The 60948-nt window shown below is 46.9% G+C and overlaps 1 protein-coding gene across 1 annotated transcript; it reads right to left on the bottom strand.

Moving 5' to 3' along the window:
• Window positions 1-352: 352 nt before the first annotated feature.
• acvr2aa (activin A receptor type 2Aa) lies at window positions 353-32530 on the bottom strand. The gene is made up of 11 exons (XM_047046266.1): window positions 31325-32530; window positions 21796-22012; window positions 20449-20558; window positions 15663-15817; window positions 9674-9817; window positions 8978-9121; window positions 8412-8557; window positions 7997-8111; window positions 6763-6901; window positions 5559-5689; window positions 353-3874 (listed from the first exon to the last, which is right to left on the bottom strand). Exons 1-11 carry the CDS (start codon window positions 31377-31379, stop codon window positions 3680-3682), a joined length of 1551 nt encoding a protein of 516 aa, XP_046902222.1. The 5' UTR covers window positions 31380-32530; the 3' UTR covers window positions 353-3679.
• Between the last annotated feature and the right edge of the window lie 28418 nt (window positions 32531-60948).

Below are 60948 nucleotides of genomic sequence, written 5' to 3'. Positions count from 1 at the left end.
CACCTGGGCAACAAAACATACCTGTCAGTCACATGTTCCAATACTTTTGCTCACGTGACAAATGGGTGGGTTCGAACAAAAAGGTGATATTTTCTAATTTGTGCATCAGATCCTGATGTAAATACCTGGAAATAAAAGCTGAAACGTTGATCTCTGGTTTCACATTCATCGTTTGATGTCAAGCCCAAATGTTTTCAGTCTACAGCAAAAATAAAGGAATTGGCCTCACTGTTCCAATACTTTTGGAGGGCACTGTATAACAGATTTACTGGATAAATAAAAACCTTAGTTAGAATAATTTTAACTACTTGAAGAGAAGAAAACATACTCAATAAACAAAAACATGGGACACTTCAGCAGTCACTATACTTTATTTAGGGGGAGAAATAGCATACATAATTTCTTCTGTACAATATTCAACAATCACTTCCGACCAAGCCCTGAAACAGTTTGTTAAATTCTTGCAAAACAAAGGAACGTGTCAGGTTTTAATCAGGGTGGTAGGATGCCTCGAATGAATATATCCGCAAAACATGTAACTCGCCTCAGTTTACAGAAACGTTCTACTGTGATGAAATATTGTGTCAGCATAGAGTGAAAATGAAAAGAAAAACCCGTTGCTGGTCTTATATCACAGGTGATGGTCACAGCGTTGTAATAACGTTGCGAGATCACTTGCCTGGAACAAAGACCAATTTTGTGAGAATGACGTAGAGCACCAACAGAGATGTCTGAGGTAACGCATAAGCTGATCCTGGGAGTTTTGACTAGTGTAAAGACTTTCTCTTTCAAAGACGAATTTTAGTGTTGCTTGGGCCTTGACATAAATTACTATTAAAACCATTTTTAAAATACAATTATATATAAAATAAACAACATAAAATCATTCTTTTTAAATATTAACATTATAAAGGATTTTTTTTCCTTTTATGTCTTGAGACCATAAAAAAACAACCTCATGCTAAGATCACAATCTAAAACAACATTCATATGTACATACTGTGCATCTTCCATCCAGTCATCTGCTATTGTCATTGAAGGGGGTTTGGCTTTTTGTTAAAGGGGTAAATAAGCAGGCTAGATTTAACACGCACTTCTTAGAAGTACCGTGGAGCAGAAAGAACAGACAACTCTTGGCTCCACATGCTGAAGACCTGGGCCTGCTTTGGTCAGGGACATCCCTCTCTCAGGGCACAGACCATCTGCACAGCAGCTGTTAAAACAACATTCTGCAAGGGCGGAACATGGAAATGAATGCCCGATCTGACCTATGACCCCCTCAGCATTAGTGCTACACGCAATACAGGTGAGAAGTGTCAAAATGGCAGCCGTTGCATCAGTCAGCCAGTCTACTGGTTGTGGTCATCTTGGCTAGCTGTGCCTCTTGTACAGTCATCGTCCAGACCTTCACAGCCTGGCTGAGTTTCTGTTGCTACAGTATGGACACCAGTAACGCAAAGGAGAGACCCCGGGCGCTCAGGCTGCTACTGTGCATTTGACGGCCCCTTCAACAAAAAAAAACAAACAGAAGTCTACAAGGTTGTGTTGCTGTCGTTATGAATCTAAAAACATACGTCCTTGCACCGTTGAGTTGGCAACCGTACGTGTTGTACTTTACCATGGCCAGAGGATTTCCTGGTTTTTAACAAGACATCAGATTTTTTTTTATATAGCTAAAAACAAAACAAATAAACGCTACACTGAAATGTCAGTTGAGGCAATGGCGAACCAGTGTTTGCTCCAACGTGGATTGCATACAGTTAGCTGAGTAGAAACATAGTGTTATATCCCTGAATGTCTCTGTTGGTGAAGAGGCAGAAGCACAGACTGAAGCCACCGGTGTAGCATCCCCTCTAGAGAGAGGGCGAGCCAGAATACTGAACACATCACTGTGTTAAGATGCTAAAGCTACTCAGAGCTTCCCACCTTGCCATCTCAAATCAACCTACAAGCTTCCATTAGCCTTTTGAGTTTATATTTATGTTTGCCATCTGAAAATAGGGCGTATATCCAAAGAAGGGAACGTGTCTGTTGATGGCGGACAGGGTGACAAAGAGAGGACAAGGTTCGACTCCATGATGGCTACATTGTAAAACCTGTCGTCAGCCGCGATGATATCCACTACCTCATGATGTTCTCTCCTCTACATCGCGATGCCACCTTCTACCTCGCGTAGTAGACTAAGTAGGCTCGAGCAGAACATGGCCTGCTTTCGAGACCTAACATTTGCATACGACCCTCCACTGAGACGTCACCACACAATGGCAGGAGGAAGTGACAGCCTGCAGACAGAGGGGTCCATAGATAGAGATGTGTTTCCTGAGCTATGGTGATACTGGGTACAAGTAGCAGACTATAATCGGGGAAAAAAACACAGAGGGAAGGTAGAACTTGCAACTCCATATCAGAAAATAATTATATATAAATCATCATCATCGGGGGGGGGGGGGGGGGGAATTCCACAACCGACACCAGCGTCACTTTTAAACAGAGGCTCAAAACTTACAAAGGACACAAAATAAAAAATGAGGACAGAATGAAAACCAAACAGAAGGCATGCGCTTATGTGTGACACCGCAAACCTAACAAGGGAAGTGCTTTTAAATATTCTTTTCTTTGAACTCTGATATTCATATTTTCAGGGATATTCTTCTCAAAAAAGGCCTAACATTTTCAGTAAAACAACAACGCTCACAGTCACATTTGAATCGCAGGGGCAACATAGGAACACAGAAGCTTACAAGGCAGAGACACAGGTTTTTGAATGGCCATTTTACGTTGGCATACTTAAAAGTCCCGCACAACCCCCCCCCAACCCCCCCACTTAAAAATGCTTCGATACCAAACACGGTCGTCTGAATATTCTGCAGTGGTCTTAGTGTTGCCATAGAAACTCACTATTTGTAGAATGTGAAACTGAGGTATACCTTGTTGAGAGGTTGATGGTAATTCTGAAGAAACGCTGCGGTGCAGGTCTGGATAAACAACCTTGATTACGCTGTTCTCTCCCTCTCACACTCTCTCTCTGTTGATATATATACAGCAGCAATACACAGACATTCAGAAGCTGTTTCTTATTGGCATTACAATAGTCATTCATAGAAACACAAAAACAGCAAATCGTGTTTTAAAAAACCAAGTTGCCCTTTTTTATACTGAAATGAAGTGAACTGTTTGTGTGGGCTCTATCCACGCCTGCTTTTCTTAAAAACAAACAAAAAAGAAGTCCAGGAAGTAATTTTCCTCATCTTTAATAAAAATGAAAAAGAAAGAAGAAAAAAGAGAGAGAAAGATATCAGTCAAAGGGTCAACCTTAAAATGACTGAGTCATTGTCAAGGTCCTGGGCACCAGTGTGTCCAGATAGAAGTCTAGATGATTGCTTTTCTCCTGGCTTTGTTTCTCCCCCCACCTCCTGGATCCAAGGGGGGGAGAGGGGGGGGGGCAGTCTTCAGGCACGCGTGTTGCTAACCGTCACACAACGCGGTCTAAACCGGGAATCCCCACATGTGAATCCAGATCCTCTCCGTGATTGGCTGACAACTCGTGTACAATCAGAGACGGGCACAGGTAAGAGTCACTGTAGCTCGTTGGCTGAGCCCATGCAGGGTCCGGCCCACCGGCCCCACCCTGACTGGTCCTCAGCCCAGTCAGCCCTGCTCTGATTGGTCCTCAGCCTAGTCATAGGCTGGACTCCTTTGGGGGGTAGTCTACGTTGGTGACCATGGTGACCACCGTGACGATCTCCTCAGGCGCGGTGACGTTGTTGAGACGCTGCATCTGAATGACGCGCTCCTCCACGCAGCCGGCCGATAGGCGCGCCTCCGCCTCGTGATCCCAGCACTCCTCTATGGTCTCACACAGCATGGTCAGACCCTGGGGGACACAGACGGGTTACTGCACAGTACACAAACAAACAGACACACACACACAGGGAGGCACACACACAGACACAAACAGACACACACACACAGGGAGGCACACACACAGACACACAGACACACACACACAGGGAGGCACACACACAGACACACACAGACACACACACACAGGGAGGCACACACACAGACACACACAGACACACACACACAGGGAGGCACACACAGACACACACAGACACACACCAGGGCTCCAGACAAACTTTTTTTACTAGGAGCACAGTAGCCCCTGACTGAACATTTTAGGAGCGCAAGCAGAACATTTTGGGGCACACCTTATATTGACCTGCAATGCATTTATTAATGTAACTAGAGAGGGTACAATTCAGTGGCAATTTTAGACCCTTTTTAGGAGTGCTCAAGCACCCCTAAATTTAATATCAGCACCCCTAAAAATAATATATTTTTTAAATATATTGTTTATTATCATTTGATGCTGGTAGTTCATGAAGAAAGGGACATCCTAAAGGTCTGATCCTAGAATCGCCCCTGGGACAATTTCTGGGAAAATTGTGGGGTGTGCCTGGGTCCGTTTTTTTTACTGTCATTTTTACAACTGATATACAGCAACGCACCATATAAGCTTGAGTTTAAATAAAAACTTTTAATGTGACATTACGTACTATACATGCAAATGGCTTAAATTTATGATGCACTTTTCGATCAGTCCTTCGACACCACAACACAATACTTGCTGAGTATAACAGCGCAACAGCTCAAACACAGGCAGGGATACAGTAGCAACGCTAGTGCTTAATAAGTATTTAGCTGCTAGGCTCCATGACGCCAGGTAAGAAGGGCTCGTGAAACTGCTCACCAAAAGATCGAAGGGCAAGTCACTCGTCTGGCAGATTAAGAGGTCGTAGGAACCTAGCGAAAAATAACCTGAACTTTCCAAGACTTTTAGTTAGGTTTATAGGTACCTAGCGAAAAATAGCCTGAACTTTCCTAGACTTTTAGCTACGGTGTACTAATGCAGAAGGAGCACTGATATCGCCGTCTTACTAGAACGTCGTATCTATGCGTCGTTGCTAACGTGTGCTGACATTGTGCACACCCAATTAATACAAATTTGTAGGTTGCACATGCGCGAGTGTTTGTAAAAAATGCTCGCACTGTCTCAAAAACTGGTCACAAAATGCGACCATTTGGTCGCAGTCTGGAGCTGGACCATCACCTAGGCTAGCTAAGCTCGTCTCCAGCTCCAGAGAACAGGAGGCTGAGTGGCTGGAACAGATATGATAGCAGACACTGATAGGGCAGCGCGTAGCAGCAGCATGTTCAGACAGGAAAGGCCACTATCTTCTAGACTCGAGGGAGAGAAATCTGGCCACAAAGTCAGTATCGTTCTCCAATCGATGGCGGTCTGGTATGGGGTCTGGTTTGCTCTGGGTGAACGTGGTGTAGCAGGGATTTTTAGTTGGGTGGGGCATGAACAGGTGACACTGGGCGTGGCCTACTGTGTTGGGGGAAGTAGCTGTAGAGATGTGCTCACAGAGCATACCTCCACAGTCCGATCCCAACTCCTCCTAAAAGCCTCACGCTGGTGTCCCCATCTCTCCCTGTCACCTGACCACTGGGACTGCAAGGGGACGATGGGATTCGTGGTGCGTGCCACTCACCGGGTGTTTCTGCCAGCACTCCCTGAGTGTGGGCCTGAGCTTCTTGTGGACGACCACGTCCTGCATGTCCTCCAGGGACGGGTGCTGGCCCACCTCCTCCTCGAAGGGCAGCATGTACTCATCCAGAGGGCCTGCATCGCGGACGACACACAGTCCATGATCAAGCCCTGCCAAAGTGTGGGAGGCGTGTGTGGTCTACAGGCGAGGAGGCGTGTGTGGTCTACAGTCGTGGAGGCGTGTTTGGTCGAGGAGGTGAGTTTGGTCTACAGTCAAGGAGGCGTGTGTGGTCGACAGGCGAGGAGGCGCGTTACAGTCGAGGAGGCGTGTGTGGTCTACAGTCGTGGAGGTGTGTGTGGTCTACCGTCGAGGAGGCGTGTGTGGTCTACAGTCGACGAGGCGTGTTTGGTCTACAGTCGTGGAGGCGTGTGTCGTCTACAGTCGAGGAGGCGTGTTTGGTTGAGGAGGCGTGATTGGTCTACAGTCGTGGAGGCGTGTGTGGTCTACAGTCGTGGAGGCATGTGTGGTCTACAGTCGAGGAGGCGTGTGTGGTCGAGGAGGCGTGTTTGGTCTACAGTCGAGGAGGCGTGTTTGGTCTACAGTCGAGGAAGTGTGTTTGGTGGAGGAGGCGTGTTTGGTCGAGGAGGCGTGTTTGGTCTACAGTCGAGGAGGCGTGTTTGGTCTACAGTCGAGGAGGCGTGTTTGGTCTACAGTCGAGGAGGTGTGTGTGGTCTGCAGTCGAGGAGGCGTGTGTGGTCTACTACAGTACAGGATGTGTGAAGGGGTTTGAGTGGTCTACAGTGTGAGGTATGTGCGGCCTACAGTAATAACCACTGAGGTCATCCAGAACGTTCTGCCTGATGAGACTTGTCACAATAACCCCGGGCCAGACCAGGTCAATACTGCGGCCAGACCAGACACAATCTATAGCTGTGTGGACGGGCTGGGAGGGTAGGACTCTGTGGACCAGGACCAGGACATGGCCTGCTGCAGGCCACCTCCTACACTGTGGGTGTGTGTCGGGGAAGATGGGCGTGTGTGTATGGGTGTATGGGCGTATGTGTGTCGGGGGGGATGGGAGTGTGTGTATGGGCGTATGGGCGTGTGTCTGTCGGGGGGGATGGGCGTGTGTGTATGGGTGTATGAGCGTGTGTGTGTCGGGGGGATGGGCGTGTGTGTGTAGAAATGTGTGTGTGTGTGCGCTCACCGTCAGCTGCCTTGCAGCGCGAGGCCAGCTCCCAGAGCACCAGGCCCACAGCATACATGTCTATCCTCAGGAAGGAGTCTCTCTGGAAGTTGATGGCCCCCTCCAGGACCTCCGGAGCCATGTACCTACGGGTGCCCACCTGAGGGAGGGGGGGACGAGACGTAGAAACACACATACACACATAAATACATCCTGCTGTGTCGTTAGCTTCTAGACAGTCTCAGTAGATGATGCTTGCAGAGACTGTCCCAGTGCAATATACCAGTATTATGGATACCTGTCTAAGTACGACTACCCCTGAATGCCTGGTCTACACAGACTCTCCCAGTATGCCCTACAGACAGCCTGGTCTACAGAGACACTCCCAGTATGCCCTACAGACAGCCTGGTCTACAGAGACACTCCCAGTATGCCCTACAGACAGCCTGGTCTACAGAGACACTCCCAATATGCCCTACAGACAGCCTGGTCTACAGAGACACTCCCAGTATGCCCTACAGACAGCCTGGTCTACAGAGACACTCCCAGTTTGCCCTACAGACAGCCTGGTCTACAGAGACTCTCCCAATATGCTCTACAGACAGCCTGGTCTACAGAGACACTCCCAGTATGCCCTACAGACAGCCTGGTCTACAGAGACACTCCCAGTATGCCCTACAGACAGCCTGGTCTACAGAGACACTCCCAGTATGCCCTACAGACAGCCTGGTCTACAGAGACACTCCCAGTATGCCCTACAGACAGCCTGGTCTACAGAGACTCTCCCAATATGCTCTACAGACAGCCTGGTCTACAGAGACTCTCCCAGTATGCCCTACAGACAGCCTGGTCTACAGAGACACTCCCAGTATGCCCTACAGACAGCCTGGTCTACAGAGACACTCCCAGTATGCCCTACAGACAGCCTGGTCTACAGAGACTCTCCCAATATGCTCTACAGACAGCCTGGTCTACAGAGACTCTCCCAGTATGCCCTACAGACAGCCTGGTCTACAGAGACACTCCCAGTATGCCCTACAGACAGCCTGGTCTACAGAGACACTCCCAGTATGCCCTACAGACAGCCTGGTCTACAGAGACTCTCCCAATATGCTCTACAGACAGCCTGGTCTACAGAGACTCTCCCAGTATGCCCTACAGACAGCCTGGTCTACAGAGACACTCCCAGTATGCCCTACAGAAAGCCTGGTCTACAGAGACTCTCCCAATATGCTCTACAGACAGCATCTCTCACCTGTCCATGAGTGTCTCCAGCTGACTTCCCTGCCTCGAACCTCAGGGCCAGGCCAAAGTCAGCTATGCAGGCCGTCAGGTTGGTCTTCAGCAGAATGTTTTTGCTCTTGATGTCCCTGTGGAGGAAGGATAGCACCTTTAGAGCTGCATTCAGACACACAGTAGCTCTTAGGTCAGACGGAGGTGGCCTAATATCTGGTACTACAAACAAGCAGACAGGCGGACAGACAGGCGGAACAGACAGGCTGACAGACGAGTCTTTCTGTTGAGGAGTAGATGGAGAACAAGGCCTATTAGCAGACAGACAGGCAGGAGGTTGGTTACAAGGTAGTGTACCAAAGGGGGAGGCAGAGTGGCAGAGGGGGAGAAAGGGTAGCAGAGAGGGAGGCAGGGGAGCCGAGAGGGAGGCAGGTTACCTGTGAGCGATGGCAGGCTTGTGTCCATCCTTCAGCCCAGGGATGTCCTCGTGGAGGTAGGCCAGGCCTCGGGCCAGAGTCTGGGCGATGTGACAAAGCTCGCTCCACGACACCACGTTGGCCTTCAGATAGTCAGTAAGCGACCCCTGGGGGAGGTGTCACACAGGTCACACACATAGCCTCTCTCTGGATATCATAATAATGTATTCATCCAAAGCGACGTACATGGGGGGGTTTTGAACCTGGGATCTTTTAATCTTTTTTTACCACTGAGCTACACTCTTAGTAGGGACATTGCCGCTAACAAAACACACATACGAAACATGCACATGCACTCTCTGGAATCTATGGATTCATCCACTAGAGGGCGGGATTCCCCCACGCGGAATAGCCAGCCCCATTCTAACGACCAGAGCTGCAGTCAGGTTCTAGAACCATCTTCAAATACAGTTCTGAGTCGTTCAGGCTCCGCGCGGAGGTGAAATGTCCTCCAGATGTCAATCATCTTCGACAGGAGCGTGAGAGAAGGTGCGACGTGTTCCTCTGTCCAGCAGGGGGAGCCCTACCTTCTCGTGGTAGGTGGTGATCAGCCACAGCTCGATGTCCATGTTGGAGCCCCTCTTCTCGGCGCCCAGGAAGTGGAGCAGGTTCTCGTGCCTCATGCCGCTCAGGTTGTAGATCTCGTACTCGTTCTGCCACGACTGCTTGTCCTGCGAACGCCACGCGGACAAGAAACCGGTGAACACAACCGACTTGTGTGCTTGACGTCCACAGATGAACAGGCTTTATAGGGTTAGGGGTGCCTGCTTTCATCATATATTATATTACAGCTCAAACATGATTTGCATATATTTGCATAGCGGAAAAGGGATTAGGGTAAGCCTGATGCAAATGACATTCCAGAACCCTCTCCACAGGTCTTAAGGCAGCAGCTGAACTGGTCTACACAGTGACTGGGCTTCCATACTGTTCTGTCATGTTGGGCTCAGTGGTCAATCGAGGCCACAAGAGGCTTAGTGATTGGCCTCAGTTAAGGGCCCTGGTCAGACTGGGGGGGGGGGGATTAGTCCTGGGGCTTTAAGACTAAGACTAACGCTCCCCCCCCCCACACACACACACCACACCCGACACACAAGAAAACAGGGAAAGCCTGCCTCATGGTTCCGTGCTAGCCTGCCGATTCCTTGCTGCCTCCCTCCCTGGCTGCTTCCGTTTGCCTTCCTCCCTCCTTGCTAACTCTTGCTAGCCCGGTGAAGCCTCACCTGAATGGGGAAGATCTTCACGGCCACATAGTCATTGAGCAGCTGAGCCTTCCACACGCAGCCAAAGCGCCCCCTGGCTTTAATCTCCAGTAACTGCAGCGGTTTCTGCCCCAGGATGGGGGATGGAGGCATGGGTCCTGGGTCCTGAATGAGATGGAAACACACAAGGAACACGGAACCAAATCAACAACAGTGACTACCCTTGAGCATTCGATGTCCGAGAGAGACCGAGCTTCGACTGCGTGGCTTCGTTTGTGAAAGTGGGGCGGTGAAGATCCAAAATGGCAGCCGAGGGGCAGGATCAGTGAGGCCCCAAGATGGAGGAAAGGGAAACTTGTGAGCAGCTGCCAAGGCATTTCTATGAAGCTTGGACAGACGGGGCTTATGAGGGGTTGGAGGGGGAGAGGAGGGGGGGGGGGGGGTCGGGGGAGGGAAGTCCTGAGCTTGTTACACTTAATCACCAACCTCTGTCTCTGGACTGCTGGGTGATGCTGACCTACATTGAGCGTGGCAGGGGACTGGAGAGTGTAATTATATGAAGACGCTCAAACTACCTCACAGCAGCCCAGGTGCTCACGCTGAAATGTTCCCCTCTGGGATGAACACTTTCCTCCAGGACAGGAGATCCCACCACCCCCTGGCTGGAAACAAGCCTGTATATGACTGATGGCCGACTTGGCTTGGATTGGCCACTCTGCTAAAGGCCTCCAACAACCAGAGGCCTAAGTAGAGCGCCGTGTTCTGATGTTAATGTAGGTGGAGAGTTCCATAGGTGTCCACCCTACTGCCTACTGTGACGACTAGGTCTCTAAATAGTTTGTGTATGTGTGTGTGTGTGTGTGTGTGTGTGTGTGTGTGTGTGAGGGAGAGAGAGAGTTGAGTCATAGGGGAGTGAGCCTATTGCTCGAAGGCCTAGCTATAATATAACATCAGTGTTCACCCTCGGGACACGTGCGCACACCGTACCAACCCACATGTAGCTACTATACGTGTGGGTATGGGTGGGTGTGTGTGTGTGTAGTGGGTCAGGGGATAACGGCTCAACAGGGGGAGCAGCAGGGGACAGTGTGTGCATGTGGTAGAGAGAGAGGGTAACCTAGCCAGACAGGTTGACATAGAGGCCATTAGGCAGGGCTAAGGCTGTGTCCCCAGCCCCTGCTCCACACCCAGCTCCTCTAACAGCGCCGTGTCCAAGGTCATGTTTACAATTGCATTTCTCCCACTGCCAGTCACTGAACGGGCGCTCGTAAAAAAGAAAACAATGCTTTTTTAAATTTTTTATGGTACAGTTGTCCCTGTAGGCAAGGGCAGGGTACGGGCGGGGTTTGTGTGTTGTGTCTACGGGGAGAGAGGGGGCTTTGCCATGCATTCGTTATATTTATGAGCCACTCTTTTGCCCTCAAAGCAAGGATCGATACTGTCGTTTACAGGCCATTGAGAATGGCTGCGCTCATTAGAGCTGTACACGGAAAAGGAGCTGGCACTGGACTTAAGAAAAGTGTCTTGACTGTGGGAAAAGGAAAAGAGGGATGTGAAACAAAAAGATGGACAATAGATAAAGATAGAATGATAGACAGAGAGACAGAGAGAGAGAGAGAGAGAGAGAGACAGAGAGAGAGAGAGACTGAAAGACACAGAGAGAGACAGAGACAGCCAGACAGCCAGAGAAAAACAGAGAGAGAGAAAGAGAGAGAAAGATAGAGATAGAAAGAGAGGGAAGGGGGCAGGAGAGTGAAACTGAGAGAGATAGTAGGTGAAGTGTATTTGGAGGCGAGGTTGTGTTGTGCGTGTGGTGCACGTCTCCCTGGCGACAGTTCTCCACCACCCCATTGGTCTCATCACAGATCATCCATCAGTTCACTTAGATGCTATTGGCTGCATTCATGGCATGCTCAGTCTTGCATTCCAATCACTGAGTCACTTCCTCATTGGTCCATGCACTTGATTAGTCCGTGATTACGGGTCTGCTAACAAAGACCCAATCAGGACAGTGGATTTAATGCATACATGTCCGTGCACAATAACAAACCATCGAAGAGCATCACAAAATGAAAAGACTGCTCGGTACAACTCAAAACAGAGATAAACATTGTTGTACTTGAAGAGGTGAAAAAGCAGGCTTGAATAATGTGATCAACAACAGAAACAAAAAAAAGATGCAAAAATAAGTCAACAAACTAGAAACCCTGGGCTCAGTACGAGCCAACAGCTGAATGGAGCTCGATTCTTACCTCAATCATTATGTGAAAGGCGTGCTAGTAGAGGAGAGAGAGGCATAAAACAAAGATCCAGCATGAGAGCTATGGAGGCAGAGAGAGAGACATGAAGACAGAGAGACATGGAGGCAGAGAGAGAGATGGAGGCAGAGAGAAAGAAAGACGTGAAAGCAGAGAGAGACACGGACGCAGAGAGAGACACGGAGGCAGAGGAGGGAAAGGGAGAGAGGAGAGGAGAGAGCGACAACGCTAACAGCAAGGCTGATCCGATGACCTGAAGGTCAGACAGCAGACCTACTCCTAAACGGGCTCTTCTGATTGGCTGCTAAGTGACCATTGCCTTCGCTGACCTCGCTTCCGTTTTACACTGTAACATCTGTAGATGAGTGATCACTCAGCCCTGGGTTGGGCTCACCTGCAGCCAAGCGTGGGAGTCACGACAGCGATGGAAAAGCACATTAAGCTGGAAGAGAGTTTAGGGCTTCTCCGACGCTCGCACGCAGAAACACACACACACACACTTTCTCTCCTTGCAAAACAATCCTATGGAAAGCCAGGACCATTTGTACATTATTCATCCACAACCAGCAATAGGGCCTGAGTGATTAATAGTACTCTGTGGTAGGTAGGAGACACACACACACACACAAGGATGCTAGTGCTTGTGGAGCACCTCTCCTCTGTGTGTGTGTGTGTGTACACTACAGTGTGTTCAGCCCAGGGATGCTATCAAAATGACAAGCTGCCGGTGAGCATTTCAGCCCCTGCCAACAACTCCCCCAGACTCTTGCAACGCCTGTTAGAGAGTGTGATTACGCTCCTGGTACCTAACCCTCCCCTGAAACACACTGTCAGGCAGCACACACACTGTACTCCCACACACACACACACACACACACACACACACACACACACACACACACACACACAGTGGTGGGAGTGATAGTGGTGGGGGTGATAGTGGTGGTGGTAATGGTGGGGGTGATAGTGGTGGGGGTGATAGTGGTGGTGGTAATGGTGGGGGTGATAGTGGTGGTGGTAATGGAGGTGATAGTGGTGGTGGTGGTAATGGTGGGGGTGATAGTGGTGGTGGTAATGGAGGTGATAGTGGTGGTGGTGGTAATGGTGGGGGTGATAGTGGTGGTGGTAATGGAGGTGATAGTGGTGGTGGTGGTAATGGTGGGGGTGATAGTGGTGGTGGTAATGGAGGTGATAGTGGTGGTGGTGGTAATGGTGGGGGTGATAGTGGTGGTGGTAATGGAGGTGATAGTGGTGGTGGTGGTAATGGTGGGGGTGATAGTGGTGGTGGTAATGGAGGTGATAGTGGTGGTGGTGGTAATGGTGGGGGTGATAGTGGTGGTGGTAATGGAGGTGATAGTGGTGGTGGTGGTAATGGTGGGGGTGATAGTGGTGGTGGTAATGGAGGTGATAGTGGTGGTGGTGGTAATGGTGGGGGTGATAGTGGTGGTGGGGCAAGGAGGGTGTGCCCCGCCCCACTCCCCCTCCAGGCTGAAGGACATGCTGACTCAGACGGGGTGTTTAGAAATCTGGTAAATAATAGAGCAGCTCTTTCCTGCCTCTCAAGATCACGTTGCATTCTGGGATGGAGGTCAGGGAGGGTGGCCACACACAAACACTGGGACTGAGCTTGGTCATCCACAAACGCACACCGGGACTGAGCCTGCCCTTACAAACACACACGGACTGACACTGCTCTTACAAACCATGAAGGGAGTTTTTTTTACTAAGTGCCTGCGTGAGTGTGTGTGTGTGTGCGCATGCGAGTGTGTGCATGTGCATCATGTGTATTAAGTGTAATCCTTGTGTGTGTGTGTGTGTGTGTGTGTGCATGCATTTAGCCAGAGATTTATCAACTTAACCCCAATTCTCGTTTTTCACAGCTAATAATACAGCTCTATGAACATAAAATACCTGCCTACTGTGCTGTACTTCAAAATGCGTGTGTGTGAGTGCGTATGCGTCTGTGTATATGAGTGTGTGGTCTGTGTGTATGTGTGGTGTGTGTGTGTGTACACTCCAGTAGGAAGTGCCAGGCTGTACAGAAGCGAGCGTTGCATGTGGGAGGAGGGGAGGGATTAATGAAAATCACGGCCTGTTATCGATCAGACCTGGCATGTCTCATTGACCTGGGAAATTCTGCCTTTTATAGCCTGGAGGGAGGGGGGACAGAGTAGGGGGTAGGTGGGTAGAACAAAAGAGAAAGAGAGAGAGCGATAGAGGGAGAGAGAGATGGAGAGAGAGAGAGAGAGGGCATGCATTATTAACCCGCCCCCTCCCCCACTTCGGAGCTGCGCTTGCCTGTGCTCTGTGGTGCGAGGATGAGTGGGTGAGGACCACACACACACACACACACACCTACTGTAGTTTGCACAAGAGGGCACACACACACAACAACAAGCCCACACAAATGCATATACACACACACAAACAAGAACTACCACCCCTGCACGGACGCACCCACACACACACCACCCACATACTCCCACCACCTCTCATAACTAAGATGCTTGTTCATTGGCTGCTGGTGCCTGGAGGCCCCCGCCCCCCTCAGCTGTATCCAGCCCCTGTTCTGCTCCGCCGGGCATATCACCGGCCGCCCGCTGTCCCCAAACAGGACCCCACATGCCCAGGTGACTGCTGACGGCGCTGATATTGGGAGTGCTGCCAGGTTGAATGTCCCAGCGGGTCACCATGACCTCTGACCTCACAAGAGATGGAGCACAGTGGAGGACGCCTTTGCTGAACTGACCAATCATGAACACACCAGACGTTTCTGAACTGTAAACATCAGATGGACAGACTGACAGAAAGCTAGATGGATAAATAGACAGACATATATATGTAGACATATAGGCAGGCAGATAATATAGACAGACATATAAAGACAGATGTATAGATGGCCAGAGATATATGTATATAGACAAATAACAACAACAATAGAATACCGGCATGGTGAGGGACAGAAACACAACCAAATAATAAAGTCACCATTTATACAGCGCCACCAGGCACAAGGGCCTTTGAAATCTGACTCCGCTAATTGCAACGCTTCTATAGGCACTGTGGAGGTAGGCCCCACATGCCAGGCAGTGTGATGCCTCACTTAGCTGTGGTGGAGGGCTTGTCATGAGGCTTCCTGCTGTTCTGAGCATTCATGTAGCAGGCTGGTGCCTGTGTGTGTGCGTGTGTGTGGAGAGGGGGGGGGGGGGTGGTGGTGGTACATTGGCTCAGTCAAGGTTCCGTCACACCCCATCAAGCAGAGCAGACACGGCTGCGGGGAAGAGAGGCTCTGTCTGTCCATCTCCTGAGCTGACAGCCTCTCTCCCAAACAAGACTTGTATGAAAAAGGAGAGAGTGCCATTCAAACAGACGGGAAAAGAGAGAGGTGTGTGTGTATGCGTGTGCGCGTATGCGTGAGGAGACAGATGTTTGTATGTGAGGTGATGTATTTGTGTGTGAGGAGAGATAGCTGCATGTGTGTGTGTGTGAGGAGAAGGTGTGAGAGGTGAGCGGGTGGGAGAGAGATGATTGTGAGAAGTAGGTAACGTGCACTTCACAGGAAGAGGCTGCTCAACTCGACCGTGACTGCGTCGGCCACAACAACAGGACACGGTCTCAAGCCTTGCGACGTTGAGCCGAGTCTGACACGAACAACGTTTCACATCACACACTCACACCCGCCCCCCTCCCCCCCCCCATGCTACTGGTAGAGTCTAGCCTGATATGACAAGCTCTCGCCTTGCCTGTCTTACCTGGGTGGGCACCAGCACGGGTGGGTATGCCAGCTTGTGGTGGCGGTACATCCAGAAGGAGAACAGGATGATGGCTGTGATCCCCATGATGGGAACCAGGGAGTACATGAGGGTGGTCACCATCGCTGGCTTAGGGGTGACGGGGTTAGACGTGGCTGGGCAGAGAGACGGAGAGAAGGAGACGGAGAGAGAAAGAGAGATATAGAGAGAAAAGGGGTGGGGGGAGAGAGAAAATATTAAAATGCATCAAATTATATCAAGACAATAAAGGGCTTCAAACTCAAGTTGTTGAGGAACCGTTTAGCCTAGCACTATGCTAGGAATATCCATTTAGCACAATGCTAGTTAGCTACTAGATCAGCGCTAGCAATTGCTACTTAACACAGATCTAGGTTAGCGTTAGCCACTAATGTGCTAGCATCAGCAACTCAGCTAGTTAGCCACAGGGGGAATGTTTTTGGTCCCTAATCACCTGCACCAGAAGGCTGGCAACTGCACATTGCCGGTCGGCTTTGTGCTACTAGTGTGGTAGTGTTGTCCCTCCTGTCCTCCCTCCCTGCCCACCTTTCTCTCTACTCCTCCTGACAGTATAGCAGGAAGTGGCCAGCTTGTCAGAGTCCAAGCTTGGTGTCGGACACCACGACAGCGAGTGTTGAAATGGAGAGGAGAGAATATAGAGAGATGGAAAGCAAAAGGGTGAGAAAGATGAGAAGAGAGGGACAGGGTCAGCAGAGAGAGATAGCGGACAGAGAGGGAATTAAGAGAGATGAGGAGACGCAAAATAGTGCCCTTTGTCAGAGAAGCAACTGTGTCTCAATAATAGTCCATGCAGCGCAGTAACTGCTGTGATGGGTTTCTTTCTGCTGGCCTGCCAGCCTGACATCCAGTGTGCGCTTCCAATTCCATCCCTCAACTTCTTTCATACTCTCTCTCCCCATCCCCCTCTCTCTCTTCCTTCCCCCTCACTCTCTCCATACCCCCCTCTCTAAATCGGATTCCATCTCTCTTCTTCTCCCCCTTCCGCCAATCCGTATCCCTCTCTCTCTTTCTCATCCCCCTCTCTGAATGTCTTTCCCTCCCCACAGCCCCCCTCTCTGGAAGGGGCTGACCTAAGATAAACTGGCATCGCTAGTAACTGACATGGTTACAGTGGTTAGCTAGTAACTGTTGTGGTTACAGTGGTTAGCTAGTAACTGACATGGTTACAGTGGTTAGCTAGTGACTGACATGGTTACAGTGGTTAGCTAACTGACGTGGTTACAGTGGTTAGCTAGTGACTGACATGGTTACAGTGGTTAGCTAACTGACGTGGTTACAGTGGTTAGCTAGTGACTGACATGGTTACAGTGTTTAGCTAACTGACGTGGTTACAGTGGTTAGCTCGTGACTGACAGGGTTAAAGTGGTTAGCTCGCTACTAATGTGGTAACAGTGGTTAGCTAGTACAGTTGCCAACCTTGTCACAATGAAATAAGGGACAAAAGGTGGCGTGCCGCTTCAGTACGGGGTAATCCCTATTTCCACATGCCAAATCGACTGAATAGCGTCACACAATGCCCTAATTTTCTTTTTGTGAAGGAATTGGCGCATTCACTTAAAGTACACTGACGTGAGTGCGGGGGGCTGTGATTTGATGATGACCGGTGTCTGTGATCATTTTAAAGGGTAGGGATAAGCACTACTGCTGGTTAGTTAGTGACTGACGTGGTTACAGTGGTTAGTTAGTGACTGACATGGTTACAATGGTTAGCTAGTGACTGACGTGGTTACAGTGGTAAGTTAGTGACTGACGTGGTTACAGTGGTTAGTTAGTGACTGACGTGGTTACAGTGGTTAGTTAGTGACTGACGTGGTTACAGTGGTTAGTTAGTGACTGATGTGGTTACAGTGGTTAGCTAGGGACTGATGTGGTTTCAGTGGGGCACTGTGCTTTTAGTCATGCCACCACAGCCCAACCCCCAATATCTGCTCTGCCCCTCCCCCACGCCTCCCCCACGCCTCCCCCTCTCTCAGCCCGCCTCTCTCCTCTCCCTTCCCCCTCTCTGCTCAGCGCTCAATTTTAGCTACGAGCGGGATAAGAACCCGGATTAGCCTCTTTGAGCTGAAAAACACGGCAGCACCACCCCCCCTCCAGCCCATTTACTCTCCGAGTACTGCATACTTCCTGCTTTAAACCCCCTCCCCCTACCAACCCTCGGGCATCGGGATCACCGCACGGCACACACAATTCTGCCATGCAGGCACTCTCTGGTCAGTGGGTCATGTTCTCTCTCCCTGCTCTCTCTCTGCTCTCTCCCTCACCTCCCTCCCTGTCTCCCTCTCTGCTCTCTCCCTCACCTCCCTCTCTCTCCCCCTCTCTCTCTCTCTCTCTCTCTCTCTCTCTCTCTCTCTCTCTCTCTCTCTCTCTCTCTCTCTCTCTCTCTCTCTCTCTCTCTCTCTCTCTCTCTCTCTCTCTCTCTCTCTCTCTCTCTCTCTCTCTCTCTCTCTCTCTCTCTCTCTCTCTCTCTCTCTCCCTCCCTCCTCCCCACCCTTCTCTCTCGCTCCATCCTCCCCTCCCCGCTCTCTTTTACCTCTCTGCTACTCCCTCTCTTCCATGTCCCCCTCCTCCCTTTTCTTGCTCTCCATCTCCCTTTATTTCATGCCCCTCCCCCCTCCCCTCTATCCTTTTCGTGGCTCCCCAGATAGGCCCTGTTGCTAGGTTTAAAAAAAGCAGCGATGCGTGCATGCGTGCGTGTGTGGTGTGAGAGAGAGCATCATGCATGCGTGTCTGAGCGTGTGTGTGTGTGGCGTGAGAGAGAGAACGTCACAGCTTTGATCGCTCAATGCTACACTAAGCGGCCACAGTGCTTTCCTCTCGTAAATATCCCCGGCATTCCACATCTAGTTAGTTCCTAATGCCGCTGCCTGCCTGCCTGCCTTTGTACCTCACTGCCTTTCTGGCTCTCTCTTGGCTGCCTGTCTCTCCGTCTGCCGTCCTGTCTCTCTCTGTCTGCTTATCAGCCTGCCTGCCTGCCTCCCAGCCTGCTCGTCTCTTTCTCTGCCTGCCCGTTTGTCTCTTTCTCTGCCTGACTGTTTGTCCCTCTGCTTGCCTGCCTGCCTGCCTTTCTCTCGGCCTACCTGCCTCTGTCTCGCTGCGTGCCTCTCAGCCTCCCTGCCTGTCTCTCTGCCTCCCTGCCCGTCGTTCTGCCTGCCCGTTTCTCTGCCTGCCTGCCAGCCTCAGATCCACACAGGGTTGCATAAGCAGCCGAGTGGCTCCATCTACAGAGCCATCTCCTCCTCCGAGCCATAACACACCCCTATTGTGTAACGCAAAGAACACACAGCCACATTTGGACCATTGATATCACTCGCTCAACAAGATCTAGCGGTTTAGACGAGCCAAAGAACAACAGGACGACTTCCCACAAACTGAGTCTGGGGTGAGGTTTCTCTGAGCAGATATACCGGATAGGATCTGCAGAGGAAGTGCTCTCCACAGAGCGCTGTGCAGGCTGTCCTGGGTTGTGGTTCAGACCGAGAGCCCCTGGTCTCTGGCCGAACCCCGCGGGCCCTGGCTAACCTCGATCCTGTAACCCCCGAGACTAGCCTCACTGTCCTGACGAGGATATCCCAACAGGTTTCTAGCACTGAACGATGGACCAAGGGCAGGTTTAAAAAAAACATAAAGGTCTAGCTATAGCCTAGAACTGCACCAATGCAAGCAGTTGTAATTCCAGTTCCAGAACATCCAGACTGGTCTGGCCCCAGCCCAGGGCTACAGAGCCCTCCCCCCCTTCTGCTGAGAGAGAGGCCTGGTAGCTCCACAGGAGGACAGATCAGCCCCTGTAATCTGAAACACAGCAATCCCTGAAGCACGGAGACACAGGGCACGCCACACGCCTCTCTCACCCCACTCTTCCCCTGCCCAAGGGCCCCCTCTCACCCCACTCTCCCCCTGACCAAGGGCCCCCTCTCACCCCACTCTCCCCCTGCCCAAGGGCCCCCTCTCACCCCACTCTCCCCCTGACCAAGGGCCCCCTCTCACCCCACTCTCCCCCTGCCCAAGGGCCCCCTCTCACCCCACTCTCCCCCTGCCCAAGGGCCCCCTCTCACCCTGCCCAAGGGCCCCCTCTCACCCCACTCTCCCCCTGACCAAGGGCCCCCTCTCACCCCACTCTCCCCCTGCCCAAGGGCCCCCTCTCACCCCACTCTCCCCCTGACCAAGGGCCCAATGACAGGAGGTCGATCTCACACAGCCCAGGTTTGAATGATCAATCAAACTAATCGAAGGAGCGGCAGTTTGAATGCAAAGATATTTGGAGCTGGTGTGCGTGATTCTACCATATACCTACTGTCATACCAGCGGCACGTTTAGGTGAGCATTCTCCATTGAGACACATTGCGCACATTCAGACATACTACATATCAAGGGCTTGGCGCAAAAGTGGCACAAGTGACATATTCAGAATGTTCTGATTGATTGTAATTATTTCATTAAAAACAACATATTCAAGCAATCTGTACTTTTGTAGAGATTAGGTTTCAAGTAATTGATGTCACAAAAAAAGAATAATATAAAACGATTACAATGACTTATTTTGCTCCAAACTCAATTGAACGTTTTCACTTTCGCCTTTATGTTTTCAGCTTTCGTCCCATAAGTATTCCATTTTCTAAATGGAAATGAAAACTATTTTTCACCAAATATGTCTCCTACACCCCTTTTGCTCCAAGCCCTCGATATTGTCCTCGTGAACGCAAACACAGTCTAAATCTACTACTACTGCTTTTGGGTCTGGGTCACTTACTTTGTACCGTTTGTGGGTCTGGGTTGAAGAAGAACTTCTCATTGCACATGTTGCCTTCACAGCAGCAGAAGAACACCTCCGGAGCCTCTTTCTTCTCAACACATTCAGCACTGCAGAAGAGAGCAGAGGATGACGTTAACATGGCAGCCTCCCTGACCATGGCCGTTTGGCTGAAAGGAACTCTCTTTTTGTCCCTCTGTCCCCTCTTTCATCTCCCCCTATCGTTCTGCCCTCCTCTCCCTCTCCTCCCCCCTCTGTTCCCCCTTTATCTTTTAGAGTCTCACTCCCTCTCTCTTTTTACTTGCTTTGGACGACTGTTTGTCATACTTGCACTTTTCAACTGAGTTTGCAGTTACTCTACTGACCTCGGGAGCTAAGCACCATCTGTACATTAGGTATCTTTGTGTGCTACATTTCAGTTGACGCACTATTACACCTCCAGAGTCCCATTCTCTGCTTTACAACCTTGCCAAGGCGTAGAGAGCCGTAAATGAATATAACAATGAAGTTGACATAAATAAGGGAGGAGGAGAAGATCTATTGTCAGTTGACTATGTTCACTTTTAGGATTGCTAACTGACCTTCGGTGGCGTGTGGTAAACAGACGTCAACAAGCTCACTAGGCCGGAGCGGGCAGCTGCGTTTACTTCGGCAAACCATTTGTTTGTAAAAGGAGAAGCGAGGGGGAGCGTGCCGGTTGGAGCCTGTTTACATGTCGGGCACGAAGACACGCTGCTCTGCTGCCAGGCTACCTGCTGTACTTAGTTGAGTAATAACGTGGCGGCATGCCACGCATCAAAAACAAATCGATCCGGTTACTGCAGGTGGGAGGTTAACAGGTTTCTGTACGTGCCGAGACAAGAGCGGCCAGGTAACTGAGACAAGAGCCCTCCTGTCTCTCATACGCTAGCGCAGAGACACACTCTGGCAGCTCCCTCACACGCCACGGAGAGAAGCCGAGCGTTTTTGAGAATGGTGTGAGGAGGGGGAGGGGGGGGCAGGACAGCCCCGCTTAATAACATGTTTTCACAACTAAAGAGGGCTGAAGCTGAAGCACTTGAAAGCGCTGCGTGTGCAGTGGATATCAACGTGCCGAACCCTATAACTGCTGTGCTGACGGAGTCACAGGCCATTTGCAACATGCAAACTGAGGATCTGACGATATCTGTAGCTGAGGAGGACAAATATATATTTTTACGGGTTATCACAGCTCTGCATTTACCATGCTGCGTCCGGCACATTTTACCTTCAGTCAGAACGCCCACCCACCCCACATTAGTACACTGATACTCCCGTGACAAGTACACATCATCCTGAACACCTCCCAGCACCAGGCTCCAGCAGTACCTGTCATAGCAGCTGATGTCGTCCAGCCAGCAGCCCTGCTTGACCACCTCCACCACGCCCGACACGTTGCGCCAGGTGGCGAAGCAGTGCCGCCGCTTGTCCTTCTCGCCGTGACACGTCTCGATGGCGCTGCGGTTCCCCCGGAAGTCGGCGGAGTCCGTGGGGTTGTAGCTGTAGTGGACGCACTCCTGGGTCTCCGACCGGCCCAAGATGGCGCCTGAGGAGGACGAGGCAGGTTTTGGGTCAGAGATCATGGTCGAGGATCCAAACAATCCCCCCACCCCCCCCCAAGCAAACTGTCAGGTAGGATAAATAGCTTCAGGTTGGGTTACAGATCCTTTTTTACAAAGAGATTTTCAATGCAAAACGTATCCAGTGACCAAGCGTACCACAGGAGGGACACTTTGTGCATGATCAACACTGTTCACTGGCCCGTTGCTCTGCACCACATCCACCATTAGACCCAGCCAGCTCTAGAGGATGGCCTAGTGTTCTAGACTATTCTACTACAGGACGCACACCAGTAGAGGCCTCGTCCTTGCGTCCCTGACTATGGTGAAGGATAAAGAAGGGGAAGGGGAGTTGTGAGGGGAGCCTCACAGGTCTCAGTAGTGATCACTAACAGAGATGTCTGTCACCAGTGTAATGGCCCCGACAGACAGTAGTCCTGTAATTAACCAGTGGTGATGTGAGCCCCTGGAGGGAAAGAGGCTGGGGGGAAAGACAGAAAGGGAGTGAGAGAGAGAGAGCAAGAGATAGAGGGAGAAAGAGAGAGAGGGGGGGGGAGAGAGACAGAGCACAAGATAGAGGGAGGAAGGGAGTAAGAGATGAAGGGAGGGAGAGAGAGACAGTCTTCAAACAGCAGGCTGTGCCGTGTAGGAAAACGGCTTATCGTGATATGATTTATTAACTATTTGCCCAGGTCCAGAGGTAACCTGATAGCATTTTCCCTGTTGCATTCCCAGTGCTGTTGAATCTTGTTTTAGGTTCAGGTGTGGAACAGTAGTTCCATGAGTTATGCACATGGCTCAAAGTAAAAGCACATCAAATCCCCTATGCCCCTATTACTGTCACCAAGGTTTAGATACACATTACGGGTGGGGGGAAAAAACATTCAGTCAGAAAAAACTAATAATTGGGAATTGATTTTAATTGAATCTCGACTCCAAGAATCAATTTGAATCAAATCGTGAGGTCCTAAAAAGATCCCCAACCACTAATTCACATGGGGATGAACTGGCCCAGGAGCCAACAGAAACACCAGTGTTTCCCACACATAGACTAATTTGTGGCGGTGCGCCACAGAATCAACACCGGCCGCCACACATTGCGTATCGTAAACATTTTTTTTATAGCTATTTAGGTTAAAACACGGAGCATATTCGTTCAGCTGCATTTCTTTTCCCCCGCTCTCCCTCCGTCTCTCTGTTACTGATGCGTCTTTCCCACATATGCACACAGTCACAACATCAGCACACGTTAGCAACAATGCATACAGTACATATGCCGTTCTAGTAAGACCGACAGCTATATCAGCGAGCCTTCAGCATTAGTGCCGTAGCTAAAAGTCGAGGAAAGTTGAGGCTACTTTTCGCTAGGTACCTTACTCACATTTACATTTAGTCATTTAGCAGACGCTCTTATCCAGAGCGACTTACAGTACTCGAAGTTTCCCCTTCGTTCTTTTGGTGAGAAGTCTCAAGAGCTAGCTACTTACTCGGCGTCATGGAGCCGACCAGTTAAATAGTTGTTTAGCACTAGCGTTGCTACATGCATAATGCAGAAATGATATGTTAGTTGTTGTTAATTTGTGAAGGTGTGAATCATTTTGGATTAATATTTAATGTAACAAATTATTAACAAATTAACTGTGTAACGAATTATTAACGAAGGAAATATTACGACCCCCCCCCCCCCCCCCCCCCCCGTCTGACAACCCCCACCCCTCCCCGCCACAATTAGATTTCTAATCTGTGGGAAACACTGAACACCCTCACAACCGAAACAGTGAAAACAGCAAACAGCTGAGGGTGAAATAACATTCTCCAAGCTTACTACAAGTTACTCAAACAACTCTGTCAAACCCGAACCTATTCATCTATGACTGAGGGCCTAACTACTGCTTACAGAAAACTTATACGCCTTATCTCCAACACCAAAAAGGCCAAACTAAATAATTTCTCTTATGGAATATAATCCTTGAGATTTAAATCTTAATCTAAACAAAATGAGAGGATTTTACATTTCAGAAGCAAAACATCGCCTGGAGGCACCATATGGTTTAAGAACAACAAGAGCTGGTTTTGTGGTTAAACCCTTTCAAAAACTCAAGTGGTGACACTGACCAACAAAACAGGCTTACTTAGTCAAAGGATGAGGCGGGTGGGGTTTGACAATGACAACACTTGTAAAAGCAAAGCCGCAGATATGCAACTACAAACGGGTACCTGGCACACACAGTTCACACACACACACAGTTCACACACACACACAGTTCACACACACACACAGTTCACACACACACACACAGTTCACACACACACACAGTTCACACACACACCCACACACCCACACACCCACACACCCACACACCACACACACACACACACACACACACAGAGAGATAGTTCAACTGTTGTGGACATCTGATGAGTTCTTTTTGTGCATGTGTAGACAATGTATTCTATCCAGCCTAGTACCACTTGTTATGGGGGTGGGAGGCTAAAAGGTGACTGTCAGTTACTTGACTCAGGTTTATAATACTCCTACATAAAAATAAACTGAAAACTAGAGTTCCTCATTCCACAAGTGTACGACAGGGAGGAAGACCTACAACCATGCTTGTGCTGACTATCAATTATGAGCTACGCAGTGCCAGCATAGGACTATCCAAGCCCCGGGCCAGGGCTCTAGAACTGGTCATGCAGGTTGAGAGGAGACAGTTGGCGCCAAGGAAACGAGCGAGGGAGGGAGATGAAGCTCTTTAATATTGCTGCACGTGCCAGAACAACTGGACTGGGGGATACGATGACCCCCATTAGCATTTCCAAGGGCTCCCAGGGGCTGGCGTGTTCATCATGCGGTGTTAACTACCAGCTCTCTGATGAGCTTCGATAGAAGTAACTGAGCCTGAAGAGAGATTGTTTTGTCCAGGCTAATGGTTCAGAGCTAAACCCTTGTGCAGCAGCACATTGTAAACATGTTCAGAACATCTGAAGGCACCAGAGTAGTGTAGTGGATATATGCACTGGAACAGCCCGGGAGCTGCATCCTGCAAGGATAAGTGCATTTAGATTCATTCTCTAGCACTCGTGGACCCGGTCCAAATCAGCCCTCGCATTTTCATTCATATTCATTTCAGAGAAACACAAACAAAGACAAAAAGAACGCCTCGTTAGGAAACAAATGGTGCAGTGGAGTACATAGCGGCAAGGAGGAAGAAAATTATTTTGGGGGAATTAATTTGCTAATTGCCCCTCAGTGGGTATAAATCCAAAGGATTAGTTCTGGAGACACAAGTCGCTATTATCAGGATTACAGAGTATCTGCTGGAATTCCTGTCACTGCCAGGCCGGGGTGCAAGGAAGACGGGTCTCAAGATGCAGCATCAGGCATTGAGATCTCCTTCACAGGATAACAGATCTGGGCCAACAAATCAAAAAAAGACAAATTGACCCAGACGCTAAAACAGAACTCACAAAAAGGCCCCTTGATCAAATGTCACAATTAATGTATTTATCATTGTGGAATTGTGAGACGTGGTTGGTTGACAGACATTACACATTCTGAGGTGAATAAGGGATAAATACAACTACTTTCCAATTTGCTCCAAAATAACTCAGCTGTTTGCCAATTGAAATGAAAGATTTTATCAAAAGAACCAGAGCTTCTTGCTAAATTGTTTAAACACTGTTTTCTGGGCCAGCTTCATAATTGGGGATGAAAACTAAAAATGCCAAAATTATTTAACCAGAGGACAAACCAGGATTTTGTGTGAGTGCTTTGACTGAAGACTGTCCCCCGCTTTTTTATTTTATGATTGTAGCATAACGGGCCTGAGCAAAGACAGCTTAAAGCCCCACTTTGCCAGCTCATCAAGTCTGTTGCAGACTGATTATCTTGTCCAGCCCTGGCCAGGATTAGATGAAGGGGGGTGAGGGGGAGCAATACACTTTCTCTTGTTCTGCACCCCACAGTGCAAGAAGCACTCCCCAACAAGTGAAATGTTAAAAATAGCGCCACTACCCACAACACAAATTTGATTACAGACATGGTTGAGCACATTTACTTTAAAGTCTATTTTCTCCACTGTAAAGTCCCATTCCAACACATACAGTGCAGCAAAGGTACATGGCACCAAACGGCCAAGAATCTCAATTTTTGACCTGCTTGAAATTTGATGAAGTGAAAGGAGTTGGAAACGTGAGGCTACACGTGCACACTGGAGGGAATTAAACACCCAAGGGTTCAGGTAGACCAGGTCTTCAGAAAGATCCCGTTGAACTTTTGCCTGTCATTTATCTCTCTCAGTACTTTGACCTCCAGATTACCTTGATTCAGCATACCTTGCTTCAAGGGAATTCTACTGAACAGCCATGACGCATGTTGGCTGCTCGACACTGACAGAGTAAACGCCTACTTTCTGAGTTGCTCATAGGCCCCAACGGGCTCAACGTTCACTGTAAAATATGCTGCAGGAGGGTTGGACTAGGAAGGGGGTTCCAGCTGAAACTGGTGGTGCTTGCTGGTGGAGGTTCCAGGTGAAGCTGGGCATGTTTACCACCTAGTTGCTGGTGGAGGTACATGGACGTTCCAGCAGTGCTCCGGACAGATGAGCAGTGTAACTTGAGCTGGATCTGAGAGGCCGCTGGACATTCCAGTCAAGATTAAGATCTCTCCAAATTATTCTCCACAATGAGCCATTTCTGAGAACGGACAAACCCTGGCAGTCTTAGGGACTCTCCGGACTGGCTCATCAGCAGCAGGACAAAAAATTTCACACGTAACATAAGCCAACATCTTGACATCCTTTGGAGTAGTTCAGCTTAAATGGTTTTGCATTTAGAAGGTACATTGCTCATTTCCTCTTGTGGATGTATATCAATCCACAGAACCCTTCCATATGCTTGTCCTGCATTGGCCTGGTTGGTGGAAGTGGAGACATGCTGGATCTGCTGAGCGCTTAAAATTCCATGCTAGCTCTGGCCAAAAGCCTTTAGGCCAACAAGGCCTAAAAATGAACAGAATGTTCTCACAGACCTGAGGAATCAAACGAGTATTGAGTAAATCACCTGAGAACAATCTGCGCATGTATTTTCTAAGGTGAACTCGGCACCAACTGGATAATATAAATAATTAATGTACTCATGATGCTAGGACCTGCAACACTATATTGGCTGTTGAAAAACAAGTGGAGCTGGTTCATGCAGGACATAGGAGACTTAACGCATCATTAGCAACTCGTCATATCACGCAGTCGGGGCACAACTTCTTAGCTTGGCGGGCTATTTAATCAGGTTATCGTTGCACTCCACATTTCTTAGTGTGCCACGGGATGCTCTGTTTAATCTGCTGCCTCCGCCTCCCAGGCCTCCACCCTTGGTTCTGTGTTACCTTTCGCAGGTAGGAATGCGTCGCTGCTCGGATGTCGAGGCGGTGTCTCCGTTGGGTGCAGCAGGGAGCCGCGGCGAGCAGAACCGTTATGCCAAATTACGTATGAAGTATTACAATCATGTATTGCACCATGTGAAATAAAGTATCAAGTAAATATTATACTGAGTCCTTCTGCCTGAACCACAAGACACAGAAGAGAAAAGCAATAGTCCTGGGATGAGGTTGGCACTTTAAACCCAAATGTGTGCCATTAAGAGGCCAAACACACAGCTCATTCCTACAATTACATTTGATGGCTTTCCATCTTTGAAACCAGTTCAGACTAACACTTTTATCGAGCACCTTCTTGGAGTCCTGATAACGATCTAAAACAACAACAAAAATGCCCACTGTACTGCTGCTTGTGTTGTTGTTGTGGCAACTCTTTCGCATGCAAGTAGTGGAATGGTGGTTTAGTTGACAACATAACCAGGTATTTTTCCGGTCAAGCGATTCTACTCTCAGACATAGGGGTGGACCCTTACAGCTTGTGGGAGAGAAAACACGCCACAGGAAACTACCTGACCATGAGATGAGGGCTTGGTGCAGGTGGCTAGATAATGCAGACGGGGCTACAGCAGAGTCCCATTAATGAATCTTGTTGAGGCATGTTCACCCGCTGATATTAGACAGGATGAAAGAAGGATCCTGAGCGTGAATAAAATAATCGACATGTGTAAAAATCCCTATATCCACCAAGGAATACACTTGTCTTAAGGCCCCGTCACACCATAACGTTCTGGTAAACGTTCTCTGAAAGTTCTAATCGTTCAATTTTGAGCGTTCTAGGGCGAGGTGGACACATCTGGCATATGACTAACGTGTGACTATAACGCATTACTAGCGCGGGGCTGATGCATGAGAAGCGTGTAACAGCAACCAAGTAAGCCCTGAAAACTATTAGCGTGTGATCACGTGTCACTGGGTCGCAAAGACGTGTGACGAAAGCAAACGATGAAAACGAAGCAAACGATGAATAACAACCAAGTAACGATGAAAACGAAGCAAACGATGAATAACAACCAAGTAACGCTGGGGTAACAACTAGTAGCGATAGCCAAATGCGTGCAACGTTAGTCAAACGTTCCACAAATGTTCTTCAGCGTTTCCAGCGTTTACAATTAAACGTTGAAGAACGCTGGTCTCCATGAGAACTTTTGAGCATGTTCAAAACTTTTTTGGGGACCAGCGTTCTCCGCCGATCACCGCCGATTATCAGCATCACCAGCGTTCACACACTGCTCTTCTGGCGCTATACCAGTGACCATGGACGATTAGCAACATTTCCTCTAACGTCATAGAACGTCGCCCAGAATGTTATGGTGTGACGGGGCCTTAAGCAAGGGAGGGCAGTTAGGAACACAAATCACAACAGGACCTGACTTCACCCTGCTCTCTGGCTGGTGTCATTAACTCAATTAACAGATGTCAACAACATTGAGAATAGACCATGGTGCCACTGCTCTGCTCAGCTTATAAGGTTAGGGTGTTATAATGAAGGGCGTCTTCACCCAATTTGACCAAGAAACCCCTCGTTAATGAGCAATACACATTCTAATTGTGTTCTTCTAAAAGCCCCACTTGTAAAAGCCACCAAGGTAATAAGATAATTATAGCTTTAGAGGAGGACTGCTTACAATTCAGAAGGATAGGAGGCCAGGGCGGGATGGTGGGCTTTTGTTGTGCGATGTGTGGGGAAATTTACATGTGAAACAGCTAAGGTCCTGCGAGCAAATTCAGCTGGAAAACCAGCTGGTCCTGGCCCCTTCAGAATACAACTACCACCTTGACATCCAGGCTCATCTTGGCTTGTCTGTTGAGTAATGGTATTCATTTGTGTTGATGACACTAGGAAAAACAACAGGGGTATCAACTCAATAAAAACAAAAGCTCCCCTCAGCCACCCCAAAAAATATCAATTATGTTTTTCAAAAAGAGATTAATGACACCCCCTTTGTTATGCCACTGACAGATAAGAACATATGTGGCCCCCTTGAGAATGACATCACGGTCCTATGCATTGTACAGATCACCCTAATCCCTCATAAACGTGCAGTTCAACTAATGCATTAAAGGGTTTCTAAGCTACCATCGGTATGGATTGCTTTGTGAGTGAACCAAAAGATGGAAATGGGGTTTAGTACGCTATTATCTTTCTGCTACATAAAAAAATACAAAAATGTTTTGGGGGGTGGGAGGATTTGTGACAGACATGGAGTGGCTCTCTAATGGTCTCCAGCTGGGATGTCTGATTAAATACCCTGCCTGGAACTGGTGGGGATGAAGATGACCCTGGTCTTTACGTGCTGAGGCAGAGAGGGCAGACAAATCCAGGCCTGACCTTTGGGAACATGCTTCATAAGGTTGGAAATCTCTGCTGATCACGTCAAGACCTCTAATGCCTCGGTAAGTTGTTAAACCTTCTTTTGGAGCCACAAAGGGTGCATATGGAGAGGGAAGAATATATATATATAATAAGCGTGCTTTGGTGCATACAGCAGCCACCACGCTTTAACAATATCTGAAGGACATATCTTGCCTTTCTCCCCATGTGTGTTAGTCTTTAAAACTGCAGATCATAACAACCCATCCCTTCATGTGGAGTATTTCCAGGACAGCCAACTACTCTCCTTTTTCCTCCTGCTAAGAACCCATGGGGATCTTTTTGTCAGTCTTCGTGTGCGCGCACACACACACAAACCTCCCCCTACGATGCCACAAACTCCAAAGGCCAGGCTTATCAACAACGGCCTAAACAACCTCCAAACTGCCGACGCGCTAGCTCTGAATAATGGCCACTTCCTCAAAATAACCCCGGCGTCGATCCACTACAGTAACACAGAGGGGAGGAATGTGACATTCATTCTCTGCTGAGGTCAAACCCCAGCATTGGAAGGGAGGTTGTGCCTAGGGGGAAACCAGCAGATTGATCAAATCTTCCGTGCAGATTATTGGGCCCAGTTCACAATCCACTTTCACTAATGATAAGTAAAGGGAGCTCTGAATCCGAGGATATGTTTCAAGTCTTTGAACCCTGTGCAAAGAAAGTAGTATGGTGTGAAGAGTGATAAGCACAGATGGAAGACTTCCTATCAGGGTAGACTCCAGTGACACAGAAACTGACAATGTATAGCTTTCACTACAAGACCATACATTATTTTTGTTGTTGTTGCTTTGGTACAGTTGTGGGGGGACTTTTATAGACTGATAGTTATAGATCAAGAAAAAAAAGAGAAAGCTATGAGAAGAGGGAGAATTTTGGTTTGAGGTAGTCAGCAATAGAGAAATCACTGTTAGGTTAGGACAGGTCAACATCTACATTTGTCACGTGTGTGATATAGTGTCCAGTTACAGGGCTTTAACGTGAATAGACAAGTGTTCGATCCGTGATTTTTTGTACTTGAGTCTTATGCATCTTATACTTATGAGAATCTAAGGGTGGCCGAGATGAGTTGCATTTAGAATCATCCTGTTTAAATATGCATCACCTTTGACATCGCATGCAAAGCCCACAATGCATTAATCATAGCGCCGTATGCATTATATATACTCTCCCTCTACCCCGTTAAATGAACACGCTGCTTGGGCTTTGCATAGGCCTCGGTCTACTATATGAAGGGACCAGTATGCAACCCTTTGTTAGTTTACAGACAAGACATGTTGTATAAAACAGGATTAAAACATATATATATATATATATATATATAAATAGTAGTGCGTATCATCCATACAATAAAACATTTTAAATTAAAGAGCAATGCATTTGAACGAACTGTCCCCGCCCCCTAGGAAATAATCAGTACAGCGTATAGGTGGAATGACTGAAGCATGCAATCAACGTTTTAAAATTGTACAAAGTACATATCTGACGACCCACCTGAAGAACACGAGATGAGAAAAACGCCGAATGCCAGTTTTGTTGCTGATCCCATTGTCGATCCAATACAAAAACTCTTTATTTAGATTAAATCCTGGAGCCGCGATTCCCTGGGATTAAAGTCCAACCTATCAAGAGTACCTTTTTATAGCAGTAGCATTAGATGACTGATTGAGAGATCAGCCAGCCACATGGAGCTTTTGAAAACATCCTCGTTGCGATTCTTGGCGTGTTGAACTCAGTTTGTAGCAATGAATCGTGTCTCTGTGATACAAAATATCCCCAGAGAGAAAGAAAAAAAAACTGTAGATAATGCCGATGTCCAGTTGGTAGCTAAGCAGTTACCTAGTGTACTTTCTAACTCCGTGGTTCCCTACACACAATGCAACGTTGTACTCATACTCATAATTCATTCAAAGTTTCGGGATGGCCTAAAAAATGTACAACGGCTGCCTGGTGAAGTTGCTTTACTGTCTTATGCAATGTATTGAGTGGATGTATCCAGGTCACTCAACAACATACAAGCCTCGTCCGACTGGACATTGATAGCATCACCGTTACCATTACTCGTATTTGCATAGGTCCAGGATTATTGGCATTGCTTACAGATTACGATTTTCTACCTGCATTTAGTAATTTACGATTTAGCAGGACACCCGAGTTGCTTGAATGCTGAAATTTCCATTCGCTTGTTTCATGCAATCAACATTCCACTTTTCCCAAATCACGCGCGATCAATCTGAAGGGAAGCTGACAGAAGGTTGTCTGAATTCCAATCGTTCAAACACTGTCCAGGACACACACATCTGACCGTGTTCAAAATAAATTGCACCTCAAAAAATCATAGTCTACAGTTAGCGCCCCTCAGTGAACATACACCACAGTCCATCCTCCTGATAGGGTTGTGTGGCTAAGAAGATAGCTACGCTGATGATGGCAGCCACGAATCCATCGCTTTCCAGCTAGCTTCCATGCTAGTGAACGGGCTTGTTTGGAGTCGGTTTCCTGGCGCGCTTAAACAGGAGATGTGGATAAAAATTAACAAATGCGTCAGCAAAATGACTTGCCACAAATATCTTCAGTTACGGTGTCGTAAAATCGAGTATCCTTGAAAAAAAGGAATAGATTTTCCTTAAACTGTTCCAGCGGATATCTCATTCCCTCGCCTTGTGCAGACTGTACGTAAGATGGCTGCTAGCACGGATTGTTTTTGTTTTTTCCACACTCATCTGTCACTACGTTGCTAAAAGCTGTGATTGGCGTGAATGCTGTCCTATCGAGAACGAGAAAAGATTAAAGTCTTTACCATTCTACCAATACTGTGAGGAATGTGTGTACCCTGTGACACATGAATGACAGGTCATTTTAACGCCCACTGTTACTGTAGAATTTGTGTGTATTTTGATTACAGTGACCTGTGGGCTACAGTAGAGTAGCCTAAACTCATAACCACCCGCACAGTTTATTTGTATCGATTCATTATGATAATCAAGTTTACCATGTTTTTGGAATTTGAAACTTCAATTTTTCTAATATTTTTTCTATTCACAGCTGCTGTAATATATGCCATTTGAAAACAAAGTCCTAGCTAACCATGGTTATTATTATTTTGGGCATATCAGGTAACCTAATTTATGTTTAGGCATGTCTATAGGTGCTTTGGAATTCCCCGGATAGAAAGTAGGGAATTGGTCCAAGAGATTGGAATTGAAGCCCATCCAAAATGCCTGACAGCCTTTGTAAACGGATTAAAAATATGAAAAGCAATCTTCTGTTAATTTGAAGATTGCTGCATTACTGTAGAATTCAGTTGGCATTATAAGTAGTCCAGAATGCATTTTGAGCACTGAGGATCATATTTACCAACCATTTAGTTTATTTGACAGTGGAGAGGTATAAACTGCTTATTCTAAAGAAAGCCAATACAAGTTTGGAACTTGAGAATATCTGCAGAAACCTTTATCTAAACATAACTTAGAAGTGAGATAACTTGTTCCTGGATGTCACTAGGTTGCTGGGTTGTCAGATTCTTACATCTTTTAAACAATGACCTCATTGTCACAAGCTTACTGCCTCTGTGGCTGTAGCTGACCTTGGGACAGGTAAAAGCAACAATGGAAAACATTTACAAAAGACAAAGGACAGGACATTCAACAGAAACAAACATGCTGTATTTGTCTATCACTTAATATGTGCTAAACTGTTGGTCTTCAGGTCCAGTCACTTGCATAACTGTATGAATTAAATGGCTTAAATAGCCTGTAGAATGACGATAATAATCTCCAGGAAACGGCAGACCCTGAGTTGACATTCACTAATTGAGGACATACATACTGGACATTTATCGTAAACCAGAAGGACTTTAGACCATCCTTTACACCTGTCATTCCTTATTGGGCCACCCACTCACTAGTAAGTCCACCCACTAAACACCCCTCAAACACTCTACTGAAACACGTGCAGTATTTAGCTGAGGGGATGTTTGGTAGGCATTCTCATCATGCTTTGCATTCTCCTCCTTGTGAGCTCATTAACTTTTAATCAAAGTTCGAAAAGTGCAAGAGATTATCCAGATGGATTTCAAAGAGTTCATGAGAGATGTCAGGCAGATGTCAGCAGACTGGCAATGCATCTGTTGGAGTGTGTCTTTCCTGTCAAGGGGAACGTCCTTGAACGGGCGAAGGAAGCTTCTACCATGAAGTTAATTACCATTTCCCAGCAATAACCTCTCTTAGCCATCATAACAGTCAGTACAGCATTTAATTCATTTCCAAAGGACTGGAACACCTTGAATGAGAACAATATCAGCCAGGTCACCTTAATACTGAAATGGACGTTCTTGTCCCTTCTCTTCAGAGGAATTGTCCTTTTGAAGTCCATGTAAATGTAACCTCTAACCAATGTTATACTTAGGGCTAAGCCTGCGTACTTGTACCAAGTTGTTCTTCTCCTTGTGCACAGGTAATTACTTGGCTTAAGCACTAGTAAATCACATTACATCCTGTCCTCTTAAATCAATGTTGAGCCTTGGCACACGGCAAGGATATCCTTTTCTTATAGTAAGACAAACATGGCATTGTCAAAGAGCTTTCCGTCTTTATCTCACTGGCACAGTTAACATGGTACTGACAATCACTGTATCAAACACTGTTTTCATCGTTTTAGCAAATGATTGGAGTACACACAGTCCTTAAGGACAACACATTACCTATTCCCTTGAGATAGCAATGCCTCTGAACTTTGACCTGTTGACTTTGAGGATGGCACTATGGGCTGTTGCCATGGTTATGAGGAGACTTGAGGAGCATGACACTAGATGAGAGGAGAGAGGAGCATGATAGAAGATGAGAGGAGAGAGATAAGGAATGTGATACTGGATGAGAGGAGAGGAGAGGAGAGAGGAATGTGATACTTGATGAGAGGAGAGGAGCATGATACTGGATGAGAGGAGAGGGTAGAGGAGAGGAGAGAGGAGAGGAATGTGATACTTGAGGAGAGGAGCATGATACTGGATGAGAGGAGCGGGATTCTGGATGGGAGGAGAGAGAATGTGAGGAGCGTGATACTGGATGTCACAGAGAGGAGCTAGCAGATTAGGCTTGTGACCTGGGCAGCAATGACACATCTGCTCCTCTAATCTTCATCCTCCCTGACGTTAGCTACTGCAGTCTTTATACCTGCAAGTGTGTGTGTGTGTGTGTGTGTGTGCGTGTGGTAATAGCCATATCATCTAATTACATGGTAGCCTAATTGTTGATGGCAGCAAATGTGGAAGCCAATAGTGGCTAATAATAGATTCTAAATCATTCAATGCAACTGTTTAAAATCATCTGAATTAACTGGCATCTCTTGGGCATATCCCTCCACCTAGTTCCCATAGCTTTCTGTAAATAGGCATTCAAAATCAATACAGTGTGTAATGTTGGAAGTCATAACTGCAATAAACTGAGCATTTTCGTGTGGGTTTCCCTCATAGATTAGAATAGGATAGAATATGATTGGGTTGCATTTTATCATTTATTTTGTATCATTTGAATTTGAACAATTTGAACACACAAAATAAACAACATGAACCTCAAAAGTGCAAGAGTGTACATGTGGAAAGTAAGTAACAATACTCTAATTTACAACGAGTACAAGTAGTTCAATCGGTTGGTTAAGTTACAACTAACCAACAAGTGCAACAAGTCCCTCAAAAAGTGTCATTGTGTTCCTGGAGGAAATAAACTTACATTGGATCCAACAAATATGTTTTAAGTATTGTTGTACTCCCGGAACAAGGAGCTAAAAGCCTTTAGCCTTTTCTTGAAGGTGGGGAGACAGTCAGTGTCTCTGATGGAAGATACTTCAGGCAGAGAGTGCTTGAGGGGTTATTGCAGGAACAGCATTTGAAATGAAGACTGTCCTCACAAGCTGTTCCTTGTTGCTCAAAAGGCTGCTTTTACGTAACCTTCGAGTGCTCTTCACCCACTGTAGCAAATTGTGCGCTTATGTGTACATGTGTGTGAGTAAGAGAGAGAGTGAAAGAGAAAAAGTGAGAGAAAGTGTATGTCTGCAGTTGTGTGTGTGTGTGTGTGTGTGTGTGAGACAGAGAGAGAGAGAGAGAGAGAGAGAGAGAGAGAGAGAGAGAGAGAGAGAGAGAGAGATGGCGTGTGTATGCAGAACTGTGCAGTGCCTATGTCTGAAACAGGTTAAGGGCTCCCATAATTAGACAGATGAGTATAAGCACAAGCCTGGCTCACACAGTTTGGCCTAAAGGATGCCGGGGAGACTCTGAAGGACTCTGGGAGCTTGTTGTGTGACCACATCCAGTCATGTCCTCAGAGGAGGCCCTCTGATGTTAAAGGTAAGTTGTGCTGCTAGCCACAGATCCGACCAGACCTGTTGTCCGTGCCGCTTGTCTGTGGCTGAAAAAGAAAACTGGGAGCTCATGCCAAGTGGGGCAGTGGCCAAGGACCGTGGACTTGGCACTGGGCAGACACAGCACTGCCATGGTGATAAATTCCTCACAACAGGCATTCAACTGCTGGTGGACATACTTGTCCAACACCCCCCTGGCCTCCAGCTCACCTCATATGGGAAGACCTGTTTGTATGAGAGATTAGACTCAGTTGCACTGCTATTGTGCCCCAGAGCCAGAAATGGCCTCAGTCGTTAACACAGCTGAGATGACAGACCAGAGACTCTTGTAGTTCTGCAATCTGCTTGCATAGAAAAGTGTCATCCCTCAGAACCTAAATTAAATATGCAAAGTGGGTTTTGTAAGGTGTACGTACATTTTTCAAAGCTTGCGCATGAAAGAGTTATGATGGGGAGTTCAAAAAGCTCATTCCACTGAGGAAGCAGGTGTGCCTGTAACATCTGTAGGTACCCTCTTTACTCGCCAGCGACTGACACTTTTGTCTTTTGAAGTTTGGCATGGTTGTTCGAAGTTTCAGTCGTTCACCTTTTAACTCCTCTTCAGAAACACTTCCGCCGCCCTTAAAGACTTCACTGAGTACGAAAAATGGTTCTGACAGGATGGCCTGGGTAAAGTAAGACAAGTGTGTTGTCTTTTGCCCTTGAAAGGTCAACCCATGGCCCCCTGTGGTGTTGTCGCCCCACACCTCGCTAGGCTGTCTATGTCTCTTGCCGTTTGTGTATTTATCTTTACCATTGCCCATCAAACAGCCTGACAAGGTTGCCTGCCCACTGTGGGTGAAAGTTGCTGTTCAGGCGTGGTGACACTCGCTAGGCCCAACACTGCTAAACTCATGTGATGCTAAGAAAGTCTTACGCCTACCTACGCCCCACGAACCCGTCCATCATTCGCAATTTTCCTTTGTTAAACAACCCCTCGGTGCGACGACACTGGCCTTTTGTATGAACAAAGTGTTTGCTTTCCCCTGACGTGTTTACCACGTGTCTGCATTGAGAGGACTTGCGTGTCAGTTGAACTTAAAAAACAAGTTCAGCTGCAGTTTATGTCAAAAAGTAATGCTGGAAGGAACGGAATGCAAAAGTATAGCTAAACCTGTCAAGCCCATCAAACATGAAACACAAGCACTTCCAAGAAACACCAGAAGTTAATATTTAAATGTTCAAAGAAGAAAAGGATGGATTTGAAAAAAAGGAAATATTTGAAAGGATTTAGAACAGAGAAAAGGGTGTGCATCCATGAAGGCTGTGAATTCTGAGAACCAACCCAATAACTCAGACACCTTAATGGCTATGAAATTCCCAGGAAAGGAGCTTAAGCAAATTGCTTTTGTTGTTTATGGTCTGCCTTCCTGTTTGCTCCATTTAAGCCCCACAATTGAGGGGATGTTAAACATCAATGTACGAACTACATATAGAAGAATAAGTAAAGTGAATCTGAAATAGTTTGTAAAAAAAATGTGCTAACGAGAATCTCTCCCCCCCCCTCTCTCTTTTTCTCTCTCTCTATCCATTTCAACATCTCATGTCCTCTCCTGGTGTCTGCTAGATGGGCTCCCTGCTGGTTGCTGCTCCACTGTAGAGCTGTTGGCTCCAGCTAGAGTGGGCTGAATGGGCTAAGGGCTGCTAATGGCCTCTCTCCAGTAATTAAAAAGCCACTTTATTTCACTGAGCCCTACTGAAACTTTTAACTCGGATAACTCTCTGATGTATACCTCGCTGCCAGTCTGGGGGACAGGGAGAGTGTTTGGTGGCGGGGGGGGCAGCGGGGGAGTGGCAGAGGAATAGGGTTTGGCCTTTGTTTTGGGGGGTGGAGAGGTACAGGATGTGGGGAGGGAGAGGTAGATGGTGAGGGAGAGGAAGAGAGTGGGGAGGAGAGAAGGTCGGGGAAGGGGTGTTCCTCATCATGTCCAGTGTACCTCACCACTGAAATACGCGAAGACAACATTTTAGCAAATGTTACAATTTGGTCTTAGGCCGAATCCCAATACTCCCCCTTCCCCTTACCCCTTCTCCTTACTTTTGCGCGTTCCCGTGAGAGCTAATGGTGTCCCAATACTCTTTCTGAGCTAGGGGTAGTGCTAAGACGAAGAGGTATGCACCCCTTAAAACCAAGTAAGATCGGGAGCTTCGTTTGATATCAGTGCATAACACTACTTGCTTTGGAGATATCGTACGTGCCAGATGACGTACCCTAACCAAGTGGCGTCCCATTTCTTATGGATATGTAGCCCTTACCCAGCTGCTTGTCCAAGCACTTGTCCTCTCCAAGTTGGACTACTGCAACTCGCTGCTCGCCGGTCTCCCATCATGCGCAACCCGCCCTCTTCAGAGGATTCAGAACGCAGCGGCACGCCTGGTCTACAATCTACCCAGACGCTCCCACGTTACCCCGCTCCTCATCTCCCTCCACTGGCTACCCATAACGGCCCGCATCAGATTCAAGACCCTGATACTGACCTTCCGAGCAGTGAACGGGACTGCGCCCGACTACATCAAGTCTCTCCTGCAGCCTTACACCCCCACCCGCCACCTACGGTCTTCTTCATACAACCGCCTGGTGGTCCCACCTCTCAAGACCGCCCGGTCCCAGCACAAGCTCTTCTCCTGCCTGGCACCCCAGTGGTGGAATCAACTCCCCACCTCCATCAGAGACACGGACTGTCTCTCCACCTTCAAGAGAACGCTCAAGACGCACTTGTTCCGGGAGTACAATGGTACTTAGGAATGGTTTGCTGAACCCAACGCTAGTCTCCTCAAGGATCACAATGACTCTTGCTTAGACTGTTGCTCTTGTTGGTTAGTGGTAGCTGGTTTAAACTGTTGTATTCTATTTTAGTTAATCCTATTTTTATTGTTTTTCTACAGGTACACCTGCACTTAGAGATTAATGTTGTGTAATTTAACTTGTTTAACTACATGCTCTTATGGTTTCTTCCCTTTAGCACTATTTTTTGGTTGTTCACAATATGTACTTCTTGTTTTTGACTACCCGCAATGCTGTGGGGCTATCTTGTTGTTATTATCAGTGACCTATGCACTTTGTAAAGCTCTCTCTTGGAAGTCGCTTTGGATAAAAGCGTCTGCTAAATGAATAAATGTAAATGTAATGTACCCCTCAGTTTCGAGGGCTAGGGGTAAACTAAGGGCTAGGGGTAAGGGGTAAGGGGTAAGGGGGAGTATTGGGATTCGGCCTTAGCCTCTTACTCCTAATACACAATGGTGTTTGTGTGCTTCTGAAGAAGAGACATACACATAACTTGCAGGACTGCTGACACATTGACTGATCAGTGTTCTGTAACCTTTGAAGGCCAGAAGTTAATACTGTCCTCTTACCAGGCTTCCCCCTCCTCCGTGATGTAGATACAGACACCTTCACCTTGACCTGGGCCTACACAGGGCGGGGTTATGAGAACGAGTTGGAACTGGTCCAGGGTAGCCCCTCCCCCTGCCCTTCTCCCTAATCTCATTAGCCAAAGATCTGGCAGAAGATCCAATCAGTGAAGGTTAGTCATTTAGTTTGCAGTGATGTAGAGGTGATTTGTTAGCTGAGCGTGGTTCACCCAGAGGTCTTTAAAGGCTAAAGTGGGTGCGGAGTAAGAGTTAACTTAGAGTACTGGATCCAAATGAGGATGACCGTGACTGTGACCTGGTCAAAGAGGCAATACAGTTTGACCTTCAATGATGCCACACAGAAGATTAACAAGCTAATTTGACAACTTTGGTCCCAGAAGTAATAATCATTTGTATTTTATTTTAAAGCATGATCACCGGTTAGAATGACCCGTAACCACATAACATTAGTTTGATGTATAATATATAAAGATTGGCAGCCATTTTCCATATGGATGCATTTTACACATTAGCTGTCCTGCTTGTTAGCCTGCAGGGGAGACCAGATGGAGAAGTTAGCTGTAACAGAGGACGGGGACATTGCACTGAAATGACCCTAGGGTTGCCTTTATAAAGGGCTGCTAGGGACACTTTTTTGAGTCCCTGCAATTTGATTGCTGAAATATTACTTTACACTGGCTCCTGATTGAAGGTTTTTTTTGTTACTGAATTGGTAAGATAGTGAGAAAGAGAGAGTGAGAACGAGAGAGAGAGGGAGAGTGACAACAGCTTGTTTTAGCTCTATGTCTATAATTAGAGGGGGAATTTGGAACTTTACTGGTAGCATCACACAGCGACGGCTAATACGGCCCCTCCTGAATCTATTTTGGAAACTCCTCAGCAAGAAGTGTATTAATTCAGATTTATACAGAAGTTTGGCAGCAGAAAGGTTAAAAAAAAGATAAAAGAATAAGGTAACTTTCCTTCTTGAAGTAGACCTGGCCAACCTCCAGTGCCTCACACAAAATCGGACATTTTCATCTCTGTCCCTGAGGTGTTTCTGGTGAAGAGTGAGCGAACCCAGGCACCTCTGTTTCTGTCCTGAGCTGAACCTGGACACCAGATCTGCCATGTGGGAGCTTCAACACACTGAAAAGCCATTCTGCCAAGTCCCCCCAGGTCTCTCAGGCGTAGCCAGCGTCGGCGCCTGTTTAATCTCGCCTCATCGATCACTAGCCACTTTAGTGCTGATAAAAGAGTCATTTCTCCAACCATGCTCCACCTGTAGCTCCACCTACACCAAGCCTCCTCATTTTAACGACCGTTTTATCACAGCGGTGACGGCGCCCCAATGAGATTGAAATGACTCGCTGCATATCAAAGCGCTTCCTGTCTGCAGCAGTGCAGCTTGCCAGTGAGAGCCGAATGAACATGTTCCACTCCTTCTGTGGTTAAAGCGCCATGGAAGGCTGATAAATAAGCCTGCAAGGGTTGTGTAACTTTATCTGGATAAACATCATCACAGGCAAACGGCACTCAGGTTTTTGATTACCTATCGGCCTCTTTGTGTGGAGAGAAGAGAAAACACCTAATGTGCAAATACGTTCTGCAGAGGGCTCCAAAGTAGGATTCTGTAGAGGAAGGTGTGTCAGACCACCACAGCGAGGGAAAAATATGTTGAAAAGGTTGAAAGAGGTCAAGTCCTGCTATTTCAGGGAGGTCTACAACCTAAAAGGGAAATCCAGTATACGTGACTCCCCCATCCATCTTTAACTCCTATGAGAGAATCATCTATGTCTTGAGCAGCTTTATAACTGCGTGCATCAGCATTTAATAAAGTGCATGAGCCCCCTGGCTTCGTTGAAGGTCTAAGCGACAGCCCAGACCACACTTTGACAGCTCTTTCATGTTCAGAATAAACACCCACACTGCCCTGCTCTTCTTTTATGACTACATCTCTGTTTTTACGAGTCCCTCGGTATCACATTCTCCATCGTTGTGCTATCAAACGGACCCATTTCGGATGAGATGGCGTCTGCAAATAGTCAAGCGGTTAGATCACTATAGAAATGCAAATGAAATGTGACGCCCAGGGTCAGGCATCCTATCACTGCTCGGGGCCAGCCAGCCAATCGCCACAGGGGGACAGGCAACATGAGTTGCCTGAGTGTGTCCTGAAACATATAAGGTGTGATGTGGGGACTAAGCCAGGGAAAACAATCCCAAACTGGCAAGCTCTATTATTGCTGCTGTATTAAGGTCAAATAATTCACAAATACTGGTGACTGATTCCCATGTTTCCCTTGCAGTTCCCCTGCCGATTCAAGACACCCCTGCTTCCACCCGTCAAATCTACATGAATACACTGCTTAATGTATTTGAATATCCATCTATTCAAATTTGCAAAATTATTCAAATCAGGCCGCTACTTTCAGTATCTCCGCCGGTGTTTTGAAAATGGAAGGGCGCCATGGCGACAGCTGCCATGGTGCTTTGAGGGGTCGGCGGCAGGAGGGTCTGATGGACAGGTCTTTTTGTGCTTCATCCCTGGGAACGCTTTTCATCCCTCTGGAGCAAAAGGCTCCTTCCCCGCGCTCAGTCTCGGCCCCGTCGCTGGTGAGGACTCTTCAATGGGCTGCCGCTAAACGGCCCGCGCGACCAGCCTGCATCAGCACGCCTTTCACCCCGCTCTTGAGGCCTCTCACTGGAGCTTTGTTTGGGAACGACGGGCGGTGGAACAGAGTCAACAGCAGTAGAGGGACAGGCAGTCCATCTGCTAATGACCATGGACTTCCACTGAGGCTTGTGCAGGGGGAGGGACGGGACCAGGGATGGCCTGAACCTTTCTACAGGATTCATCTTAACCCTAACCGTCAGCCAAGAGAGAGTTAGTTATTGAAGCGCCAATGCCGTTCCGTAAACATAAAAACAGATAGTGGTTAACGCATGGCACAGTTGGCGTTACTGTGTCTTGTGTGTGGCCCTGGGACGTTTGTGATGAGAGCACATTGTCTGAAGGTGTTCTGTCACACCATTCCAGCGAGTGATCTCATATCTCGTGTGTGTGTGTTGTCTCAATTACACACAAGCACAAACACACACAAATAACTATCAGGGCTTTGGGGAAATGACCAGGCATTCCTGTGCTGGATGCATGAGCAGCCCACTGGAACGGACCAAGCTGATCTGGAGGCCTAAGCGAACATCTGTGGGAGTCGCTCGTTACTCTGTATGATCCTGATTATACTGAATCTCCTCACATTCTGACACTCCATCATCATCCTCCCCCCAACAAGCAGCAGGACGATAGATGACTCCTCACTTTCGAAACATCCAGCTGAAGTGTCATGGCGGCCATGTCTGACGCACCCCGACTCCTCCGAGACCACCGTGTCTTCGATGGTCCAATGAGATGAGAGGAGTCCCGTGTGCCGATCACATGCAGTGATGCACTCTCGAAAAAGGGGCCACCCTGCCAGTCAACCAAGTCCCCTCCCCCCTGTGTGCTGCCCCCACCATGCGTCACTGCTCTCTGCAGTGGAGACATGGGAGATCATTGTGGACACACGGCTCACGTAGACCACGCCACGGATCATTGTGACCCTCGTCGGTCACAGAGTCGGCCTGTTTGGAGCAAGCCCGCTCAGCAGCTCTATGGCTCATCTCTTTCACGAATGCACACGTTCAAAAGGGAGAGGAAAACACACATCCCTGTTAAATCCAGCGTTGTGTTTTGTGGGTCCGAGGAGGAGGACTGGAGTCATGAGAAAGGAAGGGAGAAGAGAGATGACGGATTACTGGGGGTTTGCTAACAAAGAGAATGCTGGCTGGTCATTAACATTGAGAGGACCTGATGATGGATCTCTGGTGGCGAGCAGGTTAATGATGTTTACCAGAGAGCTGAGAGCTTGGGTTGCTAAAGGCCCTCTCAGGCCTGTTGCTTACCAGCGCCCCTTTGTCAGTGCGGCTGTTTCCATGAACCTCTGGAACCTGCTAATCAAACACACCTATGCTCTGTTTAAGGTTCAATTTCAACTACAACATTAACAATACTTACGTTTACATTTATTCATTTCATTTAGCACACGCTTTTATTCCACGAGACAGCATCACAAAAAAAACTTATTTTAAGAAATGCACTAAAGTATAGACAAGGTTGATCTCTCTGAATCTGTGATATTACATGTTCAACAATATACAAAACATGAAGTTGTCTGTGATGTTGTGTTGCGAAAGGCACAAGCTCATTGGTGTGGGAGTGTACAATTACTGTATACCGGCAGTACTGTTCTTTGTAAGAGTTGTTGACAAACTGCTAATTTACAATGAACCCTAATGGCAGTCTCCTTCTGCCTCATTGTTCTGCAGGACACCCCAAACTTGGGATTGCAAGGACTTGCTGTCAGTCAAGATAAGACACAAACCAAAGACAAAAGGCTTTGTGTAACTCTGGATTCATGTCAGTGAGCAGCCAAGGATGCATCCTCTTCCCTGGGGTCGGGAGAGGACGGCTGATAGGCACGTAGCACCGTGACAGTAGCTCCATCATGTCCACACTGGAGGAAGAAGAACACGTGGGAAGGCAGTAAATCCTCCTGAGAAGGACAGGATTAAAACATATTACTCCTGTGACACGCTTGAAAGGGACAGACACGTTCAGTGTCAAGGGCTTAAGAGGACTAATGTAGAGGTAGAAGTAGGAGATTATGACAACTAGGGTAGAGGTAATAATTGCATTCATCTGTAGCATCACCAACTACACGGGTTTAAATCCCGAATAATGTCTGGATATGGATGGGTTTGAATCCTGAGTCATTTCTATTGGTGCTTGGGTCTGAATCCTGAGTCATTTCTTTGCTGATGACCCCTCTTCTCCCTCTTCTCCCTCCTGTCCCATTTACATTTTACAATCGCTATGACAGTTTTTTCAATACCTTTAACAAGTTTGCGAAACTCTTAACACAGTTAGCACAACATCCGTCTGTGTTGGCTATACAATTAACACATTTCTTGTTGCTTTGACACAAAATGCACAGAGTAAACACACATTTTAAATGCTTGAACTTCTTTTCCACACAAGCTCAACCAAAACAATCGATTTTTACAGACCATTTTACCAATGCTTTAACACTGTATGTCAGAACAGATAACACTATGTTCAAAACCTAATTTATTGGCTAAAGTCAAAGTGAACAGCTGTTCATATTGTGAATTGAAACACAAACATATCCCCTGTATTTTATTCCATTGCTACTGAGAAAAAGCTGGTAAAAGTTATGCAAATACTATAAATCACAGTTAATTCCCAACTAGGAAACACTATGGTGTTGAGGTTCTTTCAATCGCATGACTATATGGTATATATACTGCAAAGTGGAGCTCTTTGTGCTGATCTTGTGTGGAAAAAACAGTATAGAGCAACAAGAAGAAATTACAGTAAGAATACAGTAATACCTGCACGAAGGAGAGGAAGACAAGTACCAGGACAAACGGAGAGGAGTGGGACAAGGGCAAGGGAGAGGGAGAGGATTTAGAATGTGTGGTGGCGCTCAGAGAAGGGCCAGAGCTAAGGTAATACTGTAAATGGCAGCTATATTGCATATTTCTTGCAGTAATGTCCTGTTGCAAATGAAGCCTTTACTGCAGCAATTATGTTTCTGTCTTCTTTTTTTCAATACCGTAACCGTACACTCTATAAAGCTACTCTGACATCGATCATTCATTTTTTGTTCTGAATTTCTGCAGCAAAAGAAACAAAATGCATACATTTTCTAAACCCAACAAAACAAAAATGTAGAGGCTTCAAAAGAAACTGCATTGCAAACACAATCTATAATCCATATACTGTGAGACCTGACACATACCTGCATAAATGAATGCAGTTTCTGTAATTCCATCTGATGTTAGAGTTTTTTATGACATTGTGCTATGATTGACTAAATGTTCCTGTGAAAAGAGAACATGTGTTAGTGTTTGGTAGACATGGTGTCATGTTTAGTGTATTTTTGTGTTATGACAATTAATGTTTGAGTTTAGTTTACAATGTGTTATTATGAGCATGAAATTAACTGTTTTGCCAATTGTGTGTGGTAGGTGTGTTGGTGCGTTAAGAGGTTAGAAAACTTGTTTAAGGTATTGAAAAAACTGTCTTAGCGATTGTAAAAAACTGTAAAGATGTGCTCCCTCTATTTCTTTCGTAAAATGGGAATATGGTGCATTTTCCCCCCCAAAAGGAAAAAGGCAATTACACAAATGCAACATTATTGTAACAAACTGCCACTGTGCTTGGAGATGCCACAGGGGGCTAAAGCCAACACTGAGTACCTGCTGTCTGCAGATCTGTTACCCTGATTGTTTTTTTATATCCACAGTTGCAAGGATTGTTTGTTTTGAATCAAATACAAACACAAACACAATCACAAACACTTCCAGATAAACTAGTCCGATTGTTTTACCCCCAACGCCAGCTGTTGTTCACTGACAATCTGTGCTTGTGATTTCCTTGACTGCAGGAGTGTCTGTTCACAAGAGTGGACCCTTTGTCTTGCAGTTTTAATACAGTTATAGAATCCTTTAGGGTTTGTTTATTAAAGACGCTGATAATGAGTTGTATTACGTATTGAACCCAACAAGACCTCTACCAGTGCAAAGTTATGAGCATATTTCCAGAATCTGACCTGGCTGCCTTTACAGCTAATTTTTTTTTCTATTTGAGTCTTACCATCTCCACCCTGTAGCCAAATACTATTCGATGTGAGTCGCCAATGATTCAGTTTCAGTGTTAATGTACGGCCCTGGGTCATGATGTAGCAGATTGGCTTACATGTGAAGATGACCACAGTGATGTCTTTCATCCTCTTCCCATCCTCCTCTCCTCGCTTCTGTCACCCCTCTCTCCCTGCAAGGACCCCACTAGGAACACTGAAAATGCCCTCTCTTCAAAATAAACCCCCTCACATTAGCATCCGAGCTAACGTCGCTAACAGGTTCAGCCCTCGAAGGCATGGGCCTATCTGCATCTCCTGGCCTCCCTTTCTGTTTGTTTGGCAAGTGCTTATCAGCTGTAATGCTGGTGGCTCACTGTGTAATTAGATTTCCAGGGCGGCACAGAACCATTTGTCGCTGATTAGGAGGGAGACTCCCCTGGCACCCGAGTATTGTTAGGTTGGTATAATTAAAAAGGCAATTTATGCACCAATTACTTTAATTAGCTGATGAGCTGATAATTTGCAATGTGAGAACAGTGCAGCGGAGGCCATTACATCACACAGAGGTTCCAGCTCCTAGAGGAACCGATCATACCTCCTTGTGAGGGAATCTAAAACACAGGGGGTACGCTGTCTGAGAGCGGGAAGGCTACGGCTGGCCTGAAATGCAATACTGTTCAATTTGGTACGCATTAAAGATGTTCGACTGAGATAATATTAGGTGAGAAAAAACATTTGAGCAATCTAAAAAGTTGTAGTCTTGAACTGATTGAAATGTTCCAATTCTAATTCACTATTCAAATGTTCAATTACATTATAAATCAAATCTTATTTACAATTGAAATGTAAAGTGGGGCATCACATTGACTTTTCAGGCAAAAAGAGTCTGTCCTATCTAACTTCATGTAGCTTATCACATACTGTCTCCTTGTCTTCTGTTGTCATGGCATCCCCTCACCGTGGTGACAAGGTACAAGCTGCAAGGCCTCGCGTGGGCCTCAAGGGCTACCGCCTTTTCCCATCCTCATGTCGTCCACAAGCACACACGCACACACACACACGAACACACATACATAGAAGTCCTCTCCATCTATATCTATAATTAAAGACATCCGTACATCCGTGACAGCCTTAAATATATCATTGAGGTCACCACATAATTTAGTATGGTGAAGGATGGCACTACTGCTGGTTAAACAAGCTAAGTAGAATATTGAAAGCACATGATGGATGCAGCCCCTTCCCCCTATATACACCACCTTGCACAGCCAATACAGCAGAGTAGGCCATCAGAGAACTGACTCTGGTTGCAGTTCGCCGGGAACACAATGACCTGCACAGTATCTGAACAGACTGCCTTCCAGAGGGATGCCAGTTAACATCCAGAGAAGCCATGCAGAGAGCCATGTTTGTCATGTTCTGCAGTGCCACAAAGGGGTGTCTCACTGCGTGTTTGGAACGCAGTGAGACTCCTCCAGGAAGCCATGACTCAGACCTCTATACTCAGGGGATACACTGTTCTGTTACCTAAACAGTGGCACACACGTTTTTATGAAACTCATGAATTTTGCAACACAATATACTGTATTTTTCATGCTTAGAAATAGCCTACAAGACTTCTATCCACAGTACATCAATTACCCAGAACATGGATGACAGTAGAATTTAAAGATCTTGTGGTCTTCTATATGCTATGGAGTCCTTCTCATATTTACAGTTTTTTTCAATCGTTAAGAAGCGCTTACCCATACTTCGGATACTTTTTCTAAACTCATAACACAGACTGACACCTACAAAACACAATTGGCCAAATGGATAATTTTCTTCTCAAAAACACATTTTGTTAAATATATACTAACCCTCCATTTCAAGACAGAACACATGTTTCTCTGCACACACTGACTTTACCAAAACACTGGAAATCTGACTCAAAATGAAAATATTCTGTCAAAGAATAACACTTGTTTTCACTTCACAAGGTACATGCAGTCAATCAAAGTACACCAGGTTTCAAAATACTGGCTATTGTTGACATTACAAAAACTGCATAGACTTATGTTTCAGGTATTTGCATGGAAAACATGCAATCCACCGTTTACACTAAATTTCTTGGTTGGGAACTGTATGTCCACATATACAATAATGTTCACATTCAAACACATTTCAGTAAAAAGCAAATCAGTTCTTTTTTTTCTTACTGTTTACTACGTAAAGGAAGTACAGTAGAAACACAGTATACAGTAATAGAACAGAAAAAGTTTTACAGTAATGCTTACAGTGGACAAAATATTGGTTTGTTGAAAGATGCGTATAATGGAGGCAACCATTGACCGCCTCAACTTGGGTTGCACTCTTTCACCAGCCTCTCTTACAGTAATGAAAGACCGTGGTTGATTACATGGTCAATGATAGTGGTACAAAGTTCATCACTGACTACTGTTCTTGCAGCCCTTGGAATGCCACCACCATGCATTCTTACACCTCTACCTTGCCCTCTAATTGGGCCTGGTCTTATCCCCAGCCCTGCTCCTCTCACTGTACCGGCTCCTCTCACTGTACCGGCACCTCTCCCTCCATCTTTCACTGGGCCTGCTCGAATCTCCCTGGGTCCCTTGCTCTTCGTCATCCAAACATTACAGTGTTTGTATTTGTCTGTTTCTGTTTCCTAAATCCAACAACATCTCTCCTCAAAGTCCTTCTTTTATAGTAATTGAAGGAAATAACCCCTGCCTCTGAGTCTAAGCTACACTGGAATCAGCTGTGGTTGGCCCACTTTACCCAACATAAATCAGCTGTGTGTCCATTTTTCAATTGTCTTTTTTTTGTTTGTTGCTGAGATATGTTGTTTTTGAACTAATATCATTGCAGAAGCAGATGTTTTTATACTGTATCTAAGGTTTGGATAATTGTTTTTGCTATTGTGGGATGTTGTGTGTTAACATTCGTAAATGCTACACAAACAATCCATCGTTTTGTTGAGAGGTATAAGTTGTCTGTTAAGAAAATGTAAGCGTTATGGAAATGTCTTCACTGACAGCATATTGTGTGAAAAATACATGAAATATGTGAATTGTATGGCCAAAAAAGACTGATGCTGTGCTAATTGTGTTAAGAGTTTAGAAAAAGTATCCGAAGTATGGGTGTCAAGTGTACTGTAATGTTTTAGTGTAAATGCCATGTGTATTATGTGCTGGACTTATGTGTTGAATGCGTCTGTATTGGGGGCGTTGCTATGGCCTACAAAGGCTGCTGCAAAGCTAATTGCCAATTACCGGGCAATTGGCTAATTGCCAATTACTGGGCAATTAGCTTGATGGGAAGGGAGTGGTGTAGTGTGTGGGGATAGGTCCGTTCCCTGTATAAGAGAGGACAGTGGATGAACGTGGGGGAGGAGATTGACACGACGGATGGGAGCGCTAGCAATTTGACAGCTCTGGCGACAACGGATTGAGAAGGGACCCTGGAGAGGCTCCGGACGCGGTGCCTGGTCTGGCGTCAACTAACGGTCAATCTGCTCTACGTTCGCCTTGCGAAGGGAAGTTCGTTACTCCACCTCACTGTGCTTCTGTCCCATTAGCTAGGTCTGTTGAAGGGTGTGAGGTTGGCTAAGCGGTCTGTCCTGCACTTCCGTTCTCTGCAGCTTGGGGGAGTCCTCGAGGTGGGCGGAGCAGCGCGTCACCAGCGCCATTACGGAGGCTTTCGCAACGGACAGCGGTGCGCAGATCAGGGTCAGCGCTGGAGCGGCGAAGGCGTGTGTCGGCCGTACTGGACAGTGACAGCACGCTTCACCGATGGTATCCAGCGCAAGGCTGCTGCATAAACTGCTTGTTTCATTGTTTTTAATACTGGGCGGTGGGGGACCGACCGACAAGTACCAATTTATAATTGTCAGTACTGCAGGCTGTTGGAGAGGACAAGGGACTGTTAGGCATGGCAGCAGGGCCCGCCATGGTCGGCTATTGCCCAGCCCAAGACTACGCCCCTCTTGGTAGTGACTTTGCTGTGATTTTGTGGTGACTTTGCTGTGATTTTGTGGTGACTTTGCTGTGATTTTGTGGTGACTTTGCTGTGCTCTGCTGTGGCTTTGTGGGTCCTAAGTACCTTGCTGTGGGGTGATATTGTTCTGTGGGGGGCTCGCGGGTCAAAGCATAGCTGGCCAATAAGGGGGGGGGGGGGGTCGGGGGGGTCGGGGTCTATGTCCAGCACCTAGTGGGGTCCCAAATGCAACTGTTCTGTGGGGTCCCAAATGCAACTGTTCTGTGCCACAGTCCTGCCTTTTGTAAAAATAAACTTGTATAAACATACTGTTTCTGGTATTGTCTGTGACCTGGGAGGATCTGGTGCTTGAGCGTGCTGCTAGGCGCGACATGGGTAAGCGCTTCTTAGCAATTGAGAAACTGTATTCACTTGAAGTGGAGTGTCTTTGTCTAGGTGAGGTGGAGGAGGTGGTGGAGGAGGAGGACGTGGAGGAGAGCTGGAGAAGGTAGGGGAGGAGGAGGAGGTGCAGGGGAGCTGGAGGGGGTGGAAGGCTGGAAGAGGGTTGCATCTGGAGTAAAGCTAGAGCTGATCACAGGCTGAAGGCAGACGGGCCCAGGGCTGCCAGGGAGACTGGGCACCCAGACCTGTCTCTTGGCACCGGTGGCGTTTCCACAAAAGCAGCTACAATGTGGGAGGTGGAGAGGTATTAGTGGCCACTAAACACACTCACCACAGACTTGGCACCCTAGAATACCAGGGAAGAAAACATGTAATGTCCCTTCCTTCCTTCCTCCCTCTCTCTTTTTTCTTATTTCTCTCGTTATCTCTGCCTCTTTCTCTGGTGTTTTGGGATGTATCTCCATCTCTTTTGCCAAGCCAACTGGTTCTCCCTCTATCTCTTTACATAGGGAGACTCATCTTCAAACCCAGTAAAAAAAGCGGAAAAAGTATGTACAAACGACATTGACACAAAATACTGTGACCTCCACGACCACTCCTGATTGCTGAGTTCCAGAAAGGTTGTACATGCTTGTAACCAGGACGGTACATGCATGAGGGCTTAAGCTATGGACAATCCCTTCATGCACAAGCAGTGATCTTGTTCGTAAAAGCTATATGGGGTGTCAGATATGGGGGAGGGGGGCCTAATGAAACTCAACCTGCCCCCCACAAATCCCCATGCAGCACCATCTGCCATAGATCTACACGACAGGGATGGGAGGATTAAATGCAACACAGTAAGAACTGATCGTGTGAGTGGGAATGCTAAAGAAAGAACCTTCATCCAGTAGAGCAAAAAGAAAAAAATCTGTGAAATATTTATTTAGGAGTTTATCAAGAGTACATGAAGTGGTTCCCATAACCCTCTCATGGGGTTGTGGTCATGTTGTTTTGAGAATGTGTTTCTGTACATGGCAATGGGTCTATGTAGAGATGGACAGCTATTCTGCATACTAGTTTTATCCTGTGGCCGATAACACCATGCCATTTTTTTTTTATAGGAACAGGACATTTTAGCAGTGATGTAGCAGTGATGAATTGTTCTCTCAATGCTGAGAGAAACATTTATTATCCCTTGGCTCCCCTTTCTTCAAAGTTTGTGCCAACATTTCACAACAATTGTTTGAAAGTTATTTCTACTTACTAAGTTGATTTTTGCTAACAGGCCTCACTCAACGTTCCATGGTCTTCTGTCTGAAAGGAAATAGCCGGACTGCTTTCACAGCAAACATCTTAATCAACTTAATTCTGTCAGGCCTGAATTCTTAATTTCATAAAATTGATGCTAATGAATGATACTTTTGTCTTATTATGAAGAATGACTTCCTCGAGGCCAGCAATAGCACACACAGTGTATTCAATGTGAAGTGAATGCTCTACTGAGTGTATTTGGACAAACCATTTAGACGGATTATGATCCAGGATTTACAACCTGCTCAACTATGTTCTATTTCATTCCCAGAATAATAATAACTACTATTTCACTTTAAACAAATCAAATTGAAATACACTCTGCAACCCACCACATGAATTGCTTTTTTCTTGTTATAATGTTGTTGATTGTACCACTACATTTCACTGTGTCCCTAGCAGTTCTCTTGGGAACAGGGAGATCAGGGTATTGTGTTCTAACAGACCCACACGGCCTGGCGGGCCACTGTCATCACCTGGCTCTTTTTAATCCCTTACTCTGGCTCCACATCTGACCATGTCTGACAGCCTGCCACACAGACGCCAGGCCCCTCCCCCATGCCCCTCCCCCCAGGCTGTGCTGGAATGTACCAGGCGTACTATTTGCTCAATCCCTACCCCCCTTAAACACACACACGCACACACACACACACACACACACACACACAACACAACACAACACACATGCCACATCAACCCTTAGAAACCCTAACTACTCAATCACCACACACACACACATGCACACATTCGCACACACACACACACACACACACCACATTCACAACCACTCAATTATCACACACACCACATACACCCCCTCACACACCATAAACATGCCACAATAACACACACACACCACATATACAACTACTCAATCACCTCACTCACACACACACCAAATAACAGTAATTCCCCACCATACACCCCCCCCCACACACATACCCTTCATCCCCCCCACACACTACTTAAACCACACGCCATCACCTACACACACTACTCATAAACACACCTCACAGACATACCTGCCCCACACAAACTCTAAACAGAGCCCATACACCACCACACACACATGCCCCCCCACCCACAGTGAGATCTTCCAGTTTACTGAACACCTTTACTGGTCTATCGTTTACATTTGGTGTGTGGCCGAGATGACACCTTGACTTCTGCAGATCCAGGGAAGTGTTTATGTAAAGGGTTGAAGTGACAAATCTTGACACAAGAATGGAATTTATTTGTAATGCTTTTATGTTAATGCGTCAGTATGAAACTACAGAAATAACCGATAAAGTATTCAATCACTTAAATTACTTTAAAGTGTATTTAAAATTACTGAGCATGAATGGACCTTTTCATAAAAATATGAAAGTCTTATCCCAAGAGAGGCCCTGTCCATGTTCCTGTCATATGAAACAGATTACGAAATGACCTTTCCTAGATAGTTTATCCACTGAATGCTTTGCCCTCTATGACTAAACTTTAATACTATTCGGAGAAAGAGAAAAGGGTTTGATGGAAATAAAACCTATGAAAAAGCTTAAACCATGTTAACACACTTGCATGTAGGCCAAGTTCCTGTAATGATGCCATAATAAATCTTAACAGCTCTCAGAATTCATGCTATTCAACATTTCTTCGACATCACTTTGTTCATCACAGGCGTACAAAGAGATAAAAATTTCATTAAACATAAAATGACAGGGCTCGCTATCTGAAAATGAACCATACATTTGCTTCCACTGGTGAAATTATTATTTTTAGTTCCAGACGTGTTTTGCGTTTCGATTACCCTGAGTGTTTGAACAGGGCTTCACAGTTTTTAGTATCATTAATGTCACCGTCCACATGAAGGTCCATCACTTCAACTCGCTCTGACAGATCTAATCTCACTGTTTTGGTAGCTGGGGGGGGGTGAAAAAGCAGTTTTGGACCCTGCCAAGATATCTTCCCTGCCAAAGCTTCACAACAATGGATCATCTGAACACCTGTCAGAGTCAAGGGGAAGACAAGCAGAGGGCTTTTTCCCAAACATGAGGTAATGATGCCTTAAGAATGACACCCTGCATCCAACCACAGGTGTGACCTTGCCTGGGCTTGTTATTGGAAAGACTTGGTTTGAGTGAAAAAGGTTAACTAGCTCGTAAACCCCTTGTAACACCTTTTAGTTTGTCAGACAGACTTTCAAACACGCCCTCGTACACAATGAACTGCGTTTTGTTTTCTCCTCGTTTAAGGATAAGCACATATGCTTTTTTTATATGTATCTCCTGGGCTAGGTGGTTGAAATCTTGTTGGCACAGAGTAGATATTGCATAATCAGCCAGCGAATAAAGTGTTTGGGAGACTGAGAGCATGCCCTATGGGCGACGGAGGACTTTCTGAACGGCACGGTTGAATCTGGGCCTTGATTGTCAGACCAAGGTCACTGGGACCCATCCTGTGGCATGAACGGTCTGGGGTCATTCCAGTGAGGTCAACGTGGCCTGAGCTGGGGAAGCCGGCAGGGATGTTCACAAGAGGGGAGTTGTGACATTGAGGAAGGTGTGGGACACGTTGAGGTAGGTGTGCTTGCTGTGTGTTTGAGGAGGAGCTGGAGCGATGCTGGGGAGATTGTATATCAACCATATTCACTTTCTCATATCTATGATTCACACAAATCGTTTCCTCAGAGAGAAAGACTTGGAGTTGATTACCTTGCCTTCTAAAATATATAAGGACAACCACCTTGCTATCTGAATTATGTTATTTTAGGAAGACGATTACACATCAGTACTTCAAAAGGAGAACCCAAGGTGACATTTTGATAATACTGTAACTACACCACATGTTTTGAGCCTCAGATGACTCACATGGTTCTCTTTACTGGTGTGACCTGAAAATAAGAAAATGTAAAATTCTGGTCAGAAGTTATCAGAACCAATGAGATGGAAAATCATAGCATTTAACTGTAGGTAAAAAATCTGAATGGAAATTTCCATAATGCTGTCATCCACAATGACATTTGAGATAATTGGTGCTGGTTACAACCTTCACCAACAAATCACATTGCCCAAGCTGAAGATAGAAGCACATGCGACCTTCTATACTAATTGGTCCTTTAATGGGTTGTACTTGTTCTGTCTTTAAGGTCAGCCAGTCAGCTATAAGCCTTGTGTGACTGTGGTAGCAATGATAGACTATTAGGCTTGCAATTAACTGAACTGGTCCACCAGAGGAGGGAGAGAGAGAGAGAGAGAGAGAGAGAGAGAGAGAGAGAGAGAGAGAGAGAGAGAGAGAGAGAGAGAGAGAGAGAGAGAGAGAGAGAGAGAGAGAGAGAGAGAGAGAGAGGGAGGGGGGAAGGCAGAGAGAGGGAGGGAGATGGAAGAAGAGAGGGAGGAAGAGAGGGAGACTTTTTTTATGCTCTTTATTGAGACATTCACACATTGAAAAACACACTGCTGTGGTTACCTCTGTGGTTCACTGGTTAAGTGCCTGTATTATTTGGGCTAAGGGCTTAAAGCTAAGAGCTTAAAGCAGTGGGTACGAGAGATGGCCAGTTGGGCTTGCCCATAAAAAATGAAACAGAATACATGTGACCCTGTTTCTTGGGAGTATGGGTGACCCAGGATAATCATCCCCACCAAACAGTTCCGCCCCAGCTTCATGTTTACCCCCTGCAACAACAATTCTTGACTGCCTCTGTCTCCCCCACAAAAAGGGCACCTACCCCCCACCCCTGGGCTGAGGTAAGTAGGTAGCAGTTGGTCCCAGGGCCCCGTGAACCACTCTCTATTGCAGGTCTCCAGTCCTTTTAAGTATAGGGGGCTTCCACACACGTCAAGTTTCTCACCTTGACACAGGCTGCTTGCAGTGCCTTCTCCTTTATCTGATTCAGTTCCCCCAGGCTCAGGGTGCTTCAAGTCAGTCATGAAACAGGGGGAGAGAGGGAGAGAGAGCGAAGGAGGGTGAGAGGGAGGGAGGGAGAGGGAGACAATGGGTGATAAAGACAGAGGGACAGAAATAGCGAGAGACAGAAAAGACAGAGAAATAGAGAATGGGTGGGTAAAAGAGTGGGTGGGTAAGTGTGTGTGTGTGTTAGAGAGAAGAGAGCGAGGGAGAGAGCGAGAGAGAAAGAGAGAGAGTGAAAGAGAGAGAGAGAGCGAGAGGGGAGTGTGAGAAAGAGGTGTCAAGAATAGAGAGAGGAAGAAGAGAAAGCCACGAGAGGTCAGGAGGACAGGTTACTCATGCCTGTTTTCCAGCGTTTCTAAGCAGGAGCCTGGAGGCATTGGCTTCTCTCCAAAGATCACATCCCAGATTCGTTGTCAGAGTTTGGGGTTAACGGCACCTCTGTTCAACTGAAGTGGATGGTTGGAAGTGGTGTGGGTAGTACTGGTGCCCTGATGCTCAGAATAGGGTCTGAACGTTGGCTGTAGCAGGTATGCCATGTTCATGTCCACACCTCTCCCCTGGACCAATGAGAACAACAGCCTCCGTGTGTGGTATTAGAATCACTCATTTGTTTAAGTGCTTGTTTTACAGATGTGCTCTAAATACACAATGTTCTGGAGCTGAGGCCAAATAATCACTACTACATAGTCTGTGTCGATAGATGGATAAGTGGGTGATGGATATTGACTTTTCTGGACCACTAAACCAGAGCTATGATATAAATACAGAGTGACCCTGGTGGAGGTGAAAGAGGCAAGGACACTGTCCAATCTGCCATGCGGACCCCATCCTTGACATGGCGATTGAAACGGTCTAATTGTGCATTGTGTACATCTGTGGCATCCTCCACTCCACTGTAGTGGCTCTTTATCGCTCTATCTCTGTATCTTTCTATCCAACCATTCATTCATCCATCCATCCATCCATCACGTGGGTTTTTACCGACATGGGATCCATGGTAGTGGAACCGAGTACGCCTACCCGGCTCCCTGTCTCACACTCTGATTCATGCTCTGGAAATGGTCTCAGCTTCAGCCATGTGCCTGAGAGCAAATTGTTTTTCTTTGAAACTGTCGTCAGAGCTGACCTGGCTCTCCTGCTTGGCTTTTTGGCGCTCACGCCATCCCTTTATTGCTGCGCCTGTGTAATTAACCGGCTACGTTCCGTGACCGAGCTCACTGGAGCGAACCGATGCTGCGGTCTGAAGTAGGCTAGCCCTTTCCTCACAGCCGACAACGAGGCAGCTGTATCCCCGGCGCACTCGCTAACCCAAACCCAATGCCGTTCGACCAGCACAGACACGTCCGCGGTCCGAGCCGCTCGTCATGAACTCACATCTCACTGTTCGCGCGATCGGGGACCGAGGCCTCCTCCCCCCTCTCCACGCTGCGGTCGGGATTACCCGTTTTAACTCTGTGTGGGAGCACGCTGATGCGTGTCCCCGGACTCCCATGCTACATTAGCCAGCGCGTGCCTCTGGGGTGTGAGATGCAGCCCAGCTGATTCTGTGTGAGCATACACCCACGCAGACCCCTTCTCCCCAGCCCCATCTCTCTTATACAGCTGGTCACGCTACTCCATTGAGACCCACCCCCTCCCTGGAGCAACGCTAGGCTGCGATGAACACACACACTTGCATGCGTGCCCGCCCGCACACACACACAGGCTTGTGTCAGAGCATCCTGCCTCTGTGCAGCCAGATGTAGAGCTAGGGACACCCCATGTGGTGATTCCATTCAATGAACTCTCTTGACACATACTACTGACACACACAGACAAACACGCTCGCATGCACGCACACAAACCCTACTCCCCATATGGTCCGATGCATGTATGATCCCCCTTTCTCTCTCTCACACACACGCACACACACGCGCACACACACACACACTCTCACACACAGTAGTATAGCTGGGGGGGAGTTCGCCATGCCAGAAGCAGGTAGCATTAGTGTCAGGATAGATGCTCATCCAGAGTATGCTACCCAGCCTTTACCCTGCCCCCAGCCTCCATCTTGCTCCAAGCCTCCACCCTACCCCCACCACTACCTCCACCCTGCCCCCTGCCTACAGACTCTACCCTGCCCCAGCCTCCACCCTCCAGCTTGGCCTGAAACCTCTGCCTTGCCAACAGAGATTGTTACCCCAGCCTCCACCCTGCCCCCAGCCTCCACCCTGCCCCCAGCCTCCACCCTGCCCCCAGCCTCCATCCTGCTGCCAGCTTCTGCTACGTTGGACCCACACATGCCAGGGTCCTGATGAACTAGTGGACCAACAACTGTCCCTCACACATGTCCTTTGTGAAGTTAGCGTGCATTCTCACTTGTAAAAATAGCCCTGGCCATCACATGTGCTCAAATTTAGAGCACTTTAATCCCTTGACCCTGCCTTCACCGAACAGTATGCACAAACAGCCCCCGTTTCGAATTTAGAAACGTAACATTTTCACAGTTCTGAAATAGAACCGATGCTGAAGATATAAATGGTTTCCTACTACACGTTGTAAACATCTCTTGTGGAGGTCACAGTGTGGTCTGGGTGTAACCTCAATGTGGCTTCTGCTAAAACATGCTCAAAGAAGCTTTTGGTCTGGCACGATGATTCTCAATCATGTCTTATGAAGCTAGAGAACATTTGCAATACATTTGATCAATTCAGCGGGTGCTGAACTATGCGTTCAGATAGAACTGTACCTACAATCAAATGGGCTTGTGAAAGTTCTCTTTTCATGTGTTTACCCCCAAGTACAGAAAATGACTCCTCGCTGGTTAGGTGGCAAACATGAAGGTAGGAATGGTAGGTTGTGAGATGGAGAGAGAGGTCGGAGTGATAGGATGTAGGGATAGAGAAAGAGAGAGAGAGGGGACAGTTAGTGGTAGACTATGGGGGGGAGACAGAAGAGCAGGAGTGGGGGAGAGTGGGTAGAAGGGATAGACTGGGGGGAGAGAGAAAGGGGTTAGGAGGGATAAACTAGGGGGAGGGGGGCTGTTCGATGAGCAGAGAATGCCCGAGCCCACAGTTGAATGTCACGTTCCTTTAACAGAGTGAAAGGTGAAACCAGAATAGCATCGTCCTTTGCTGTCCTGAAGGAAGATGCTATGCGGAGAACATCCCCCACTGAACCAGAACCCAACACCTGGATGCGAGACTAGGACAGACATGTTCCACCCTAGCACAGGGTTCAACACTTCATCAACCCAACCCACCCCCTAGCAAGAGTACAGGAAAGGATAATAATCCCATGGTATTTACAAAACATAAAATCTGTACAAGTGCTATTTGTGAGTTTAAAGTTGAATGTAGTTCATTACACAACACCACAGCTATATATACAGATGCATTATCTAAGTCCTAGATTTGCGAGTGAATCAGAGGCTGCACCCCAATTATAGAGGAAGTTATGTAACTCATATTAGAAATTCTCTTGGATAAAAAGCAGGTTTAAAGCACATAACTCAAGACCCTGTTCTCCTAATAGAAATAGATTGGAGAACTTGCATATTGTTGCATCATACATTATATCACTTCTTTGGCAGTAGCAGACTGCATTGGCAGAAGCCAAGGTTTTTTGTGTGAGGAACAAAGGTGCCTCTGAGAATTCTCTGACTGCTGGGAAAGTGCTTCATGTGATCAATGTGTTACTGCCCCCTAGTGGCTGTTTGGGTCCATAACCTCTTGGAACGCATGCCTGATAAAAGGCTTATGTGTCGTAAGTAACAAGAATCCTGGTAGCCTGCTGCTTTGGCTGGCAAGCATCCAAATATTATCTCATCGAATACAACCTGTTTAAAGCAAAGTCCACGATCCAAGAATGTGTCAATCTTAAACTGTAATAAACCTTTACATGATGCATTGGCACTTGCCTTCAACATGAAGTTGAAACTGAGGACATCAGGTTTTTGATTTGTAGTCGAGGTTGTTGACAAACTTGCAACCACTGTACCCATTTTGCTCTTGTTCTTGCGGTGTTAAAACCACACAGCGAGAGATTTACACACTTCAGCGCACGCACACAAGCATCCACTGACATTGACACAGACACACAATGCAAACATGCACGGATAGCACACTGAGACAACAGTCAGAAGATATTCAGTGGAGATATTTGTAAGACAAGACAACATAAGACAAGGCCGTTGTTCATAATCGAGTAAGATAAAGATCTTTGTCCTTACTTAGGACAAGATCATTCTCCCTTTGTAAGTGCTTCTTAACTTAATTTTAGCAATGAATACAATGCTGGAGGACTGTGTTTGTAAACATTAAGTGTACGCAGTGAAGGTAACTAGACATGGATGAATGGTTGTGTTCTAGTGAATGGTGCCATGGGCTTCCATTATGGACAAACAGCTCCATTTAGGGAACTGCATCACTTCAGAAAGCCTTTTAGCATGATCCCCCACTAATGTTGGTTCCAACCATGGTAGTTACCCCGCAGATGCACTACAAGGAAGAAGATCCCAGCATCCTTTTCAACGTCACTTTATTTAGGAAAAGAAAATTGCATTAATTTTTTGTTTTAAAATGATCTAACATATAAAACAATCAGTTTGTAACTGAATCAGATTGAAACGTTCTTGAAACATGTATCACTTTAGAGTGTAACTAAACTCCAAACCTTTTTTCCGTTCAACCCTCATGGTTAAAACTCAAGCATGGCTCAACTCAACAATCCTAGACTTGATTCCATGAATCTTTGAAAATGTGTTATGTTAAAAATTCTGAGTAGCATTTTTTTTTTTCGTGGACAAAAACGAAATTTGTCACGTGAGAGCCTATTAGAGAGACTCCGTTGGTGTTTTATAAGTTGTCACCATTTGTATGTATTACTGCGACCATTTAAGGAAGCCCCATAAGGAATATCACCCCCCCTCCACACGCACACACACACACACGCACACACGCAAGTTTCTACAGGGTCAAATAGGGCAGACAGGACACTGCCATGGCTGTGCGGGAGGTGGAACAAGCAGCAGTTCTCCTCCTAATACACTAGAGGGAGCCGTATCACTGAATCTCCTTGTGTGTCAAAAGACTTAAATTTACACTCAAACACTCAAAGACTTACACA

Source organism: Hypomesus transpacificus, chromosome 23 (assembly GCF_021917145.1).
Source record: "Hypomesus transpacificus isolate Combined female chromosome 23, fHypTra1, whole genome shotgun sequence".
NCBI classification, from domain to species: Eukaryota; Metazoa; Chordata; class Actinopteri; order Osmeriformes; family Osmeridae; genus Hypomesus; species Hypomesus transpacificus.
This window is presented reverse-complemented; position numbering and strand designations above follow the sequence as displayed.

Bases quoted from the DNA above. Each gene is read 5' to 3' on its own strand.
- acvr2aa (XM_047046266.1), bottom strand. From the start codon at position 31,379: ATGGGATCAGCAACAAAACTGGCATTCGGCGTTTTTCTCATCTCGTGT. The intron at 22,013-31,324 runs GTGGGTCGTCAG...CGTCCTCCTCAG, and splicing joins TCTCATCTCGTGTTCTTCAG to GCGCCATCTTGGGCCGGTCG. The intron at 8,112-8,411 runs GTAACCTGCCTC...CTTCCTCCACAG, and splicing joins AAGCCTGCCATCGCTCACAG to GGACATCAAGAGCAAAAACA.